General features: G+C 36.8%; 1 protein-coding gene and 4 long non-coding RNA genes across 5 annotated transcripts in view; all 5 read left to right on the top strand.

Annotated features, from left to right (window-relative positions):
- The first annotated feature begins 27,643 nt into the window (after positions 1-27,643).
- Positions 27,644-47,255, top strand: LOC141414901 (uncharacterized). Its single transcript, XR_012439866.1, has 3 exons — positions 27,644-28,761; positions 43,644-43,711; positions 44,854-47,255. It is a non-coding gene; the product is annotated as an uncharacterized lncRNA (long non-coding RNA).
- A 3,401-nt stretch (positions 47,256-50,656) lies between these two features.
- LOC141415079 (uncharacterized) lies at positions 50,657-57,211 on the top strand. The gene is made up of 6 exons (XR_012440106.1): positions 50,657-50,969; positions 52,540-52,639; positions 53,084-53,298; positions 55,325-55,376; positions 56,102-56,271; positions 57,159-57,211. It is a non-coding gene; the product is annotated as an uncharacterized lncRNA (long non-coding RNA).
- Positions 57,212-65,739: 8,528 nt separating this feature from the next.
- Positions 65,740-68,400, top strand: LOC141415078 (uncharacterized). The gene is made up of 4 exons (XR_012440105.1): positions 65,740-66,008; positions 67,012-67,063; positions 67,728-67,897; positions 68,234-68,400. It is a non-coding gene; the product is annotated as an uncharacterized lncRNA (long non-coding RNA).
- Positions 68,401-69,589: 1,189 nt separating this feature from the next.
- Positions 69,590-71,367, top strand: LOC141415077 (uncharacterized). The gene is made up of 3 exons (XR_012440104.1): positions 69,590-69,746; positions 70,734-70,785; positions 71,009-71,367. It is a non-coding gene; the product is annotated as an uncharacterized lncRNA (long non-coding RNA).
- A 76-nt stretch (positions 71,368-71,443) lies between these two features.
- The window catches only part of LOC141414739 (NBPF family member NBPF1-like), a 5,529-nt gene continuing 4,883 nt past the window's right edge, over positions 71,444-72,089 (top strand). The window contains exon 1 of the mRNA XM_074049040.1: positions 71,444-71,613. Within this exon, the coding sequence (XP_073905141.1) occupies positions 71,502-71,613 (112 nt within the window). The 5' untranslated portion in view covers positions 71,444-71,501. The remainder of the gene's footprint in view (positions 71,614-72,089) is intronic.

Genomic DNA, 72,089 nt, shown 5'->3' with positions numbered 1-72,089 from the left:
GATATAATAGAGCACTGTTCACAGTAGCCAAGCTTTGGAAACAGTACAGATGCCCAACAACTGGTGAATGGATTAAGAAAATGTGCTATATATGCACAGTGGAGTACTCTTCAGCTGTAAAGAAAGATGACATTATGTTTTGCAGGTAAATGGATGGAACTGGAGAACATCATGTTAAGTGAAGTAAACCAGGCTCAAAAGGTCAAAGGTTGCATGTTTCTTCTCATGTGTAGAAGCCAGACCTATAAGATAAATGTGTATATTCTATACATATAAATACATACACACGCACACCACACATGTATAGAGAGAAACACAGACAGAGAAAGACAGATGAAAGAGAACAAATGAACATAATTATATTAGTGGGTCTGACTGAGGGAACTATAGGAGGTGAATGAATGTTAAGAGAGTGATAAATTTGGAAGCATTGCATCTATGTGTGACGTTAATATAACACAATTATAGGCTATTGGAAAATATGGGAGCAGGACAATAGAGTAAGTATTGGGAGAGTTATTCTGATCAGAGCTTGATATATACATGTCTGAAATGCCAAGGTGAAACCCCCTTGGACTACCTATATACACTTCAAAAATGAAGGATTGGAAGGTCAAACATGTCCTTTCCAGGGATGGATACCAATGGCAGGAGGAAGGGCATAAGAAAAGGGTGGAGGGTGAATATGGCAGATGTATTTTGTACCCATGTATGAAAAGGGAATAATAAAATCTGTTGAAATTGTTCTAAGAACTCCCAGAAGGAGGATGAGAGAGAACAGTGCAAGGGGTGCATCTAACTAACATATATTCTGAGTACATATGTAAAAGTTACAATGTAGCTGGGCACCTGTGGCTCACTGCTGTAATCGTAGGTAGTCAGGCAGCAGAGATCAGGAGTTTCATGGTTCAAAGTCAGCCCAGGCACATAGTATATGAAACCCTGTCTCCAAAAAACCCATCACAAAAAAGGGCTGGTGGACTGGTTCAAAGTGTAGGCCCCAAGTTCAAACCCTAGTACTGCCCCAAAAAAGTTTGTGTATCATTTCTCTGTAACTATTATATGCTAATAAAAATGTTATGAGAAATTATCAAGAGGGTGGTCCATAGAGAATCTGGTAGAGATAGACTGTTTTTGCAAGACCCTGTAAGCCAATCTGAGGCTGAGGTGGTTCCAGCACACTGTGGGAACCAGCAGGAAAGCCCAAGAGACTCAGCTGCATGCTTTACAGCACCAACAAGGGCAGCACTATTTGCTCCCAAGCCTACCAAGTGACCCTGTTCCATGTTAGCACTCAGAATGCAGCCAAAAGCTGGTCCTCACTTGGTTCAACCATTGGGCTTAAGCAGTGATTATTGCAGCTAGACTCTCCCACTGGTTCCTTTTGGTTTCATCTTCCACTAGCCTTTTTTTGTTTATTAATTGCTGCAGTGTTATACATAGAGTTGGACATTATAAATTCATGGAAAGCTGTGCACTTGCTGTGCTCCAAGAAGGAACTAAGAAAGAATAAATGCAGCCTTAATTCTTTTTTTCTTCCTGCTTCATCTCCTAATGCAAACTATGTTTCATTGAAATGATCCTTGGGCAATGGAGGTCATAGGGCTGCTGACAGAAAGATGTGATCCTTTTAACTGGCAAAATGCTAATTGTTTTTGGATACTGAATTCTAATCTTCCCATCTTAAAAAATTAATCATGTGCTGTATTACGTGACTAATTTATGGGTTAAATACTTGATAACCTTCAAATTTATCATGTTTTTCTCTTTGTTTGCCTGAACATTTTTTAGGAGAAACTAAACAAAGTTATTCTTTGTACTTTTACAAACGTTCTCCCAACCAAAGATTATTGAAGCTGTTTCCCAAAAATCTTTTTACCTTTTAACATTTTCAGGTTTGTGGCAGAATGTTATAAAGCCAGTGTATTCAAATATGCAACAATTATGGTAATTTCTGACAGCATATTCATTTGCAAGAATCTTGTTTAGTCATGCACTGCAGAATGACCAAAATGGTCAATGATAGGTCATGTATATGACAGTGGTCCCATAAGATCGTAATGGAGCTGAAAAGTAGCACAACACATTATCCACTTGTTTTTGTCAATAGTGTTGTAACAAACAAGTTTTATAAATACATAGTGATGTACTTATTTACAGTACATACTTGATAATAAATGACTGTTGGTGGTTTATGTATTTACTGTGTTTTCATTTTTATTATAGAGTATGCTCCTACTCATTATTTTAGATAGAGTATGCAATTTCTTAAAAAAATTATTATCATATAATAATTGTACAGAGTGAGGTGTTTCATTTTGATATTTCCACATATGCAGATAATGTACTTTGATCCTATTTACCCCTCTATTACTCTTTATTAGGCCCCAGCCCTTCCTTGTTTTTAAAGTTTCTTACAAATCTTTGCTGTGTTAGGCCTGGAACATCTCCATTCCATATTTACTGTGTCTCTTTATTACATCAAGAAGCAATATGGAATGTTTGACCTACACTATTGAGGTTTGTATTTGCACAATGATTATATTGCCTAAGGATGACATCACCTAATGATGTTCTCAGAATGTTTCCCCATCATTAAGTGATGTATGACTGTATTTAGTAAACTTACTAGAAATATTTTGTAGCATCCCATAAATTTTTATATTTTTCTTTCACTGACTATCAGTTTTTTAAGTGACCTTTTTATACTGAAACAATGAGATGCATCATGGTACCTTTTTCATAGTATCAGCTGTTACTCATGGCATCATGCTATTGATATATTTTTGATTGGAGGCCTGATAAAGTTATGTAATTATTATCCTGCTTGTCTCCTGTCCTACTTATAAGCATGGTTATTATCTGATCATAGAAACAAAAAACATTACAAATGCTTATCTGACAAAAAATGACAATAAGAATTAATATTTCATTTTTTCTCAATAAATCTTTTATAAGAATAATGTTTAAAATATTTCATGATCAGTAAGTTATTTAATCCTTCATATGATTTCTTTTCTCACTGACTCAGTGGCAAACATTGTATAGATTAGGTATTGATACTGCTTTGATATTTTAGTAATGTTAGATTTGATGCTTTAATAGTAAAATGATGAATATTTTAATTGGCTGAGTTTTTAAAAATAAGCTCAATATCTTAAAATATGTTTATAACTTTGAAAGTTAAAATACAATAAATAATATGTGTTGTGTTGAATGTCTTTGAAATGCTGTTTTGGTCATACCCTAAGGTTAGTTGTAAGCCATGTTCTTACCTTGGTATCAATTCTATGTCATTCATAAGCATCTCCCAAGCTACAAACATCTGTACTAATTTCCATAATAAACTTGGTGTAAACCAGTGATTCAGCATTGTCACATTTATTTGTTGCTTGATTAGGTTTTGAGTACTATGGTGGATTAAACAATACATTGTTCTTAACTAATCACAGCCTAGTTGGAGACAGATAGTGAAACAGTAAAAATTGTAAGCGATAACTGCTTTTATGAAGATATGTGTAATGTATACATGCATAGGGAAATTGAGGATGTGGTTTAAAGAATGTTTTCATGGTGGAAATAATTCCTGAGCTGAACCCTGAAAGATGAGGATCTTCGAGCTAGATCAAGGCGATTGAAAAGGACATTTTCAAGTATGTGCAGAGGCACTGGAAAACTTGGCTAGTCTTTCTCTGACTTGTGTCTCCATCTTTGTGTCCTTTTCAATAAAAAGAAGTTCCTTTGTATCATTTCTGTTTTTCTCCAGTACTCTCTTTACTCACTTACCTTGAATATAAGGGCTTTTCATTCTTTCAGTTCCTCTGTACCTCACTATCAGCATCTTGACATTCTACAGGTACTTTTCTTTCAGTCCACTTTTTAAAAACTACTGTCTTTGAACAGTGTCTTATTTTCAAATCTGTTCTGTACCTGCTTTATCATGCTTGCTCCCATATTTATTGACTTTGTCCATCAACCTATGAAATATCTCTCAAAGCCTTTTGATGCCTTACTTACAATATTCCTTTGTAGCTTATCTGTCCTCTGATGAGCTGTCTTTCATCTCACAGGTAAATGTCCCCTCCAGAGTAGGTCTGTTAGTTCTTCTTATTCCAACTAGCTGTATGTTCATGCCACTTTAGTAGCCAGTATATTCAGGTAGACATTGAACCTTGGAATCACCAGATCATTTTCATAACCTGTGATGCTATAAATGCCCATAATGCTTTTGTGATATCAGCGTATGCTTCCATGGCCAATTCCAGTCGTCTGACTTTTGCCCTCATTTAAATATTTGGTTTCTTAAATATCTTCAGCTCTGATTTTTTACAAATATAAACACTATTCTATGTTATTTCAGTTATGCACATATGTGAAATTCCTTAGCTTGTTTGACCATGACTCTCTTTTTTTCATAATTCCATATAAACACACACGTTGTATATAATTTTACCTCGAAATGATGGGGTCATAAACTTATATAATTATCTTGATTGATTCATTGTAGATTCCTGTTCTCCAGTGTGGATTCTTATTGTCTCTCAGTAATTTTTTTTGTGGTACTGGGGTTTGAATCTAGGGCTTTGTACTTGCTAGGCAGGTACCCATTATGTCTACCATCCACAGATACATATGTATCTGTCCTCTTTCTGTTGATACACATTTATTTGTTTTAAAAATACCACCACATTATCTGCAGCAACATGGGAGTCCAGAAAACAGTGCAGTAATATCTTTAAAGGGGTGGGGTAAAATAACTTTGGATCTAGTAATATCCTGTTCAGACAAATTAGCTGTTTGGACTAAAGTAGGAATAAAAACAAATCAGGTTTACAGGAACTCAGAAAGTATCCTATCCATAGGTCATTGCTGAACAAATTACTAATGGATGTACTCTACTAGAGCGAGCTTTCTCTCTCACTCTCTTGTTACTACTGAACCTAACTGGGGCTAATTGCATGGCAAGGGGAGATGGAGAAAGGACACAGGATAGACAGACAGCCAGAAAGTGAGATCAGGTGTACTGGGCTCTCATGTGGAGATGAACTGCATCATCATTGCTTCTTTTTGCTATTAATTCTCTTCATTTACTCTGCTTATGTTCTGTATCTTTATTCTTTAAGGCCTTACTCCTTTACAGTTCTTTAAAATCTTGCTTCTAAATTCTTTCTTCTTTCTATTCTTTAAAACCTCATTTCTAAAGTCTTCTGTTCATTAAAGTCTCTTTCCTTAGACTCACTCTGTCCCATGTTTTCTCTTAGCTGTTCTTTAGCATATTCTCTCTTAAAGTCTGTTCCCCCAGATTTGTACTGTCCCATGTTCTTGCTTCTTAAAGCTTTGGTGCTCAGACTTGCAAACAACACTGCCACTGAGCCTAAAAACTGCATATGCATAACTCTTAAAATCCTGGTGCTTAGACTTGTACTGTCCCATGTTCTCTTTAGCTTTGCTTTAGCTTAGCTTTTCTAAAGCCTATGTATACAGTTCTCAGTGCAAACTTGCACAGTCCCATGTTCTCTCTTTAGCTTAAAGTCTCATCCCTCAGACTTGTTAGCAATTCCCTTTTAGCAATTCTCCTTCAGCAGTTCTTTTCCCTTCAGCAATCCTCCCTTCAGCAATTTTCCTTCAGCAATTCATTTCCTCCCTTCAGCAATCCTTTTCCCTTCAGCAATCCTCCCTTCCCATAGCCTCCCACATCCAAAAAGCCAAAGCCAAATATCCTTCCATCAAAACCCTTTGACTTACACTGTGGAATCCTTGGTGCAGGAAACTGGGAGACCCACAAAGGCCATCAGTAGCATCAGCATTCCCCTCTGCATCCTCCTTCAGTGACTCTTTTATACCCAGTGGTAAACAGGGTGGAGGAGCAATTCTCAGGGAGGGGTGTAACATTATAACAAGAGGAACATGTGTTCCTGCTTTTCTGAATGTAAACAACTTAAGAAAAACAGCTGTTTTGTATTTTCCTCTTCTGTGCCTGTGGCTGTGACAATCTCAACCTGCAGAAACATCTTAGGAAAAGCAGCTGCTCCACATCTTATTCTCACCTTATTCTGTGGCTTGGGCTGTGCTAAACTCAGCCTACAGAACATTGGGTACACCTGTGCTAATGTCCTCCTAGGCTTCTCATAATTGGCTCACCACACTCTACCACGATCAGTGAACTGAGATAAAATAATTTGCTTCAGAATGTAATAATGCACAAAGAAAGCAATAAAACATATCTCCCTCTATAAATACATACATATGTTTATATATATATATATACACACACACACACACACACACACACACACACACACACATATGCATATAATGTATGTTAACATACTCACCTCCCATTACCTTCTTTTCTTCTCATTAGGATGAATCTCAGTGTTGTTCTTTTTTGTGGTACTGTGTTTTAAACTCAGGGCCTCATGTTTGTTAGCCAGTAGCCCAGTTGCTCTATCACTTGAGCTGCTCTACTAGACATTTTTTCATGTTGTATATTTTCAAGATAGGATCTTGTGCTTCAAACTATGATTTTTTTTTTGCAGTGAGCATTTTCTTCAAGGGAAAAATAGCCCCAGTTCTGGGCTTAGCTCTCTGGGATTCCTTCCTCTTTACGTCTGTCCTTGCAATTCTTCATTGTCTTCATAGCTCTCTAATGGTGTCAAATATTGTTTATATGTTTTCTCCATTTTTTCTAATTTCAGTGAACTCAGATTAGATTTGAACTCTATAAATATTTGGTGAATGAACTTATCTATTTACACATTACTTATTGAAGGGCCAAGAGATGGGAGGTGCTAGAGATAAAACATCATATAAAGCAGACAAAAATCTCTGCTGTCATTGAGGCTACATTTTAGGGACAGGTGGTATGAAATAAACATACACCTAAAATACATATGTCAAAGGTGAAAAACTCCATAGGGTGTATAATAATGCAAGAATCAATAGTGTATAGTTGGTATTAAAAGTCAGAAGATTGAATTCGATATTCTAAGAGTGAATGTAAATAAAGAAGAGATGCAAGTACTAGAAACAGGGACAATTGAAATTTCCTACGTCCAGCAGTGAGAGAGATTGAATAAAAAAAGTAGAGAAATGGATTAGTAGCTGATTGGGAGTACAGTTAGTAATTCTTTTTGATTGGACCGGAAAACAAAAATAATGTTCATAGCTGGGAATCAGCATATTCTAAGAATTCCTAAAATTACTTACAGCATCTGAGCTGTCTGTGTGTGTATATTATACATACATATGTAAAGGTATGTTTTGAGGTAGGCTTATTGTCTGATCATTGCTCCCTTTTTTTCTCTCTCCCTTAGAGTCTTTATAGACTACTTGTAGTGGCATGTGTTATTCACTTGGTATAGTTATTTCTATACTATAGAAAGAGTGTAAAGAAAAGAGAAGTAATTTTCTGTTTTACTTGCCTTTGTTTCTGATGATCATTAGGTTTTATTATGTTTATGCTAAAATTATAAAGTATTTTCTTTCTATTAAATAATGATCAAGAAGTCATTGATGATGCGTGCAGATGGTTAATGGCAGATCTTGAAGATTAGATGACAAATTCATGTATTTGTCTTGGGGTGTGGTTTCTCTGCTACTAATTCTTTTTGATGTTGAGACTACATCGATTTAAATTGTGATGCTGACTCTAGCTTTGGGATCTTTGGCAGATTATAGAAGTTATATAAACCTCAATTTCCTGATATGCAATACTTATCACTCAGAGTTATAAGAATTAAAGGTTATATGCATAAATTAGCCTATGATATCTTCACCAAATGGTAATTCTTAATTATCCTATGTTTCCACTTACATTTTTAATTTGTTAAATTGCATAAGTATAGTTTATTTTGAAGATCCTGTCATCAGAAATAAATAATGAAAGAGCTTTTTAATTTATATTGTACTTCTAAAAGTAATTTGAATTTTCTTATAGTAATGATATCTGTAGACTAGGAGAAAGAAAGCAAAACACAATTGTAGGAAAATATAATAGAAACTGGAGATTAAAAAATAGTTACTAAATTTTGATCATTAAATTAGTTTTAATTTCCTAGCAGCCAAATGCAAAATTGATAATGTAATGGTTTATACCATTCTGAGTGACTAGTAAAAGAAAGCATACTAGTGTGTTGGCATATATTTCTTTCCAAATTTCATAATAAGAGAGATTATTTCTTTACAAATGGACACTGTCAATGTAAAAGATGATGTAAGTCATTCCTAATTTAGATGTCTAAAGAGATAAATTGTACTGCTGTCTGGTACCATGTTCTTGAATTTCTTCTATTTTAAAGAGTTTTTTCTATGTTTTATTTCTTCTTTTGTCTGGCATAAAAAGTTACATTAATGTAATATGTTGTAGAGTAATTATAGTTTACAGAAAAGTGTTGGATAGCAGAGAAATAGATATTCTTAATTTTGTAAAGAAATATTGCAGAAGGCCTTACTTAGGAGGTAAAATTTAAGTTGACCATTAGAGAATTACTCTGGTTTTGAGAGAGAGTCAAAAGTATGTGGGCCTGTGTTTTTGAGTGTATCTCTAAATACATTTGCCAATGCAGAAAGAAAAGCAGCCCAATGTGAGACAGATAGTGGTCACAGCAAGGAACATGGCAGAGGGTGAGTTTAGGTAGAACCGTGAATGCTATTATGGAATTTGCTCTTTCTTTAGAAAAGTCGGAATTTTTGTTGGTGAATCTAGGACATCTGTGTTTTGGTAAGAGAAATTGATGAATTGGATAAAATATTTGGTCTGGCAGAATGGCTCAAGTGGTAGAGCACCTGCCTAGCAAGAGTGAGATCCTGAGTTCAAACCGCAGTATTGCCAAAACCAAGTATTTATGTAATTCTCATGTGAAATTTTCTATGGTTAATTAAATATTTTAATATTGCTTTTGTTTTCTTCCCATCCCTGTTTTTAATAGGCTTATGTTTCATTATGATGAGTTAGGTTACTGTAATAACTTACTAGTTAGTACTTCTTTTCTGTTCTAATATGTTTCACTGTGGATTTAAAATTTTTTTAAATTGACTTTCTAATTTTTTTTTTGGTGGTACTGAGGTTTGAACTCAGGCCCTCATACTTACTAAGCAGGAATTCTATCACTTAAGTCACTTTGCTAGCCACAATCCTGCTTCTTAAGTGAACACATTGTTTTGCATTTTCACTTTTTTGGCAGCCTGTTTGTAGTCTCACCTTGTCCCTCTGCTTTCTGTTTTCCACCTGTTCTCTGCTTTGTTTGTTCAGCCTTTATACTGTCCTTCATGCTGTATATCTCTTTTACTCTACTAAAGGGCACTTCGTATTTACAAGTGAATGATAACATCTTCTCCAGCCTTCCAATTTCAGTGAAGATCTCACCTTCTTTATGAAGATGTATTAAATTAGACTGACTGTCCCTTTTTCTTTTCTATTTCTGAACTGTTGGATAATGCCATCTGTTTACCAAGGGCTTCTAACTATAATAGTTTTGTATATTGTTTCCTTTGTCCAGCTAGATAATTAGCTTCTAAAACAGCATAATAATAGAAATACAAGGTGAGCCAGAAATGATTTTAAGTATTCTAGTAGCCACATTAAAAAGGTAAAAAGGGGAGATGAAAATAATTTTAGAATATTTTATTAACTTTGATATGTCAGTTATTTTGGGGCAGCTGATTCTTTGACAGTTATCTTATTTAAGATAGGTAACTAGAGAAGTATTCTGTAATTACAACCATAATTACACTCATCCTCTTATCCTTACCATCACTCTTTTTAAAAATTTAAACATTTTTGTTAGCGCATATTCATTGTACCAGTAGGGTTTCATTGTGACATTTCCATTTAACCTTACTATGTACCTTGGTTAGACTCGCCCCTGTATCATTCTCCCTCATTCCCTTCCCCCCTTCTTAAAAAATTACAACCTACATTGTTGTATTTTGTACACAAGTATATAAAGTACATTGACTATACTCACTCTTAACCTTCTATGTTCACCTGCCTGTTAGTATCCACCACAAACAGGACCTGTTTTGCATTTCTGTCCTTCATTTTAAAAAATGTATGTTAATGTTCAAAAGGGGCTTCGTTGTGTTATTTTACACATACATATATTGTATTTCGATCAGATTAACCCCCTTTCTCTTTCTGTCTCCCTGCCCCCTATTATTCAAGAGTCTTCAGTGAGTTCATTTGTATCATCTTACATGCAGTGTGTTCAGATATTATTTACTCTATCATTCTCTGTTCTTCTCTCCCCTCCCCCATCCACCAGAACAGTCCATTATATATATATATATATAAATATATATATACATATATGAATACATACATATATATATATACATATACATATTTATGCAATCATGTATGTATTTATGTGTATGTTTATCTTTTTGTGTTTAGCTTTCACATATGAGTGAAACATGCGACCTTTGTCCTTCTGAACCTGGCTTACTTGACTTTAAACATTGGTCTCCAGTTCCATCTGTTTACCTGTACACAGCATAATTTCCTTCTTTAAGTGTAAATAATACTCCCCTGTCTATATATTCAAGAAATTCTCGATCCGTCTATGATAGCCTTTAATCTGTTTGATCTTCTCTGCTGATAATGCTATCAACAGTGATTTTGATTTAATTTGTTGAGGCTTTCATTTCTAAGAATCCTATGTGTTTTTTCCACCATAATTTATATTTCCTTGCTGAATTTCTCATCAGTGTTGCTGACTCTCTTGTCTAGTTCTTGAATTGATTTCCTGACTACATTTACCTATTTGAATCCTGTTTCAGGTCACTGATTATTTTTAACAGTAGGCTTTTGCATTCTCTGACATTTGAGTCAATTCATTATCCTTTGAATTTAGTTGTTGAGCTGTGAAGTATTTAAATTTCTTTTTTTCATATTTAAATTTCTATGCTGTGATTTCTTTTTTGTTTAATTCTTTTTTTATTTTACCATTTTACATTTGCTCACATGTGTAGACATTGTTTCAGCCACCTCCCCTCACCCCCCCCATTGTAGATCCTGTTGAGCCCTCCTGTATCCGATTTTGTTTAAGAGAAAACTTGAGAGATAATAAGAAAGTCATAGCCTTTTTGCTTGTTTGAGATTAAGATAGCTATACAGAGAGATTCCTAGCATTGCTTCCATGTACATGTATATTGCAACCAACATTGGTTCATCTGTACCAGACCTCTTCACTACTACTTAATCCCCTTCCAACATTGGCCTCATGCTGTGATTTTTGCATCTGTTGGGATCTGTTCCTTTGTTACTTCCTGGCATATGTAGGAGAACCTACTGAGTATTTATGTCAACAGTTCAACAATAAACCAAATATTTGAATAAATGAGAAACAATTGGATCCCTTATGTGCCTCCCCAATAAGACTGTATAGGAACAAACTCTGGTTCCTAAAGGATGACCTGTGAGCTTAGCACTGCTTGATCAAATAAGAATCAAATTGCGTAATATAAAAAATGAGGGTGGGGAAAAGATGGAAGTAGGAAATAAGGAGACAGAGAGAATATCATTGAAATTTTGATGGTAGTATGGGTATTTTCACTGTTACTTCTGCTAATGTATGAACAAGAGTGGTCTCTCCAGCTCCTAGAGTGTTTGATAATTTCTTTCTTCAGTGTTATATAGTTTTTGTTGTAGAAGTCTTTAACATCTTTGGTTAAGTTTATGTGTAGGAGGCTTTTATTTTTGGCTACTGTTATGAATAAAATTGTTTCTTGACTCACTTTTCAGTGTATTTGTTATTGGTGCATAGAAAAGCTACTGATGTTTATCTGTTGATTTTTGTGTCATGGAACTTTGCTTATACTACTTTTCAGTTCTGAGTCCTATGGATGGGGTTTGTAGCATCCTTTTGGTATAAAAATAGGGATATTTTGACTTATTCCTATCCTGTTTGCATCCATTTTATTTGTTTCTCTTGTCTTATTTTGTTATATTGCTCTGGCTAGTATTTCAAGCACTGCACTTTGTAAGAGTGCTGAGAGTGGACACTCGTCTCATTCCCGATTTTACAGGAAATGCTTTTAGTTTTTCTCCATTCAGTGTGATGTTAGTTTATTGTATGTAGCTTTTGTTATGTTGAGTAATCCTTCCATTCCCACTTTCTTGCAAGTGTTTATCATAAAGGGATATTGAACTTGTTAAAGGCTTTTTTTCCTGCATCTGTTGAAATGATTATCTGGCTTTTGTCATTGATTTTATTTATGTGCTCTATTATGTTTATTGATTTAAATATGTTGAACCATCTTTGCATTCATGAAATGAGACCAGATTGATCACTGTGTATATTGTTTTTAACATGTAGAATTTCTTTGCATGTATTTTATTAGGTATGTCTGCATCTGTTCATTAAGCAAATTTTTTCTCTCTTCTCCTCTCCTCTGCCCTTCTCTCCTCTCTCCTCTCCTCTCCTCTCTTCTCCTCTCCTCTCCTCTCCTCCTCTCTCTTCTCCCCTCCTCTCTATTCTACCCTCCTCTTTCTTCTCCCCTCTTCTTTCCTCTCCCCTCCTCTCTCCTCTTCCCTCCTCTGCCCTCCCCTCCCTTTCCCTCCCCTCCTTTTCCTTCTCCCCTCCTCTCCTTGTCCTTGTCCTTGATACCAGTTTTGGTGTTGGGGTAATACTTACTTCAGAGAAAAACTGTTATTAGTTTCTTTAAAGGACTGATAGAATTTAGCAGTGAATTTTTTCAGTCCTGGACTTTTCTATTTTAGGAGATTCTTTATTACCATTTCACTCTCATTGCTTACTGCAGATTTATATATAAATATGTAATTTTATATACCTTGGCTCAATTTTGGTAGGTCTTATTTGTCTAGAAATTTATGCATTTTCTAGGTTTTCCAATTCATTGGAGAATAGTTTTTTTTAAATATTCCTAATGATCTTCTGAATTTCAGTGGTATCTGTTGTGATTTCGACCTTTTTATCACTACTCTTTTTTATTTCAATGTTCTCATTTTTTCTTTTGGTTATTTGGCTAAGTATTTGTTAATCTTGTTTTTGTCTTCAAAGAACCAAGTGTTGGTTTGATTGGTCCTTTGTATTACTCCCTCAGTTTCAATTTTATTAATCTCGGGTCTAATATTTAATATTTCTTTTCTTCTACGAAGTTTGGGTTTGGCTTGTTTATGTTTTTCTAATGCCTTGAGTTACATCATTAGGTTATTTATTTGAAAACTCCCTAATTTTTAAAATATAAGCACTCAAATGTATAAATTTCCCTCTTAGAATTGCATTTGACTTTTCTGTAGCCCATAGATTCTGGTAAGTATATTTTCATTTGATATTAGGAAGTTTTTTATTTCCCTCCTGATTTGTTCAATTCTTGATTTACTGTAAATTTTTCTCTCTGGTTTCTAGTTTTAATCTATTATTATCTGATAAAATGCAGGAATTATGTTTGTTTTTTATATTTGTGTAGCTTTATAACTTAATATGTGATCTAGTTTGGAGAATGTAGGGCTCTTGAGAGGAATGTGTAGTCTTATAGTTGGTGGATTGATTATTCTTTAGATGTCTGTCACATTAATTTGATCTATGGTACAGTTCAACTCTGGAGTTTCTTTGTTAATTTTCTGTCTGGATGATTTATCTGTTCATGAGAGTGGGGTATTAAAATTTTCTACTATTACTGCAGGTGAACCTATCTATCTCTTCATATCCATTAGTGTTTATTTTATGAAATTGGGTGCACCAACATCCATTCATATATATTTACAATCACTGTATCTTCTTGATGGACTATTCCCTTGATTAGTATGTACTTTCTTTCTTTCTCTCTTCTAACTAATTTTGGACTAGCATCTATTTTATCACATAAGAGTATAGCTACTCCTGTTGGCCTCTGGATTCCATTTGCTTAGCATATTATTTGACTTTCAGTCTGGGTGTTTCTTGTCAGTGAGTTGCCTTTCTTGCAGCCATAAAGAGTTGGATCTTGTTTTTTAATCACATCACCTAGTCTACATCTGTTAATTGGTGATTTAAAAGTGTTTACATTTAGGGTTATCATTGAAAGATATGTGCTAATTCCTCTAATTATGCTGGGTTTTCTCATAGTTTAGTCAAGTTCTCTTTCTTCTTTTTTTTCTACCTTACTCATTTAGGAGTGTGGTAGTTTACTAAATTTAACATGTTTGATTGCTCTTATTCATCTATTGTAGTGAAATTCATTCTTTCTCAAGCTCTTTTTTGTTACTGTCTTTCTTCTTCATCTTGCATTATATTGCTTTAAGTGTGTTTACATTTCTGGCTTAGTGGTCACATATTGCTTTAGTTTGTGCTTATCTTGGAAGGTATTTATTTCTCCATCACTTTTAAAGGAAACTTTTGCTAGATATAGTTATCTAGTTTGGCAGTTGTTTACTCTCAGTGCTTGACACTTCTCTCTTGCAGCTTTCAATATTCTTTCTTTGTTCTGTAGTCTTGCATTGCTGTCAACTGGAGAGGTACTTTTTTGGTCATATCTATTTGGGATTATAAATGTGTCCTGTAATGGTATGTCTATATCTTTCCCTAGATTTGGGAATTTTTCTGCATAATTTCATTGACTAGATTTCTTTAATTGCTGTCTCATCCCCTTCTTCTACCTCATGGGCTAATCTTTGATCATGTTCCAGAGTTTTTGACAGTTGTAGTTATGATTGATTATTATTGTTTTATTTATTGCTATCTGAATTAATTCCTCATCCTTGCATTTAATCCCTAATATGCTTTCCCCTTCATGACCTAGAATATTGGTGATGCTTTTTACTGTTTTAAATTTTTGTTTATTGAGCTTTTTATTTTCAAGGTTTCTCTCCAGTTTTTTTAAAGCTCTTCATCTTTGCTAACTCGTCATCCATCTTAGTGAATTCTCATCCAAGTCTTGAATTCTCATCCAAGTCTTGAATTGACATCTTTATTCCATTTATGTGTTTATTTCAATCCTCTTTGAGGTTATTGACCATTTTTAAAACTAGACTTTTGGGGATGGCTGAGTGGCTCAAATGGTAGAGCATCTGCCTAGCAAGTATAAAGCCCTGACTTCAAAACCTAGTACCACCAAACAATAACAATAATAATAATAATCATAATAATAATAATAAAACTATACTTTTGAGTTGTTTTATAGTGTATCAGTTATTTTCAGTAATTTAGAATAGTTTTTTTGCTGTGTTATGGAATGTAGAGGAATCAGACTTCCTTTCTTTGTCATGTGTTTGGTGCTATTATGTCCTGGCTTGTACAGGTGTTGGGATGTGTTCCTCTTTCACTTCTATTTGTGAGTCTTCTTAGTGCTTAGTATTCTTTAGAGACCTCTATTTGAGAAGAGAAAGCAGACTACAGTAATAACAACTAAAAGACAAACTAGATTTTTAAGTGTAGTAAAAGTCAATTGGAAACACCACAAACATGCCCAATAAAGACAGAAAATAAAGGAGCTCAGATACTTATATGATTAAGTAGGAATATATAAAAAAGTATTAGTGATTATATAATACAAAGGAGGGGATTATGGAAGAAAAAAAGAAGCAAGATGGGAGAGGATAAATAAAGAAAATAAATAAAAGCAAAAAAGTAAAAACACCAAAGAGTGTACAAAACACATTTTTGGTACTATTAGGTTAATTTAGCAAGATCATGGTACAAGATGAACATATAAAAATAATTATATTTCTCTATTTTAAGAATGAAAACCAATATTTAAAAATATATTCAATAAAAAATGAATTCTTTGTATAAATTTCACAAATGTTGTACAAGACCTGCATGTAACACCCTAAAATGTTGATTAAAGAAATCACAGATGTAAATGAATATAGAAAGGCGTGTAATAGTCATGGATTGGAAGATTCAAAACAGATAACATATTGAATCTCTCACAAATTGATAAATTAGTTCAATACAACTCTTAAAAATCTCAACATTTTTATAGATATAAATAATCCTAAAACTTATATAAAAGGCAAAGAAACAATAACTTAAAAATGTTTGAACAACAAAAAAAGACCTGGTAGGAATCACCCTACTATTTCATTATATATGTGAGTATAAATACATATATATATGTATACATACACACACACACACACATATATGTATCTATATACACATACAGTATTTCTATAGTTACTCCTAGGGAAAGAAAAATAACTTTTGATACATTTGCTATAGTGCCACATCAAATGTTGCTGTTATATCATTTTTCTTTACTTAATTCACATTTTAAATATAGTACTGTAAGACTTTACATATTTTTCCCTTTAACTTATTTTTTAACATTCATCGCATCCTTTCAATACTTACAATGGTTTGTGCTAGTATCAGTTTCATATTTCTATATCTTCAATATGTGGAGATTAGACATAGCTATTTTTTTGTGGTAATCTCTTTTTCTGGATGTCTAGTAATACCAAAGAAGAAAATTAACCTCATCTTAAAATTGATATTTAGTGAACTCTGTATTTTCTACTGATTATCACTTTTAGAGGACAACCCTGTTTTTAAGGTATTTTCTCTGAATTACACCCAGTAATCATGTACCATAGTTTGCTCTGTTCTTCTGGATTTGAAATCACTCTTTTCCATGTTTGTGGAAAATGTATTCCTGTTTTTTAGTTTTAGTTATTTCATTTATTGCTCTTAAATTTTGGGTCAAAATGAGTTTTTCACCACATGACTTGAAATTTTTATACTAGCTATGTATTTTTGCTAGTTGAATTTTTTATTCTTTTGTTTTATTGCTGTAAATAACCATCTGCATTGTCACTAGTTACTGTTTTTTTTTTTCTGTTTGCTTTCAACTGGTTGGTGGAGCATTTGATTTGGAGACAAACTTTATTATCCAGGATGCTGAGAGTATAACATGCATAACAGAGTTTTTTGTGGCACTGTAGTGTAACATGTCAAGTAGAAATATGAAGCAAGTTTGCAGCCATTGTATGACTAAGTGCTTGGAAGTTACAGACTAGCACAGAAGTTGCGCTGATTGAACAAGTATTGCTGAAAATGCATGCTGAAGATGACATGATAGCAGGTATGGGACTATCTGGTAGGAAAGTATCATATTTATAAAGTTTCTTGTACTTTGTTTTATATTTTTACATAATATAGATTTATTGAGACTGCCTTGAGTTAAAACAGATAAGTAGAAATACATGGAAAACTGGTCCTTTATATTAGTGGAAAAACTGCAAAATGAAAGAGGAACAGAATTACTGTATTAACCAAACATAATACTATTCTGATTTTCTAAGTTTTAGAAAATTCAGTACTGTGGAGTGGGTACTATGAAATCCATCAGAGAAATAAACAGTAACTTTTATGTAGTACATAGTTAAATGTTTACATGCTTAAAATGGCTTATTTCAAACAATAACTTTGAACTCTATTATTTGTCACCAACTTCCCTTTACCTCCCAATAAGTTTTGCATTCCAGTAGAAGTTTTTTGACTGTTGGTCCCAGAGCAGTAGCTATTTCCAGAAAATAAGTTTATTATCTTTAGGATATTGTATGTTATTCTTTAAAAAAAGTCAGATTAGCATTTTTGGAAGTATGAGATATTTAATTCCAGAAGATTCTTAGACTAAAGATCCATGGTTAACAAAAATCAATCTTTCATATTCTAAACTTTTTTCTGATAAACCACAGATTTTTTTTCCTTTCTTAATCGTATATAGCCTTACAGAGAATCTTTCTCATTCTCTATGTTGGATAGTAATGGTAACTTTTTCAAGGAAAAGATGCAGACTTATATTTCTAAAGTGTCTTTTAAATGAATATGGTACTAGTACTGCTTCTGTAAATTCTAGAGTTACTTAACAGGAATTTGCGTGCCTAAAAGTGTATGTAAACATGTGTATAGAACACCATATGAGGTTTCAGTCCTTATAGCTGGTCCTAATGTCTTTAAGTTTTATTTTTTCGCAATTAAATAAAATAGTTGCCACTTGATTAGAGAAGGATTCAGAACTACATAAATTGTCATTAGCTAGAATGGAATTCATGAGCATTGGGATGCAAAGACAGTGACGAGGATAATTACACAGTAGTTCATATTTTGACATTTTCTGTTAAATAAAGTCCCTTAATTCTCTTATGCTTTCTTTTTAGTAATGGTATTGATAACAATCATTTCACTTTTTATTATGTTAAACATTTCATTCACAAAGAACCTGATAGTGAGAGGACAGGATAAAAGGGAATTAGAATCAGAAAAAAAAATCTGTACCTTACTTTAAGGAGATAATTAAAAATCTGTATACCATACTGAGGAAGTTTTAATAGATATCAAAATAATACTAGGTTTTCATCTCTGAATGTATTGTAGTTTGTTAAGTTCAAAGAGGTTCTTATCGGTTAATAATGTAAACTTATCACTAAAAGGTGATTATACACTTATAGTTAATTGATAATAGAATTTCATCTTGTGATATAAAAAATGCTGCAACTAAAATCTTGTCCAGATAAGATTTGCTGTACTAAAATTAAATTGAACTGCCTGGTTATGTCTTCATGAACAATAAATGTATAACGAATTAAAGATTACATCTACACATGAATTTTTATAGATCACTTTTTTGTGTCATACATCCTGTATATTTCAAATATAAATTTGTTTTTCTAAAGTTTTTGCATGTAAACATTTAAAGATTCTTTGATGATGGTTGCCATTTCAACCAGTTCCTTAAAAATGGAACATTTTGGCCTAGTGTTTTTAAGGTTCTGGATTTTTGTTCAGAATTCTTTCTTGGAAACTGATATTTTGATTTATACATACTAACATTTTCATACAATTTGGTCTTGAAATGATGATAGATGAGATATTTTACATATTATTGGTGAACTTGTACAATGACATTTTTTTTTCATTTATTGCTTCCTCAGCCAAGACAAGCAGAGAAATTATTGTCAGTTCTTGATCAGATGCTACGAAGACTTGTTCCTGATACTTTTTTCAATTTCTCTGGTCGTTGCACTGTAGTAAGTTTTAATTATGAGTGTTTAATTTTTATTTATTTTAAGTCACGTAGCTCCTATCCCTTGCCACCTCTGATTTATTTTGTTCCTGAAGTTTTGCCTTTTCATGAAATATACAGGGTTGTTACTTTGAGACAAGGTCTCACTATGTTGCCTAGCCTGGCCATCTTTCTGCCTCCTCAGTGCTAGGAATACAGATGTGTACTATCACATCAAGCTTTGTCTTTTATGTCTGGCATCCTTTACTTTCAATAATACTTTTGAGGTCCACATTATAGCTTTTATCTGTACTTTTTTTCTATACCTCTTTTTTTCTGAATAATATGTAATATAATATATTATATATATCTATATTGATATATCAATATAGATATATATTGATATTGATATATCAATATAGATATATCACATTTTAATCATTCATCCTCTAGTTGGAAAACATTCGGATTTCTAGTTTTAAGCTACTGTGAATAAAACTGCAATGAATATATAATGCATAGGTCTTCCTGTAGGCATATGCTTTGTTACCTTTTGATAAATACCTAGGTTTTATGGTAACTATATGTATACCCTCATGAGAAACTGTCAGATCATTCTCCACAGAGTAAAATTTTACATTTCCAACAGCAGTGTGGGTCTCTCAGTTGATTTGCATCCTAGCCATTATTAATTTGAGGCATTTTAATGGTTATGCAATGGTATCTAACTTTAGTTTTATATTTGTATTTTCTATTGACTTTTGTATTAATTTTTCATATGACGTGAGGCAAACTTGGAATTACATTTTGTTTGCATATCCATTCATTGCATCATTTGGTGAAGAGACAATCCCTTTCATTTGGGATTACTTGACAGCTTTCTTGAAATTAATTGCCCATAGTTTGGTGGATCTATCTCTGAATTCTCTAGTTTATACCCTTGGCCCTACATTTCAGTACTTGTGTTAATGTCAAATTTTCTTTATTATCATGGCTGTGTAGTGAGTACTTCTTAAAGTCAGGTGGTATAAATCCTTCACCTTTGTTTTTCATATTTAAAATAGTTTTGGATTTTCTAGAATATTTGCATTTGTGCATACATTTTTGAATAAATTACTGGGGTGCTGTGGCACACCCCAGTAATCTTAGCTACTTGAGAGGCAGTAAGTATGATCACAATTCAAGACCTGACCAGGAGAAAAGATTGCTAAACCACATTTCAACCAATAAATACTGCCATGGTGGCATGTGTCTGTCATTCTAGCTATGCATTCCTGCCCAAACCAGAAGAAATATGGTCCAGGCTCTCCCAGGTGTAAATTTGAGACCCTCTCTCAGAAATAACCAAAGGAAAATCGCTGGGGTGAGGCTTAAGCAGTAGAGTGCCTTTTTAGCAAGTGCAAGGCTCTTGAGTCCAAACCCTAGTACCATCAGTTAGAAAAATAATACTATTGTTGTTTTGATTGTATTGTATTAAGTGACCAGACCATTTTGTAGAGAACAGACCATCTTAATGTTATTGAATGCTATCTTTCCCTTTATTTAGTTTTCTATATTTGCTTAGTTTACAACATAAAACATGAAGGGTAGACTATCTCATTTGTTTTCTCTATTTCTTTGTTTAATGCACTATTTTATGTGTAATTTTGGCCTACCCTCATACAATGTAACTGATAATGCACTTTCAAGGAAAGTGGATGTTTTTAATGAATTAAATGGGAATTTAGATCCATGGGGGAAAGGGAAATCTTTTGAACAGCCCAGTGATAGTGCTGTAACCAGTCACTTTTGTGATGCAAAAGGGCCATTGGTTATGCTGTTGCTGGCAACAAGATTGAAATCCACAAATTTTTTTTTGGTGGGCTGGGGGAACAACAGTACTGAGGTTTAAACTTATGCATGCTAGGCAGGTAGCTCTGCTACCAGAGCTACATCTTCATCCATCTTTGCTCTGATTATTTTGGAGATGGGGTTTTGCTTCTTTCCAGGCCAATTTGGAATACAATCTATTTCATGCTTCTCCATGTAGCTGGGATGACAGGTGTACCACATCCAGTTTTTTTCTGTTGAGATGGGATATCATACACCTTTTTTGCCCAGGCTGACCTGGAACCACAATCCCCCCAATGTCAGACTCCAAAGTAGTTAGGATTACAGTATCTCGCATGTGAAGAAGTTAGCATATATGTTAGGTGATGTATACGATCCCATACAATCATTTTATTACTCCATGTTCCCAGTGTTTCTCCTGTTCATCTTAATGCTCAGGTGTAGCTAAAATCAAGTACATTCTGCTTTAGAGAAACTATGGAGGTGTTAACTATTGGGAAACTTGGCAACTCCCCCCCCCCATTTCACTAGTTAACAAAATAATAAAGTAAAATATTTTTCCTTTGTAAAAAGTCAAGAAAGGCTGTATTCTTGGCAATAAAGCTGCCTGAATCGCTGAAACATTAATATCTGAAAGGATACTGTATGGAAAATATTCATTTGTAGAATTTGCTTATTTGAAATACCATATAGCTATATATTTTTTTTTCAGTTTAATGGGTTTATTTTGCAGAAAGGCAATATTCCTCACCCACGAAAACATTCAGGTCTAGGCCCTATACCTTTAAACGAGTAACTCAATTCTCCTAGGAAAGCAAGGTGCTTGATCCTCCTGCTTTTCACATTCATATTATTCTTTTTTTTTTCAATTTTCTTTTATTATTCATATGTGCATACAAGGCTTGGTTCATTTCTCCCCCCTGCCCCCACCCCCTCCCTTACCACCCACTCCTCCCCTCCCTCTCCCCCCCTCAATACCCAGCAGAAACTATTTTGCCCTTATTTCTAATTTTGTTGTAGAGAGAGTATAAGCAATAATAGGAAGGAACAAGGGTTTTTGCTGGTTGAGATAAGGATAGCTATACAGGGCATTGACTCACATTGATTTCCTGTGAGTGGGTGTTACCTTCTAGGTTAATTCTTTTTGATCTAACCTTTTCTGTAGTACCTGTTCCCCTTTTCCTATTGGCCTCAGTTGCTTTAAGGTATCTGCTTTAGTTTCTCTGCGTTAAGGGCAACAAATGCTAGGTAGTTTTTTAGGTGTCTTACCTATCCTCACCCATCTCTTGTGTGCTCTCGCTTTTATCATGTGCTCATAGTCCAGTCCCCTTGTTGTGTTTGCCCTTGATCTAATGTCCACATATGAGGGAGAACATATGATTTTTGGTTTTTTGAGCCAGGCTAACCTCACTCAGAATGATGTTCTCCAATTCCATCCAATTTACCAGCGAATGAAAACATTTCGTTCTTCTTCATGGCTGCATAAAATTCCATTGTGTATAGATACCACATTTTCTTAATCCATTCGTCAGTGCTGGGGCATCTTGGCTGTTTCCATAACTTGGCTATTGTGAATAGTGCTGCAATAAACATGGATGTGCAGGTGCCTCTGGAGTAACAGTCTTTTGGGTATATCCCCAAGAGTGGTATTGCTGGATCAAATGGTAGATCAATGTCTAGCTTTTTAAGTAGCCTCCAAATTTTTTTCCAGAGTGGTTGTACTAGTCTACATTCCCACCAACAGTGTAAGAGGGTTCCTTTTTCCCTGCATCCTCGCCAACACCTGTTGTTGGTGGTGTTGCTGATGATGGCTATTCTAACAGGGGTGAGGTGGAATCTTAGCATGGTTTTAATTTGCATTTCCTTTATTGCTAGAGATGGTGAGCATTTTTTCATGTGTTTTCTGGCCATTTGAATTTCTTCTTTTGAGAAAGTTCTGTTTAGTTCACGTGCCCATTTCTTTATTGGTTCATTAGTTTGGGGAGAATTTAGTTTTTTAAGTTCCCTATATATTCTGGTTATCAGTCCTTTGTCTGATGTATAGTTGGCAAATATTTTCTCCCACTCTGTGGGTGTTCTCTTCAGTTTAGAGATCATTTCTTTTGATGAACAGAAGCTTTTTAGCTTTATGAGATCCCATTTATCTATGCTATCTCTTAGTTGCTGTGCTGCTGGGGTTTCATTGAGAAAGTTCTTACCTATACCTAGTAACTCCAGAGTATTTCCTACTCTTTCTTGTATCAACTTAAGAGTTTGGGGTCTGATATTAAGATCCTTGATCCATTTTGAGTTAATGTTGGTATAGGGTGATATAAATGGATCTAGTTTCAGATTTTGCAGACTGCTAACCAGTTTTCCCAGCAGTTTTTGTTGAAGAGGCTGCTATTTCTCCATCGTATATTTTTAGCTCCTTTGTCAAAGATAAGTTGCTTATAGTTGTGTGGCTTCATATCTGGGTCCTCTATTCTGTTCCACTGGTCTTCATGTCTGTTTTTGTGCCAGTACCATGCTGTTTTTATTGTTATTGCTTTGTAATATAGTTTGAAGTCAGGTGTTGTGATACCTCCTGCATTGTTCTTTTGACTGAGTATTGCCTTGGCTATTCATGGCCTCTTGTGTTTCCATATTAATTTAACAGTAGATTTTTCAATCTCTTTAATGAATGTCATTGGAATTTTGTTGGGAATTGCATTAAACATGTAGATTACTTTTGGGAGTATCGACATTTTTACTATGTTGATTCTACCAATCCATGAGCATGGGAGATCTCTCCACTTTCTATAGTCTTCCTCAATCTCTTTCTTCAGAAGTGTATAGTTTTCCTTGTAGAGGTCTTTCACATCTTTTGTTAGGTTTACACCTAGGTATTTGATTTTGTTTGAGGCTATTGTAAATGGAATTGTTTTCATACATTCTTTTTCCGTTTGCTCATTGTTAGTGTATAGAAATGCTAATGATTTTTCTATGTTGATTTTATATCCTGCTACCTTGCTATAGCTATTGATGATGTCTAGAAGCTTCTGAGTAGAGTTTTTTGGGTCTTTAAGGTATAGGATCATGTCGTCTGCAAATAGGGATATTTTGACAGTTTCTTTACCTATTTGTATTCCTTTTATTCCTTCTTCTTGCCTAATTGCTCTGGCTAGGAATTCCAGTACTATGTTGAATAGGAGTGGAGATAGTGGGCATCCTTGTCTGGTTCCTGATTTTAGAGGGAATGGTTTTAGTTTTTCTCCGTTAAGTATAATGCTGGCTGTAGGTTTGTCATATATAGCTTTTATAATGTTGAGGAACTTTCCTTCTATTCCTAGTTTTCTTAGAGCTTTTATCATGAAATGATGTTGGATCTTATCAAAGGCTTTTTCTGCATCTATTGAGATCAAGTGGTTTTTGTCTGTGCTTCTGTTAATGTGGTTTATTACGTTTATTGATTTTTGTATGTTGAACCACCCCTGCATCCCTGGGATGAAGCCTACTTGGTCGTGGTGAATAATCTTTTTGATGTGTTGCTGAATTCGGTTTGCCATTATTTTGTTGAGGATTTTTGCATCAATGTTCATTAAGGAGATTGGCCTATAGTTCTCCTTTTTGGAGGTGTCTTTGCCTGGTTTTGGGATAAGTGTAATACTGGCTTCATAAAATGTGTTTGGCAGTTTTCCTTCCCTTTCTATTTCGTGGAACACTTTAAGGAGGGTAGGTATTCAGCAGAGAATCCATCAGGTCCTGGACTTTTCTTTTTGGGTAGACTCTTGATTGCTGCTTCAATTTCATTTTGTGTTATAGGTCTATTCAGGTGATTAATTTCCTCTTAGTTCAGTTTTGAATGATCATATGTATCTAGAAATCTGTCCATTTCTTTTAGATTTTCAAATTTATTTGAATATAGGTTCTCAAAGTAGTCTCTGATGATTTCCTGGACTTCCATGGGGTTTGTTGTTATCTCCCCTTTTGCATTCCTAATTCTACTAATTTGGGTTTTTTCTCTCATCATTTTAGTCAGGTTTGCCATGGGTCTATCGATCTTGTTTATTTTTTCAAAGAGCCAACTTTTTGTTTCATTAATTCTTTGTATGGTTTTTTTGGTTTCTATTTCGTTGATTTCAGCTCTTATTTTTATTATTTCTCTCCTTGTATTTGTTTTGAGATTTGCTTGTTCTTGTTTTTCTAGGAGTTTGAAATGTATCATTAGGTCATTGATTTGGGATCTTTCAATCTTTTTAATATATGCACTCATGGCTATAAACTTTCCTCTCAAGACTGCCTTTGCTGTGTCCCATAGGTTCCGGTAGGTTGTGTTTTCATTTTCATTGACTTCCAGGAACTTTTTAATTTCCTCTTTTATTGCATCGATGATCCATTGTTCATTAAGTAATGAGTTATTTAGTTTCCAGCTGTTTGCATGTTTTTTGTCTTTACTTTTGTTGTTGAGTTCTACTTTTACTGCATTGTGGTCAGATAGTATGCACGGTATTATTTCTATTTTCTTATATTTGCTGAGGCTTGCTTTGTGCCCTAGGATATGATCTATTTTGGAGAAGGTTCCATGGGCTGCTGAGAAGAATGTATATTGTGTAGAGGTTGGATGAAATGTTCTGTAGACATCTACTAGGTCCACTTGATCTATTGCATATTTTAGATCTTGGATTTCTTTATTGAGTTTTTGTTTGGATGACCTATCTATTGATGACAATGGAGTGTTAAAGTCTCCCACAACCACTGTGTTGGCATTTATATATGCTTTTAGGTCTTTCAGGGTATGTTTGATGAAATTGGGTGCATTGACATTGGGTGTGTACAGATTGATGATTATTATTTCCTTTTGGTCTATTTCCCCTTTTATTAGTATGGAATGTCCTTCTTTATCTCGTTTGATCAATGTAGGTTTGAAGTCTACTTTGTCAGAGATAAGTATTGCTACTCCTGCTTGTTTCCAGGGGCCATTGGCTTGGTAAATCTTCTTCCAGCCTTTCATCCTAAGCATATGCTTATTTTTCTGTCGGTGAGATGAGTCTCCTGTAAGCAACAAATTGTTGGATCTTCTTTTTTAATCCATTTTGTCAAATGGTGTCTTTTGATGGGTGAATTAAGTCCATTAACATTAAGCGTTGGTACTGATAGGTATGTGGTGATTCCTGCCATTTAGTTGTCTTAGTTGTTTGAAGGTTTGATTTGTGTACCTAACTTGATGTTACTCTCTACTGTCTTGCTTTTTCTTATCCTGTGGTTTGGTGCTGCCTGCCTTTTCATGGTTAAGTTGGGTGTCACTTTCTGTGTGCAGGATCCCTTGCAGAATCTTTTGTAATGGTGGCTTTGTGGTCACATATTGTTTTAGTTTCTGCTTATCATGGAAGACTTTTATTGCTCCATCTATTTTGAGTGATAGCTTTGCTGGGTAGAGTATCCTGGGGTTGAAGTTATTTTCATTCAGTGCCCGGAAGATCTCACCCCAAGGTCTTCTTGCTTTTAATGTTTCTGTTGAGAAGTCTGCTGTGATTTTGATGGGTTTACCTTTGTATGTTACTTGTTTTTTCTCTCTTACAGCCTTCAATATTCTTTCCTTAGTTTCTGAACTTGTTGTTTTAATGATGATATGTCATGGACTAGTTCTATTTTGATCTGGTCTGTTTGGTGTCCTGGAGGCCTCTTGCATTTGTATGGGAATATCTTTCTCTAGATTTGGGAAATTTTCCATTATTATTTTGTTGAATATATTACGCATTCCCTTCGCTTGCACCTCTTCTCCTTCTTCGATGCCCATGATTCTCAAGTTTGGTCTTTTGATGGAGTCAGTGAGTTATTGCATTTTCTTTTCACAGGTCTTGAGTTGTTTAATTAATAGTTCTTCAGTTTTTCCTTTAATTACCATTTCATCTTCAAGTTCTGAGATTCTGTCTTCTGTTTGTTCTATTCTTCTGGATTGGCCTTCCGTTTTGTTTTGCAGTTCTGTTTCGTTCTTTTTTCTGAGGTTTTCCATATCCTGGCAGTTTTCTTCTTTATTGTTGTCTATTTTTGTCCTGAGTTCATTTATCCATTTATTCATTGTGTTCTCTCTTTCACTTTGGTGTTTATACAGTGCTTCTATGGTTTCCTTTATTTCTTCTTTTGCTTTTTCAGATTCTCTATTTTTATTGTCTTGGAATTTCTTGAGTGTCTCCTGTACATTTTGGTTGACCCTATCCAGTATCATCTCTATAAAATTCTCATTGAGTACTTGTAGTATGTCTTCTTTTAAATTATTCTTGTGGGCTTCATTGGGTCCTTTGGCATAGTTTATCTTCATTTTGTTGGAGTCTGGATCTGAGTTTCTGTTCTCTTCATTCCCCTCTGGTTCCTGTACTAATTTTTTGCTGTGGGGAAACTGGTTTCCCTGTTTTTTCTGTCTTCCCGTCATTGTCCTTGGTGTTGTTACTGTCCCTGTACTGTGTGTAATTAAGTATTTTCTAGCTTGTAATAATAACAATGGTAATATTTAGAATGGAAGAGTGAGCTGAGATGGAAAGCAAGAAGTTAAAGAAAAGGGGAAAACAAATATACAGACAAGAGGGAGAAAGCAGAACAAGGTATCAGACAAGAGAGTTTCAAAGGTATAAACAGGGAGTGTTAGTGTACTACTCGACAGTAAGCTGAACAGACATTAGAGAGACAGAGAGAGGATTGAAAATCAAAGATAAAAATAAAAAATAAGTAAATGAAAGTAATAATCTATATATAAAAATGAATTAAAATAAAATGGAAAATAGAAAATTGAAAAAAAAAAAACCAAAAATCTTCCAAGTTTATATGCAATGCAGTTTCAGTCTTAATAATTTGGGTGTCCGTCTCAATCTCCAGTCCTGGAGTTCGTGCCTCAGATGTTGTTCTGTAGTTGTCTCATCAAAGAGGATGCATAAATAAATTTTTAAAAAAGACTTATATATTGCTCACATGGCCAAATATACTTCACTTAGCAATTTAGGATTTTAGGTTTCACTCACATGTTTCAGAGTAGCCAGTGTTTATTGTAAGAGGGGAAAAGAAAAACTAGAGAATTATGCATGATCTTTTCACTGTTGTATCCCATAAGAGACTTCTGAGTTTTGTTTATTTATTTACACGACTAAATGTAAAGAAACTAGGAATTGTAGTCTTCTGTATATACAAGAAGAAAATGTGACACAGAAATTTTTATTTATTAACATTGTCTGTGGCATACTTGGTTCCCTAGCTAGTAGATTTAGTGAGTTGCAATGGTTCTTTTTAGTGATGAGAATTAAAGGTCTTTGTTGTAAAAGTATATGAGGAACAACAGGGATGTAGTAGAGCAGTAGTCTTAAACCTGGCTGTTAATAACTGGTGATGTACCATTTCCTATCTGCCCGTAACTGACCATATTGCATAAGTGTACCCCATTAGGAAGCTACAAACAAAATATGGGAACTCAGAGTTGGTTGTTGTTGGGGCAGTTGGGTCATCTTAGTTTTGAACTTTTTTAAGTCATTAAGAATGACTTAATGTGGTTCCAGTTATTAGTGAGATTGAGTGGACATACTCTGTTTCCCTTACTCAGTAAAAGAACAAAACAATATAAAATGCTCACATGCACAGAATCCATGAAGCAGGTATTTATGAACTCTGAAAAGTACATAGTAGCAGGTTGATGCTGTAAGAAAAGCAGAATTAATAGTATCTTTGAGCTGGTGGTGAACTCACTATACATTTTTCCCCTTCACTCTCCCCAGAGTGAACTAAATTCTCTGGAATCATGGAATTGAGCACTGGGATGCAGTGCATGTAAGAGAGCCCCAAGAGAAGCCCTGTAGGTGTAATGTAGAATTGCCTTGTTAATTATTTTTTTGTTGTCCTATCCTCCATGCAGTCTCGTCATCATTGAGGCAGAGACACAAATGGAGCTAAAACTGTAGGAGCCAAAACTGAAGGAGGGATAATCCTCCCTTGGATCAGTGAAGATAGTGCTGCAAGTGGTTCAAACAAACACTTGTGAGTTTTTTGATCTCTCTGTCTTCCTGCTGGTAGCTGTAATGTAGGCAGAATTATAGAAGTACCTGTACAGTGGGGAAACAAATGCCATAGCTTTTTGATAGAAAAAGTTATAAGAGCCCTAGGACCAGAAAGTGTAAGGGAGAATCTGTGAAGGCAAGAATTGAGATAGTAATCCTATACAATTTTTTGTACCTTGTTTTCTGTGCTGTACATACATGGATTGTAGCTACATCAGGAGTACTAGCTAGTAATAGAAGGTAAGAAAATACACAATACAAGTTCTAGAGATTGCAAAGAAAAAATATAACTGTCAAGTTTTTTAACACATGTTTTTTTATGTACAGATTCTTAAAGAATTGACACGTATGTATAATTCTAGTTTTTGTAAGTATGGTTTGCAAGGTTATAAGAGTTACAAGGTTCTCAGACAAAAATATGTTTGTCTATATGATGCCAAATTTAAAAATACCATTGAAAGTGGTTTGAAAATGCTATCTGTTTATTAATTTAATAGAATATGGATATGATCTATATTCTGATAACTACAAAATGCTGATGAAAGACATAAAAAAATCTGTGCTTTATCAAGTTCTTGGATAGGAAGACTTGGTATATTAAAGATGATATATTGATAGAAAAATTTAATATCGTTTCAGTCAAAGTCCTTGAAAATGTTCAGTGGTATGAAAAAGATGATTCTGAAATTAATATAGAAAGACAAAGTATCCAGGATAGCTGCAACTATTTTGAGAAAAAATAAAGTCGTAGTAATTATTCTTTCTGGCTTTAAGACTTACTGGAAGGCCATAGTAATGAAGACATTGTGGTACTAGCATGTGTATTAATGGGTCAAATCGAGTCCAGATATAGTCCCACACATTTATGGATAAAAGGTAATTCAATGGAAAAAGAATTGTCATATGCCAGTGAATGAGGCTGTTCCTGAAACCACATACCTCACATAAAAATTAACTTGAAAATTAAACCTAAATATTAAAAAATGAAACTGTAAAACTTTTAGAGGAAACATAGGAGGAGACTTTTGTAACGTTTGCTAGGCAAAACTTTCTTGGACATGACACCAAAAGTGTGATTCATAAAAAAAATTGCTAAGTTAGTAAAACAGTATTACAGCTTCCAAAACATGTAACAAAAAGATATGATACAGATGAGAAAAAGATAATAGCAAACATTTTATTGACAAAGGGTTTAAATTAAGAGTATGTAAAGGTGTCTCAACCTTCAACAGTAACAGAACAAACTATGCTTTGTTAAAACAAAAATTTTAAACTGATAACTTCAACAAAGAAAATGTCAGAATGGCTCAAGGAAAGATGTTAAACATATATAAATATATATTTATATTTTAAATACATATTTTAAAATATATATTAAAAACATTGTCAGATAACACAGTAAACCTAGTTGAAGGACTAAAATAAAAATTATTTATGGTGGCACTTCCTAGCTTGCTTACTGGTGCCATGCAGGGAAATATGTTAGTAAAGGTCTTATAGTCAAATCTCTTGGTGAAAGAACAGAAAACCCTTCATTTTATGTCTCCAATCCCCAAACGTTTCCCCTCCACTAGCTAACTCCAAAAGTTAATTTGAAACTGGTTGTAACTGGTACTGAGATTCATGAACACAAATACACTTGAGTGGGAAATTCAAGCTGGTGGAAGAAGGAAGATGTGGGCGAACACATCTGTGGATCTGCAGCCAAATTCTGGGAAGAGGAGAGAGAATAGCAGGAGTGCCAGGACACAAAGGATTAATCAGAACCCTGTCCTTTGCCCAGCCAGGGAAAACTACTTTGGCCTGTTTGCTTTGTATCTCTCTGAGGACCAGAGAGATTGGTAGAAAGAAGCTACTGCTTAGGAATTTTCTACACCAAACCTGTACAGGCAGAGCAACTTTAGTGCTCCCACTCATTCAACTGGGTGTTTCTCTGATCAAGGAGGGGCAGCTCCTGGGCTCACTGCATTAGTAAGTCTGCAAATGGTAAAATGCTTATAGAAATTCAAGCCAGCAAGTAAGACATAATTACGCAGCTTGCAGACAACCCTTTCTGGTCTAATTTGTTTGGACTTTAGAGACAAAAATTGCAAAAGAAAAGCCTGAGGTAAGCCTAGGAGAAATCCATCATCTTCTCCTCTGTAAGGAAGAAGTATAGACTGGTGCAGGTTTTGTTTTCTTGGTTTTTTTTTCTTTCTCTATACATATTTTATTGTGTTCTTTATCACTGTTAGTTCCTTTTTTTACTGTGATTTTTATTAGCATATATTAACAGTGTAATGAGGTTTCATTGTGCTAATTCCATGAACGTGTATAGTGTTCTTTGAAAAAGTTCACCCTTCCATTATATTTGGTTAGTTCCCCTCCCTCCTATATCAAACAGTGTTTGTTAGTTTTCATTATTCTATCTATCTATCTCTCTATATATATTCTTTGCACCCCCATATCCTTTCCATCCACACCAGACAGTCCCTGCTTTACACTCATGTGTCATCATTATCTTCATGCTCATCTTGGTTGTAGATTCCATATATGAGCAAGAACATGCACTATTGGCCATTTGAGCTGGGCTTAACTCATTCAACAGGATAATCTCTATCCATTTTCCTGCAAATGACAATTTCATTCTTCTTTTACTGGAGGCCAGGCAGTCCCAGAGTGTCCTAGGGCTTTTTGCTTGTTGGACAGGCACTCTACTGCCATGCATCTGGTTCTCATGTCCTGCATGAGATTCTCCTATAAACCTTAACTGGGGGAAATGGAAGATGCTGAAAAGACAACAGACAGGAGACCAAATATGGATAAAGCTGGGGCCAGGTAGGCTGGGCACTCAGATGGAGACACACCAGCCCCCTCCACCTCTGGTGAGTTTATTATATACAGTCACAACATGAGGTGGAGAAGCATTTCTCCAGGGGGAGGATGTGACATTGTAATCCTTGGGAACAGAAGGAACCTGTGACAACTTCTCTCTGAATATAAACATCTTAGGAAAAAGCAGTTGTACTGCATCTTGTCCACTTCTACAGCTGAAGCTGTGGCAACTCAAGCATGAAATTTGTTGGGCATAGCTATGCTTGTTCCCTTCTGCAGTTTGGGGCTGTGCCAAACTCAAACATGCACTTATTTGATACACCTGTCAGCTCTCCACATATGGTTATTTTGGAGATAGGATCTCACTTTTTTCCCAGGTTGACCTGGACTTCAATCCTATTTTGCACTTCCCACCATATCTGGTATGATCAACACATGCCACCATACTCATCTTTTTTTCTATTAAGTTGCGGTCTTGTAAACTCTTTTGCCCAGCTGACCTCAAACCATGATTCTCCTAATCTCATCCTCCCAATTACCTAGGATTACAGGTGTGAACCACCAGTACCTGGCTGACTTCTTTATGGTTGAATAATACTCCATTGTGTATATATACCACACTTTTTTGTCTGTTGGTTTCTTGGTATGCACCTGAGCTTATTCCACAGTTTGCTTGCTGTGACTAGTGCTGCTATAAACATAGTTGTGCATGTATCTCTCTTGTATGTTGATGTACTTTCCTGTGGATATATGCCCAAGAGTGACATATAGCGTCAAAGGTAGGTCTGTTTTTAGTTTTTCTGATGAACCTCCATACTGATTTCCATTGTGGTTCACTAGTTTACATTACCATTAATAGTATATAAAGGTTACTTTTTTCCTGCTTCCTCACTATTATTTGTTGTTTTTTGTTTTCTTGGTGATTGCTATTCTGACTGAGGTAAGATGGGATTTCAGTATATTTTTGATTTTCATTTCCTTTCTGGTTAAGAATTTTTAACATTCCTTCATGTATTTATTATCTATTTTAACCTCTGAGAACTATTAAATAGATTTGATTTGAGCTCTTTGTTCTTGAAATTAATCCTTTATATGTTCATAGCTGGTAAAGATTTTCTTCCATTATGTGGCTTTTCTGTTGATTCTGGTATTAGAAACCAAGTCAGAAAATAATTACCTATGCCTATATCTTCCATTGTTTTTTCTGTCATGGTTTCAATGTTTATCTATGCGAGAATAATACAGAAATCTTAAATTGACTGAAACTACCATAAGAAAGGGACAAAGGTAGAATGAAGAAAATTAGAGGAGATAAACCAGTTGGGGTTATAATACATATATACATGGAAATATCACAAGGAAACTCCCTATGTAATTACCTTTATCTCAAACAAACTAAAATGTCATGTTTTTTTGTTTTACCTTTTCTCTTTTTTCTTCTATAAAATCAGAGAACAGGGAATATGGTGCAAAAAACTGTGCATACATGTATGAAAATACAAAAATGATACCCATTGAAACTACACCAGGAATCAAGGAAAAGAGGGAAGGAGGAGTATGGTAGAGGAGGTGAATTCATGTGTGATATATTTGATACATTGTAAGAACCTGTATAAATGCCACAGTGTAGCCCCACCCATCCCAATAATAAAGGAAGAAAAGCAGATCTTTGATTCATTTTTAAAATATTTTTTCAGGGTGAGAGATTGTCATGTAGTTTCAGGCTTCTATGTAGATAACTAGTTTTCTCACCAACATTTGTTGAAGAGGTGATATTTTTGCCAATGTATGTTTTTGGCTCCTTTGTCAAACATCAGATGGCTGTAGCTATGTGAGCTTATTTTGGATCTGTTCTGTTGGTTTTTATGTCTGTTTTTTTCCAGGATCATGCTGTTTTTGTTACTTTGGGTCTGTTGTATAATAAAATCCAATATTGTGAAACTTCCAACATTACTCTTTTTATTCCAGATTACATTTGCTATTCAGGGTCTTTCATGTTTCCATTTGAAGTTTAGGATTGATTTTTCTATTTCTGTGAAGAATGACATTGGGATTTGGATAAGAATTGCATTGAATCTGTAAATTGCTTTAAATGATATAGCCATTTTCTAGTATTAATTCTTCCAATCCATGAGCATGGCCATCTTTCCATCTTCTGTTTTGTATAATGTCTTTCTTCAAGGTTTTATAGTTTTCAATATAACAGTTCACCATCTCTAATTTGACTTCTTCCTTTCCTATTTAAATCCCTTTCATTTCATGCTGTTGCCTGATTACTCTAGCTAGTAATTCCATCACTATATTAAAGAAAAGTGTGGAGAATGAACACACCCCTCATCTTGTTCCTGACTTTAGAGGAAATTGTTTCAGTTTTTCCCCAGTTAATATGATGTTGGATATGTTTGTCCCATGTTGCCTTAAATTCATGTGAGGTACATCATTTGATTTCTAGTTGCTTTAGGATGTTTATCATGAAAGGATGTTGAATTTCCTTAAGGCCTTTTTCTGCATCTATTGAGATGATTGTGTGATTTTTTTGGGGGGAGCTTGATTCTATCTATGTTCTATATTACATTTATTGATTTGCTGTCTTGAACCATTCTTGCATTCCTGGAATGAAACCAACTTGATGATCTTTCTAATGTATTGTTGAATTGGGTTTGGAATATTTTGTAGGGAAATTCTGCATCTATGTTCACCAAGGAAATTGGTATATTTCTTTTCTTGTTTCCTTACTGGGTTTTAGTACCATGGCAATACTTGCTTCATAGAATAAGTTTGATAGTGTTGCTATCTTTTCTGTTTTATGGAATAGATCGATAGGTGTTCTTTTTTAAAGGTTTGAATCATCAGGTTATTTATTTGAGATCTGTCTTTTTATTTCTTTATTTTTTTTTATGTAGACACCCATAGCTATATTCTTTCCTCTTAGCACCGTCTTTGCTGTATCCCAGAGGTTCTGGTAAATTGTATTTTCATTTTCATTTTCTTCTAGGCTTTTTTTTCAACCCTTATATCTTCAATGACACACTGGTCATTCAACCATGTACTATTCAGTCTCCATGTGTTTGAATATTTTCTGTAGAATATTTTGCTGTTGATACCTAGTATTACTCTTTTGTGCCCTAGTAGAATATGGGGAGTTATTTCAGTTTTCTTATTTTGTTAACATTTGGTTTATATCCTAAAATATCTGTTTTAGAGAAAATTCTATGGGCTACTGAGATGAATGTGTACTGTGCAGCTGCTGGAAAAATATTCTGTACTTGTCTGTTAAGTACATTTGGTCTATATATGAGTTTATTGATTATTTTGTCTTGATGACCTCTATATTGGTGAGAGTGCCTATATATTGGTATTGACGTATATATTGCAATACCTATATTTTGGTATTGACTTCTCCATTATTATTGTGTTGGAGTCTATCTGTGCTTGTATGTCTGGTAGTGTTTATTTAATGAACTTGGATGTGACAACATGATGTATTATGTTAATGATTATCTCCTCTATATAGATAATTATCTCCTCTAGACTCAGTTTGAATTAAAGTCTGTTTTATCAGATATGAATATTGATACTTCTGTCTTTTTTTGAACATTTGCTTTGAAAATCTTTTTCTATCCTATCTCCCTAAGTCTATGTTTGACTTTGTCAGTGAGATGCATTTCTTGAAGGCAACATATGGGTGGTCTTGCATTTTCAGTGCAACCCATGATTGTATGTATTTTGATTGGAGAATTGAGACCATTAACATTCAATGTTAATATTGAAAATTATATATTATTTCCTCTTATTTTATTGTTTTTATGATATTTGCTTCTTTCCTAGTCCTCATTTTCTAGTCTGTGTGTCTAGTGGTGTTCTTTTCTGGTTGTGTGTATTTTCCTCTTTTGTGTATATGACTTCTGTAATTGTCTTCTGTAATGCTGGTTTAGTGGCCATGAGTACTTATTAATTTAGTTTTGGCTTACTGGGGTTTGAGAAATAAAGACTTTACATACACTAAAAAAATTCATGACCACTAAGGCAGTATTGCAGAAGATACTTAAAAGGAACCCTACACACAAATGAAGAAGAAACATAGTCACAATCTTGAGAGCTCTGGAGTGAGTAAATTTCATGAGAGGCATGTATGAACAAATGAGAATTAGGACAGTATAAAACATGTTTAACTCAGAAAACCAACAAACTGGTAACACGAGTAAGAGAGAAAGAAATAACAAATATTAATTAAGTTAACCAGAAAAAAAAAACACCAGAAAAAAAAGCACTTTGTAAATGGTACAGTATACCCACACCCAGCACAACATTTAAAAAATTGAGAGAAAAACCAAAAAACAATAAAAATCATAGGAATCAGCAAATACCACTCAATAATAACCCTAAGTGTAAATGATTGTAACCCTAATTAAAGACAAAGACTAGGTGAGTGGATTAAAAATCATCTTTTTTTTTCTTTTCTTTTCTGAAAAACACATAACTTGCTAGCAAGGATACACACAGAGTGAAATTTAAAGAAACCAAATTAATCAAAGAGATAAAGAAGGAAACTACATATTAATAAAGGGAACAATCTGTCACGAGAGTATAAGAAATATAAATGTATATGCACTGAAATTTGGTTGATCAATTTCATAAAACAAACACTACTAGATATAAAGGGACAGACAGTTCCTGGTTTGGTAACAGTGGGTGACTTTAATTGCCCCACTCTCATTAGCAGATTTTCCAGACAAAAATCAAGAAACTTTGCTGGTAAACTACCTTATATTTTAAATGAACTTAATAGATGGAATATTCTGCTGCACAGTACACATTCTTCTCAGCATGTCATGATTCTCATATTTTTCTCCAAAATAGATTACATTTTCAGTCATGAAGTAAGTCTTCAAAGATGAAACACAACAGTGAAATAATTTTATGTATTCATAATGGAATAAAATTAGAAATGAGTAGAATATAAACTGTATAAATACAATGAGATTTGAACAATACACTTTTGAATGTTTAGCAGGTTATTGAAAAAATCTGGGAGGAAGTTTAAAAAAATTCCTCAAATCTAGTGAAACTGAAAACACAAGTTACAAGGTCCTTTGGGACATATGACAGACAGTTCCAAAAGGGATGTTTTAGCTAATGAAATCAAAGGATCTCAAATAAATGATCTAATGATGCTCATTAAAGTCTTATGAAAGTAAGAACAAACCAAACCCCAAATTACTAGACAGAAAGAAATAGCAAAGGACTGGGTAGAAATTAATGAAATGAGACCAAAAGAATAATACAAAGAATCAACAGAACAAAGAGTTAGTTCTTTGAGAAGATATACAAGATTGACAAGCTATACCTAAACCTAAGGAAAGAAAGAGAAGGCAAGATTAATGAGATTACAGATGGAAAAGTGGATATTGCAACAGTAATACTGAAATCCAAAGCATTATTTGGGAACATTTTGAAATTTTACATTCCAATAAACTGAAAATCAAGAAGAAATGGATAATTTTTAGACATGTCTGACCTACCAGTATTGAACCAAAAAGATATAAATAAATACATTGCAATAAGATCAAACCATTAATAGTTTCCCCAAAAGAAAAGCCAGGCAATGAATGGATTCACTGCTGAATTCTATCATCTCCTAAAAGAACTAACACCAATACTTTTCAAACTATTCTATAAAACAGAAAGGGATGAAACACTTGCAAACTCATCCTGTGGACACAGTTATTAATTACCCTGTTACTAAAACTGTATAAGAACACAATAAACATCTATAAACCATTTTCCTCAATGATCATAAATGCAGAAATCCTCCATGAAATACTTGCAAGCCAAATTCAACAACACTAAAAGAACACATTAATAAGAACATATACCACAAAACAAGTTGGTGTTACTTCAGAGATGCAAGTGTAGCTCAACATGTGCAAACCAATAAACAAAATACAGCATATAAATAGCAACAAGGGTAAAAATCACAAAATTATCTCAACAGATGTAGAAAAAGCCTTTGACAAAATTCAATATCCCTTCATGATAAAAGCCCCACCAAAATTAGGAATGGAAGGATCAAATGTCAATATAATAACAACTATATGCCACACTCTATGGCTTACATTACATGGAATGGTGAAAAACTTAAAAATTTTTCCATGGGCATTCATTTACAACACTGTCATTCTATACAGTGTTTGAAATCTTACATCAATAAAGCAGGAGAATGAAATAAAAGGGATACAAAATGACAGGAAGAAGTCAATTTATCCCTACTTTCAGACTGTATAATCCTATACTTAAAATGCAGTAAGGACTCCACCATTTCTTAGATATGATAAATGCTTTCAACAGTGTAGCAGCATACAAAGCCAGTGGCTTTTCTATATACCAGTAACAAACAAGCTGAGAAGAGAATCAGAGCAATGGTATTCACCATAATTTTCAGTAAAAACAAGAAACCTTAGGAATAAACCTAACCAAGAAAGTGAAAGAACTGTATACTAAAGACTGTAAAACATTGAAAAAACATTTTGAGTAAGACACTGAAAATTATTATTGTGAAAATGGCTATATTACTGATAGAGACTTACAGATTCAATACAATCCCTATGAAAATCCCAATGGCATTCTTCATAGAAATAGAAAAAGCAATCCTAAAATTCATATGGAAGGACAAAACACATTTAACAACAAAAGAAATCCTGAGAACAAGAGCAGTGCTAGAGATATCACAGTACCTGGTTTCACATTATACTACAGAGCCATAGTAACAAAATCAGCACAGTATTGGCACACAATCAGACATGTAGACCAAAGGGATAAAATAGAAGATCCAGAAATAAACCCATGTAGCTATAGGTATCTGATTATTAATAGAAACCTGCCTTTCAACATGCTCATCAACAAATGGTGCTGGGAAAAAATGAATTTTCACATACAGAAGACTGTAAGTAGATCCCACTATATATGTATTTTTGATAAATATGGCTATCTATCTATCTATCTATATATAGCTATATAGATAGGTAGATAGATATAGATATAGATAATCACAAGGTTAACACCAAAAGAACAAAGAATCCAATCTATATTTGAGCTAATGAATAATTTACAGAAGTACAAATGACCAATAAAGTCATGAAAAATGTTAAGTATCATTAGCCATCAGGGAAATGCAAATCAAAATCACACTGAGATTCCATCTCATCCCAATCAGAATTGCCATTATTAAGAAAATAAGCAGCCAAAAATGCTGGTGAAATGGCAGGGGAGGGAGAGAGGGACCCCATATATAGTTTTATATAGTGGGAATGTAAGTGAATGTAACCACAATAAAAATCAGTATGGAGGTTCCTCAAAAAACTAAAACTAGAACTCCCTTCTGATCCTGCTAATACCACACTGATGGATATGTATCTGAAGGGATCAAGATAATCATACAATAGAAATACCTGTATGTCCCTGGTTATTGCAGCAGTATTCACAATATCAATGATAAGGAGTCAGATGAGGGACACAACAAATCATGACAGAATAAAGAAAATGTGATATACATACACAATGGAGGGTTGTTTAGCAATAAAGAATGAAATTATGTCAGTTGTGGGAACACGGATGAAACTGGAGAGCATCATCTTCAGCAAAATAAGCTTCAAAACGTCACAGGTTTTCTCATGTGGAATCTAGATATAACATAAAAGATATGAAAGTATAAGATGGATTCTATGGGTCACTGGTCATACAGCAGAAGGGATAGAGGACAAAAGATTTATGAGTATAAATATCAAAACATACACAAATATGGAAGTGTTGTAATGAGACCCATGATTTTGTACAATTAATTACATATTAATAAATTACTTATAGGATCAAATCATGGCAAAGACACATAGTGCAACTGGACTATAATTGTGAAATTACCAAATATTACTGCCTCTCTGGAATATTGTTTGACAATTTATTATAAAATTAAACATACATGTGCATACTTATGTCTTTCTACTTTGTGTATATATTTATGAGACAAGAATGAAAACTATTCACACACAAACCTTTGCATGAATCTTTAAAATATCCCTATTCATACTTGCCATACTATAACCCAAATATTCCTTACAGTTGAATGGGTACCCTAAACGGTACCTCCACACAATGGAACACTATTAATCAATTTGAAAGGAATGGAGTCTGAATATATGTATCTACTTGTATGAATCTCAAAGGCAATATTCTGAGGTCAAGAAGTGGATTTCCCTTTGAAAATAGTGCAGGGAATACACTGGAACTAATAGACATGAGCAGTGACTTCCTAAATAGAACTCAAATGGCTCAGCAATTAAGAGAAATGATTGATAAATGTGACTACATGAAATTAAAAAGCTTCTGCACAACAAAAGAAGTGGTCACTGTATTGAAGAGGCAGCCCACAGAATGGGAGAAAATCTTTGTGGCTACACATCTGACTAGAGGATAATAGCCAGAATATACAGGGAGCTCAAAAACTAAACTCCCCCCAAAATCAATGATCCAATAAAGAAATGGGCAAATAAACTGAACAGAGCTTTTTCATAGGAAGAAGTCCAAATGGCCAAAATACACATGAAGAAATTTTCAGCATCCCTGGCCATAAAGGAAATGCAAATATAGCTTAGGACTGTAGGGACACTTAATATAATTGAAATTTAATATCCTGTAATCAAGTCCTTTTTTTCTGTGTAATGTAATTTTTTATGTCATGGAGTTTGTTAAAGCATGAGTTTTAGAAATAATGAAAGTGATAATTTTGCTATTGGTTCTACTTATGAGAACATTTATTATTTTAATAAAAAGAGCCACATTAATAGCAACATAAAAAACATACAATCATTGAAACAAAACGTTGGTTCTTTGAAAAAATAAACAAGATGAGTAGACCCCTGGCAAACCTGACTAAAATGAGGAGAGAAAAAACCCAAATCAGTAAAATCAGGAGTACAAAAGGGGAGATAGCAACAAATACCATGAAAGACCAGGAAATCATCAGAGATTACTTTGAGAACCTATATTCAAATAAATTTGAAAATCTTGAAGAAATGGACAGATTTCTAGATGCTTAATGACCATGAAAAATTGAACCAAGAGGCCATTAATCACCTGAATAGATCTATAACACAAAATGAAATTGAAGCAGCAATAAAGAGTCTCCCAAAAAGAAAAGTCCAGGACCTGACAGATTCTCTGCTGAATTCTATCAGACCTTAAAGAAGAACTAATACTAACCCTCCTTAAAATGTTCTATGCAACAGAAAGGGAAGGAAAACTGTGCAACTTACTCTGTGAAGCCAGTATAACATTCATCCCAAAACCAAAGACACCTCCAAAAAGGAAAACTATAGGCCAATCTCCTTAATGAACATCGATGCAAAATTCCACAATAAAATAATGGCAAATCACATGCAACAACACATCAGAAAGATCATTCACCACAACCAAGTTGGCTTGGTTGTAGGGGTGGTTCAACATACATAAATCAATAAATGTAATACAGCACATTAGTAGAAGAAAAGACAAAGACCACTTGATCATCTCAATAGATGTAGAAAAAGCCTTCGACAAGATCCAACACCACTTCATGATAAAAGTTCTAAGAAAATTAGAAAGAGAAGGAAAGTACCTCAACATTATAAAAACTATATATGACAAATATACAGCCAACATTATACTATGTAGCTTTGTGAAGACATACATTATTAACGATTAATTCAATGCAGTCATTTGTTTTCCTTTTGCTTCCTTGTTCACTCAAAAGACATACAAAGTGCTTAATATTTTTCTGGTTTGCTTGTTTTTATGTGTTTGTGCATACACTATGGGATAATTTACAAGTTTTCATTTCAATTGTACATGAGTCATTTCTCTCATGAGCTTTCTGAGGGCATCTGTGGACATAAGTGACATGTCACATATTTCTCTGGGTATTTGTTAAGAAAATGTTTACCCAAAAACAGGTCTAACTAATAAGCTTATTTAAGAATAGGTATGTTCTCAAACAGTATTGCATATGTATTTATTATTCTCTTTAAAAGCTTGTTATTCAAAGGAATATTGTGATAAAGTCTTTACTATAGAAAAGTAATGGGTGTTTCTTATGTTAGATTTACTTTAAGTAGGAAATATCTATTTTATAAAGTTCGGTGTTTAGCTGTAGTATATTAAAAGTACACAGTTGTTTCTAGTTTATTGTATTAATTCAAAAAGAACAAAATTTTGCTCATGCTTGTGAGAGGATATATTCTTATAGAGTACAGGTATAAGAACATCTGTCAGCAAAGTAGATACTAAAGTTAAGTATATTTATTGTTATCTTTTGGCATAACAGATTGCTAAAATGGAATATTATGTTCATAACAAACATCTAATTATTACAAAACAAAATATTTCTACTTTACATGCAGTGTTAAACTTGGCATTCCTGCTTGAACTACTTGAAAGTTCTGTAGCTATGTACCAACAAATGCTGGGTGGAAAAGTCTTTTTATCACTGCATACTTACTTGAAAAGGTAATTAATTTGTATTGATGGTGTTACTGTGTAGCTTTCATAGGAGAACAACTGGCAATCAATAGTTGTATTTTTTGTAACTTACCTTTCCATTGATTGTGTGGTGGTCATATTTTTCAGTAATTGAAGAACATTTTTGTCTTATGACTTAAACACAAGTGTAGACATGGAATTATAATAGGTGTTACAGATGTAAATAATGAAGAAATTGATAATGAAAGTAGACACTAAAGGAAAATGCTCATGTACTTTCATCAAGTTACCATATCACTTCTCTTATTTTTTTGCTAGTTATTCCTTTGCTGTATTTACATTCAGCTTGTTTCCTAGCTATCTTCTCATTTTGTTTTGCTTAAATGGATTTAGTTTTTTGCATGATTTTTCACTGACAAAATCAAAATCTTTGTTGTAACAGAAATATTCTTTTGTGCTCTTACATTTTAATATAGAAGACTTTTCTTATCAATATGTGGTATCAACAGCATAAATTAAATGGGCTTAGTTCCTTTTGGTTTTGTGTCATTAAAATCCCTGTTTTTTTGTTTGGTTTTTGTTGGTACTGGGATTTGAACTCAGTTTCTTGTGGTTGCTAGGCAGGCACTCTACCACTTGAGCCATGCTCCCAGCCTGTTTATACCCTTTTTAAAATGATTTCCTTTATATTAGTTACAATTGAACATTGTTACAATGAATGCTAATTTCTTATGGTTTCAACAAGAGATTGGTGGTTTCATATGAATTCTTTTACCTATTCAATTGAGATTTTTCGAGTAAATGATTAATTTTAGAAATATTTCTTTTCCTCATTAACACATTCTTATCAGGTCACTCTTCAATAATCTGAATATGAAATTATTTGAGAAATGATAGAGGTAAGATATCAATTAAGAAGAATAAAAAAATTTTAACCGCAGGAAAGAAAATTGAGAAGACTTTTGGAGATACTATTCATTTCACATCCAGTTGTGTTACATTTGAAATAATTATAACTGTTCTTTCTTTTGAAACAAGTGCTAGTCTTTCACTAAGGATTGGTGTTTGAAGAATGGTAGATGGATCATGGGTAGCATTTCTTTATTAAGGCTTTTTGTTTCTGTAGCATCACTTAGAATTTCATTACTGTTCTTTTGTTTTATTTTTTACATGATGACATACAATTTTCCTTGTATCTAGAGTATTAGAAATTTTTTTTCTATTTTATTTTATTTTTATTATTGTTTTGCTGGGGGTACATTATGATAAGTATCATAAATTCTCACAATATGAATTCACCTCCCCATCATTCTCCTTTCTCCCCCTCCCCCATTCTTTGGATAGTATCTAAAAGTCTCATTTATCCATTTACAAACATTTAGAAGATACATGATAAGCTATATTTTATATGAATTAGGCATCATGAAAGGCCTTTGTAGATTGCTGTGTATGGCAGGATCACTGGGCCAACAAAATTACAATATTTTCAATTTAACAATGGGCTTATTGGATGTAATCCTATTTTGTATTTGTATTCAGATGACCTAGGACCTTGTTGAGAAGATGACTTACCACTGCACTGAAGTCTAATCTTTGCTGTGAATCAGGTGACCCTATGAGAGTGGGATGGTTTTTCTATCTTTAAGACACTACAATAGTATCTTAATTTATATCACTTTTTGGTATATCTTGATATCTGGCCATAGTCATCTACCTTTATTGTTACTCTTTAAGATTGCTTTCACTATTCCTCACCTTTTGCATTTCTGTATATATCAGTTTGTCACTTTTTACAACAAAATGTTAGCATTTTCATTTGATTGTATTGACATCTTTATTATATTAAATTTTTAAATTCATATACTTGGTATATCTATTTAGGATTACTTTTGTAATTTTCTGCATAGAAAATTAGCTGTTTATTCTCAAACTGTCATTATTTGATCTTATATTTTCTATTTTCATGTAGATAGAAATATAATCAATGTTTATATTGAACTTTTAAATATTAATCTTGCTATTTGTCTATTCTAGTAGTTTATAGATTTTTAAACAAATTTTCTTTTAGTTAGTAATATCTTCTGAGACTGACAGTTGTAGTTAATATTTCCTTGCTTTATTGTTTTGTTTTGGTGGTTCTGGAGTTTGAACTTCGGGGCTATACTTTGAGCCACTCTGCCAACCCTTTTCTGGGTGCTTTTTTGAAATAAGGAGTCACAAACTATTTGCCCTGGCTACTTTGTAAATTTTTTTAAATCAAATTAAAGAACTACTTTGGGTTTGCTAAGAGTTTTCTTTGTCATAAACTTATGCTGAATTTTTCATCCTTTTTGACAGTATGATGTTTTTATTTGTTTCCTAATTTACAGGATTACATTAATTAATATCTGAATGTTAAACTCCCATTCACTCTTCAATCTACTCCTATTCCCTTCTTGCTTTCATTTTTTTTTACTTCCCTCACTATGGCTCATGTCGTTGTCACCAGTGCATTTTTTAATTTTAACCTTGATTATTTCTTCATCTCCTATTTGGCCATTTAACAACATTTCACTTGAACATTCTCTCCTTGAAATGATGCACTGAGTTTATGTTGGTGTTCTTTCTTTGTTCTCTTTCTACTTCCTTATTCTCTCTGTTAGTAGTTCTTCCTCCCCTTCTAACTTTTAAAGACTCTCTTTCTGATGCTCAAAGACAAAGATGAATGCAAAATGAAGGCCAAGAGGCCAAACTTTTCTCTTCCTTTTAGGTAATCATGTACCCAATTAAGGAGTTGATGCTTTTCATCAAAAGCAGTTTAAGCACCTGTCACAGGATGACCCTGAAGACCCTCGGGTTCTGCAAGGCTTCCCAGTCCCTGCCAAGGACAGAGATATGGAACACCTTCCCAATTGAGAAAAATGTAATGGTTCCCTGCCTAACCCTCTTGTGACTATGTGGGCATAGTGTCCAATACCCCCCCATGGGCTGCCAAGAGCATCAAAACAAAAGTTTTAAGAAAATGTCACAGCCAAGAGGAGCTCAAGTAGGGCCATGATGACCAAATGTAATGTGCTAGGGAAAGCCATTCAGAACAACTAAGTAAATCTGAATGAAGTATAAACTTATCTTTAAGTTCACTCATTAAGAAAAATGCAGCACATCAATTTAAGATATTAATAAAAAGAAAGTAGACATAGGATCTGTGGGAGGTCTGCACTATCTTCCTGATAATTTCTATGAATCCAACTGTTCTAAAACTGAAAGTTTATTTAAACACAAGTTTTGTACATGAGGATTTTTAAATTAAATTGATAATGGCAGAGTTGTTCTGGAATTAGTATGTTTGGGTGGCACATTCCTAACTTCTAAATTTTATTTCATTCATTGAACAGAAATTTCCAAAGTCCTTCTGTAATAAAACAGTATATTAGGTGCTGGAAAATACAAGTCTGCCACTTTATTCTGAAGGTGCAATGCTTAGTATGAGGAATGGAGACATGCGTCTGGCAGCAGCTCTGGGGTCACCGACTGAACTGAACTACACATCTCTCCTCTATGACAATAAGCACACGTTTCAGTTCTTTTTCAAGTCATTGAAGTGTCAACCAAAACCTTCCATTCCTTCCAACCACTTGATTGGGTTTATCACTGTATCAATGCATTGCTTTACCAAAGAGTGTGAGGGTTTGGGGGGCATGACTCGAGTGTAGAGCACCTTTCTAGAAAACAGATGCAGTCAGAATTGCTTCATAATCCATGGAAAAGATGGAAGAAATTAGGATGTGGGAGGGGAAAGGTAAGGCTCATCAAATGACATACCTAGAAAGTCAAGAAATTCCATGGGTGAGCCAGAGTTCACCATTAAATTCCATGTTTTTTCTATAAACTGAGGTGTCATCCATATGCCTACTGGCATGTCTTGTTAGAAACCTAATGTCACTTGAAAATGTTCATTAAAAGCATGATCAGAGCAGGAATTAAATCTGGATTTTCTCTGTACTAGCTGTCAAAGCAGACCTTCTCATAGATTAATGTAACCTTTTTAAAATGCAGATTTTAATTCTGTACAGAAAGGATGGGTTGGGGTGCTCAGATTCTGTATTCCTGACAAGCTCCCAGGTGACATGAATGATGCCCTCCGTAACACATGCTAGGTGACAAAGATTTCTAGCGGGGACCTAGGCATACATATAATACAAAGTGTAAACTTGTACATATCTTAGTAGTTCCATGAATTATCACAAAATCCTGGATCCTTCCTAACCCTAGAATTGCCTTGTCCATTTTATAAATCTTTACTGTTCTTTAAAATGCATTTGTTGTTGCCTTGTTTCTTGAATTTAATGTTGAGTTGCTCATTGCAAGTGCTATTTCTTAGCCTAGAAGAGCATTATCCTCCTTCTGTGAGACTAACATTTAGTCAATTTGTGGAGGTCCATCTAATTAAGCCATCTCCATTGTTCCCTAGGACCTACTCTGCCTGCTCCTTCCCTTGTCCCCAAGGCAAAGTTTTAACCTATAGCAAGGACAGTATTCCTCCCTTTGTCCTGCAGCAGGCAGTCCATTTATTCCCTTCATTTATTAACCTACCTTTCTGGGTCTCCTGTCACAGTCTTGGCCGAGAAAACATTTTGGTATTCCTGAGGTGGCCCAGGAAACCAGGAGACAGGGTCAGGTGTTCTGGGGACCTCACATGGGGCCATGTAGCCAAGATACACAAGTGGCACCTAAAATGCAAAGTGGCAGTGCCTAGAGAGGAAGGCCACAGTGGCATGCATCCATTAGGGGGTGGCCAAAAATGGGACATCTGGGGCTCAATGGGGCGGGATCAGTGTTGTGGACCTTGTGACCTTGTTTGTTGAACAGCCATAGTGCCAGTGTCCCAGGGAGCTTGGAGTACAAGGACTGAGGTGAGAAGGGTACAGGGATCCCTGGAGCTGGCTCCCTGAGCAGGACAGTGGGGTGGTCCAGTGCTCTGAGCACCTCTGCAGGCCAAGAGGAAGGGAAGGATGGAGGGAGGAGACCCAGGCAGCTGTCTGCAGTGGGGATTCCCTTCCTGATGTAGCATAGTCTCCTACCAGCGTCGTTCCTGTGAAGGTGACCACAGAGCCACTGGTGGGGGAAACCACCAGTGGGTGCTTCCATGGAGCACCATGGTGACAAGGCTGCTAGCTCAGGGGGCGATGGTGGCCATGCCAAGGGCAAGGAGCACAAGACCATGGTGGGGACCAGGGATGACCCCAGCATCTTCATCCTGCCAAATGTCAGGGTAATGTCTCTGCTCCCACGTCTAGGTCCCCCCACTCACAACTTGGTCCCCGCCCCAGCTACTATGTCCTCATGCCATGATGTGGTCCTGGCACCCACAATGCTCTTCACTCTGAATGTTCCTAAAGTGGTTTCTGGGATGGAGGTATCAGGTGGCATGTGCCCTCCTCTTGCCACCTCAAAATAGGACCTAGAGAGGCAGAGTTCTTGCTTTTATGGACTCTGACTCCTCCAGGGCCACAGTTGAGAACATGTGCACTGGACACATCCTGGCCACCAGCCCATCCTGGGTTCTGATCTTGTGCAGAGTGCCCTCTGTTGCCCTGGATAATTTCTTCACCTCTGCCTCTGGTGGCTTGGTGCATGTCTTTGCTGACAATGCCTTACCTGTACATCATCTTTAATCTTCCAAAAGGGCCACACATGGATCCTCATTTTGCATGAAAGCAAAATGAAGGGCAAGATGCCAAATTTCTCTCCTGTTTTAGGTAATTCATGTGCCCAAGTAAGTCAATGCTTTTCAGCAAAAGCAGTTCAAGCACCTGTTACAGTATGACTCTGAAGACCCTTGGTTTCCACAAGGTTTTCTACTATCTGACAAGGAGGGAGATATTGAACCACTGCCTGATTGAGAAAACTATTACTACATGGGCATGGTGTCCAATACACCCTGGGCTCCTGGTGCCAGAGGTACCAAGCAGAGCATGGAAAGAACACAAGGCAATACTCACCACCATGAAATTAAGTCTGCAGGAAGAAACAGGTATGCTCCTCTCTGCTGCCTACAAGTGGTTGAGGAAGCAGCTTGGGATTCAGAATGTGGATACTGTAGTCTCAAATATGGGTGCAGAAATAATTGAAAGGTGGAAGAAAGCCTGAGTCATAGACCCTCGACCTTCAGCAGCTACTCCTTTGTTCTGGAAATTTCCGAGCACCACAGAGCCTCCCAAACCCACCTACACACATCTCAGTATCAGAGTATTCAGACACTTGTAACTCCTGAGTGGAGAGTTGACATGGTTTCCTCTTAGACATTAGATTGTTACGCTATGCAAGTTCACTGGATGTTGTGGTTGGATATGAGGTACAACTCTATCAAAGATTATGTGCTGAACGCTTGGTCCCCAGCTGGTGGCACTATTCAGAGATGATAGGATCGTAAGGACAACTGAGAAAATGAGGTGGCTCAGGGCATCACTCCCTCTCTGCCTACCCCTCTCACCCCAATCTCAGCTTCTCTATCACCAGACCCTGTTGTACCCTACACTCATACCCTTGATCATCTATTACTGGAATTCAACCACAAGTCAACAGCATTAAGTTAATTCACTCCCATGATCTATTGAGCAATGATGGGCCCTGTTTGGTTCAATATGTGGGACCAATGAAATAGCATATTTATAAGTCTTCCCAAAATAGATTCTCATAGCATGTACTCAAGGTTATATAGATAACCATTTTAATCATGCTATAAGCTTGGGAAGTGCTCTTGAGGGGCTAGGATGTAATTCATAAGTAACAAACATATTAACAGATGTTCAGTGACATTAAAAAACAAAAATATGTGGTGTGTGGTTGCATATGGAATGTGGAGACAGTAGGATCATGAGTTTGAGGTCAGCCTGGACTACAGAGGGAGATCCTGTGTCAAAAATCTAAAAAACAGCTGGGTGCTGGTGGTTCACACCTTGCTATCCTAGCTACTTGATAGTCTGAGATCAGGAAGCTCATGATTTGAGGCTATCCTAAACAAATACTTACAGAAACTCCAACTCCAAATAAGCAGACAAAATGAGCTGCAAGTGTGGCCCAAGCATTTGAGCTCTCCTACTTTGCAACAATCAATCAATAAATAAAACAAAAATGAAGCAAAAAAGAAAAAAAAACCAAGGAAACAAAATATAAATGAAGCCAAAACAGCCCAACATAGAGGAGTAGATTAAGAAGTAGAAATGGCACACTTGGCTTGTGTTTGAGGAAAAACCAAGATCTGCCCCAATGACAGAAAAGAAACCAACATAGAAATGTAATGTATAGAGATGTGACTCAAGCAGTAGAGCTAAACCCAAGCCCAGTGTTCAAATCTCTATTCATATATATATATAATATAAATATGAAATATATATATATATGTACATGTATATTTTCCAAAAGCAGACTATGGAGAAAAAATAGGGTGGTTGATATGCTCACAGTACATGAATGAATATAGATATCTTAAACTGGCCAGGGCCACCATGGGAAGGGGATAATGGAGGAGTAAAGAGGACAGGTATAGATGAACCAATTGGGGATGTAATACATATATGCATGGAAATAATAAAAGGAAACTCCCCATGTAGCTATCCTTATCTCAAACTAGCAAAAATGTCATGTTTCTCTTTTCATCTATTATGGATTTTCTTCTACAAAAACTGAGAATAGGAGGGTGGAACAAGTTTTCCCTGGAGGTGGGGGTTGGCACCAGTGAGAAGGGGTGAGGTGGCATGGAATGTATACAATGTAAATACTGTATACACATATGTGTAAATGCAAAAACAATACCTGTTGAAATTGTTCCAGGAATCAAACACATCAGTGAGGGGGTGAATTCAAGTATGAATGATAGGAACCTTTATAAATACTACAATGTACCCCCACCCCTCACAATATAAAAATAATCAATAACTAAGTGAAACCTGGAGTGATAAAGCACAGAAAAAATTTTAATCACTAGTAATTTATTCTCTTAGCATCATACATATCTCTCTGTATGATATGTTTTAGCCCAGTTAGGTATAAGGGGAGAATATTCACACAACACATAACACTTATACATCAGCAAAGTTTTACAGTTTTCATTTGACAAAAACCCTTTTAATACATGCTCTAATATTAAAGAAATGGACTTGTGGGTAGCTGTGAAGAAAGTGTATCTCCTTGTAAGCCATTTCTTCTTTGATTTGATTTTGGTCATACACAAGAATAAGCAATGGGGCTTAGTTTCTTAGGAAAGAGAGGTGGCACAAGAGCACACAGCTATTGAAACTAGCAGATGACCAGAAAGCACTCAACAGTAACTTCCACTGAGATCAGATACCTGCTATGTTTCAAACTAGGCTGACAGTTGGGAGGCAGGAGACATTCCATGACACCCTCCACATTCTAATTCTGTTACTGCTGCTCCAGAACATTACCTGGCAGTCTGGGCCCTACCTCCCTCTCTCCTTGTGGAGTTTGAGATACAGGTAGTGCCTTTGGATCTGAATTCTGGCATCCTGACCCTTCTTTACAGGGTTAAGGACTCTCAAGTGGGGTGTTGATCAACTTTCTCTCAACAGTAAGTTAATAGTTACAGTTACTGTCATCCTTTAGACCTGATGACACCAGTTTGAATTCATGTGTTTGGGTTTCTTCTCCAGTCCCTGGCTTGGATTCTTCTGCCACAAACACCATCATGGCAGGATCTTCCAGCCCTTTTTTTTGCTTCAAGAGCAGAAATGAACAACCTAGAAATCAACAAGAAATTGTGCTTTCAGCTTGAGGAGACAAAACAGCAGCTCTGAGACTTCAAAGAGAAGTTTCTTATATCTGAAGCCACTGTATATTCCCTGGCCAACCAGCTGTGGAAATACAGTAAGTTTTGTAGGTTGATAGTCACTCAAGTGGTGAATGAGCACCTGTTTTCTCTATGAGAAATGAAATGTCTCCCCAACTTGATTTTTCACTTCCCTTTTTCAAATAAATGTCATCCTTCCCATATTCCTAGAAACATAAAGATGAAATTTCTCCCTGAATTTTCTGGGGGTAGAAAAATGGTGACACAAAGGATAACAAAGTGTACAGAGTGGGACTAGGGTTAAAATCCTAGTTACTGATATCTGATTAAGGGAGAGAATTGCCTGCTTTTCTCAAGAACTGGTCAAAACATATTTCTTGGGCTCCTCTCTGTGCCATGTCAGATCCTGCAAACTTAACATCAGTGTTGAGACTAACACAGAGGCCTGGCCCTCACCAGCTGAGTTTAAGCTTTGATTGGATTCTAATTGGCCAAGCTCTGTACTGATCATGCTAGAGACATGGCAGTGGAGCACAGTACTTGCTTCAAATGAGGTACAGAGAAGTCTGCTGGGAACTGAAACTGTGGCATCATAAGTGATCCCACTGAGACCAAAGAAACCCTGATGAGAGGAAGCACTTGGACATCCTGGAGGACAGGTTCTTCTTATATTCCAGGAGGGTCATTTGATACTCTGTGGAGCAGAGGAAGGTACTTCTGAGATACCAGACAATCTGTAATTTGCCCTCTCTCTGAGCTGGTAAATCTTTACAGTTACCCAACAGCCAGCAGTTCCAGGTGGACTTCAAGTATCTCAGCTATGCAACATGAGGCCAAAGTGAGCATGGGGATGTGCAAAGGATACTATAAGGCAGAGAAATATGCAAGCCAGGGTGTGAGCAGGATCTCCCATCCCACAGTCAGCTGGGGATAGGAGATCACCAGCCTGTTTATAAGAGGATCTGTAGTGACTCAAGGAATCATGTGAACCAAGGCCATGTAAAATAGCTAGCAAGATTAGAGGGAATCATTCCAACTCTCAGCTGCATTTATCCTCATTTATATACAACTTCTTTTTCAAAACTTCTTGCAGACTTTTTAAAAATTGAAAATAACTCTAAAAAGTAGAAAATTAGAAGTCTTTTAAGGAAGTTCAGAGGTGAGTTTTGGAAGAACATATTATCATCTTTTCTTAGAATTAGAATATAATTGTAGGAAACAATTTTGAACTTAAAGAAGGAAGATATCCCCAAGACACTGTTGAGGTAATAATGGGCCTTGGGACAGACTCAGGAAATGGCTAGCCCTATAGTGTTTGAGCAGAAAGGAAATCATTGCTTCAGGCCCAGCTCAGTGTTTTGACTTAGAAGTGCAAGGCTTGGTAATTACAGTGGTCCTAGATCAGAGTCAGACCTCAGTGATGTGAATTCTGACTCTGCCACTTACCAAGTGAGTCATTGGTGAATTTGGTTACATTTGAGCCTGATTTCTCATATGGGACAGTTAAATGTAATCTAGTAAAGACCCTGGGAAATTAAAATGTGAAATCTTTAGACAAAACCTGGCCCTGGGGCAATGTTTGTCTTAGGGAGGACACTGCAGTGTGTTCAGCTATCCACTGGGATGGGTGCGTCTGTCTTTTCTTAGAGTGTGGAGACTTCAAAGTCATTGAGTCAGTGCTGGGGGAGAAGCTGCAGCCCAAGGAGGGGGAGCTGACAGAGACGCTGGTGCTCACTGAGAAGCTGAGGTAAGGGGGCTCTGTGCAGGGCAGGTGGTTGGCTGGTGTGTGCCTCTTTGAGGTAAATGTCAGCTGGGGAAACTAAGAACTATCCTGGGACAGGAGACAGTAGAAAGTCACACCCCCCAAAAAGTCTATATCCAAAAAAATGTCCATTGCCAAATGAGGAGATGAAAGGATGTGTTTATTATGCAGATTTAGGAATGTACCTGGTTTTGGCCACAGAGTGGACCTGGACACTATGGAGGAATCTTACACCAGGAGAATTTTCTGGCATAAGGGAAGACTTGGTTCTACATGTCTTTTCCTTTTGCTTCAGACAGGTCACCAAACACATGCTGGAATTCTCCCAAGGGCTCATGAGGGATATTCTCACAGACATCTCTGTCAAAGCCCATACAATCTATGGTGTAACTCTTTGCAAGGCTTCATTTTCTCTCTGTTCTACCTCAGGGAATCTAACATCCTCATCAAAGACCAGGCCTGGAAGCTGTCCGAGTTAGAGCAGAAGTTACAATAGGGGAGAGATGTGTCATTTCTCCTCAGTCAACATCTCAAGGACCTCCTCACCCAGGATGACAGCAGTGATGAGCAGGCACCAGGCTTCCAAGAGCAACTGGCTGAGGGGTGCTGGCTAGCTGAGTGCCTTGTCCTCAAGCTCAGTCCAGGTGAGATGATCACAGGTCTTTATTTCACCCAGCTATGCGAGATCCCCAGCTCACAGACACTCCACTTACAATTTGACTGTTACCAGCTGTTTTGGTTTCCAAGTTAATTTTTGGGTGAGGGGAAGAGCAGGACTGTCTGCATGGGAACACAAAAGATAAATGCACAGTGTGGAGGTCATAGTGTCTACCTCCTCTATCATCCTCTCTCTGATGGATCATGGCCTTTGATGAGGAGGGCAGTAGCTCTCCAGTGTTAAAGCAGAAGAGGGACATGACAGGAGATAGCTTGTTAGAGTTAAAGTTGTTCCAGACTAAAAACAAAAGCTTCCCAGTCTCAGCCTATTTGTTTTCTTTCTAATTCTGGACAATTGATCATTTTATCTTTCCTGAAATTCAATCTTCTGATCTACAGAAAATGGATCACTTAGTAGCTGTAGTAATCATAGGTAGGAATGGAATTTTCCTGAATGCATTTATAAAAGTAAAAACCCTCATTCTTTGGGGCTTCTTAGGTACTTTTGGAAGACACAGAATTATATATACACTCCATAGCAGTGACATGGAAGAGTTCTATGCTCCTAAAAGTCCACCTTACTCCACCTATTCATTCCTACCTCCCTTACCTAGAACTCCAAAGAATCATATCTTTTTTCTTTTTTTTTTTGTTGGAATGAGGGTTTGAACTTAGGGCCTGCACCTTGAGCCACTCCACCAGCCCTTTTTTCTGATGTTTTTTTTAAAGATAGGGTCTCGTGAACTGTTTGCCCAGGCTGGCCTAGAACTGTGATCCTCCTGATGTCTGCTTCCTGACTAGCTAAGACTACAGTTGTGAGCCAGCAATGCCAGGCAAAAATCATCTCTTTATATATTACCAACCATGTTTATAAAGATTTTTTCTCCCCGTGTATCCTTTCTCTTTTAGTTACCTTAACCATGTTTTTCATAGAACAGAAGTCAATTTTAACAAAATCTGATTTACCCATTCTTTCTTTTGTGAATTGTGCTTTTGGCTAAACACAAACCCACAATCACCTAGATTTTGTTCATCATCTTTGGGCATTGTATAAAAAGATTGTAGGCTGGAGGTGTAGTTCAGTGATAGAGGGTTTGCCAAGAATGTACAAGGCCCTAGGTTTCATTCCCAGTACTGGGGCAAAAGACAGTTTATGGTTTACACTTGAGGTCTGTGATCCATTCTGATTTAATATTTGTGAAATTTATCAGGACTATATTCTGTGGCTTCTGAATGTCCATTTGTTCCAGCTTCACTTGTTCAAAATATTCCTTTTCCATTTCATAGTCTTTTCTTTGATAAGTGTCTTTCTGAGGATCTCTTTCTGAGTGTATGATTAATGGATTCTCTCAGGAATACCACCATTTCTAGGTTACTGAAGCTATGTGAGAACTCTCGAATTTGGGCAGTCCATTTGTTGACTTTGCTCTCTTTCAACATTGTCTTTTCTGGGTCTTTTCTGATCTACAGAAAAGTGCCCTGGGCACTTGAGATTTTGTGTTTGATATCTTCAGACTAATCTCTGGGTGTTTTCCTTGGATGTGTACTGCATCAATAGGTTGAGTTAGGAAGAAGTGACATCTTGACAGCATTGAGACTTCTCCATATACATAGAATATCAGTTTATATAGATAATCACTGAGGTATTTGATCTATTTTTCCTTATCCTTACACTTTCCTGTTTGCATTCTCTACTCCTTTTTTCCATGAATGTTGCAGGTATAGAATCCGCAGGCAGCTAGATAATGTGAAGAACTGGGTAACACAAGATACTTTTAATAATCTTTCCATTTTCAGCACTGTTTGCAATGTGGGTGGTACATCAATCTGAGAAGTGTTAGCTGACATTCATGGGAATACAATATATGAGATATATACTACCATTTTCTCTTTGGATCTTGACATCCTCCATGGATAGTTATGTCTCTCAGCCCAGAGAGGCCACTGTGTTTTTATAATGAGTAATGTGACAGTACTCAATGCTTAACTAGTCATTTCTGACTTTGATTGCAGGAAATCATGAAGAGGAGGGAAATGATAATAATTGCAAATGGCTATCCCCCAGGTAACAATAAATATTCAGAGTTTGGGGTAGGATGGGTAAAATACAAAAAGAGTCTGCAAATGAACAGTCCCAAGTCAAGAGCAGCCACATATTTCACAAAATGTCCATTGTCTTGGTGGTATTCATCTGTATAATAGGTGGAACTATTAAGCCCGTGAAGTCTTTGAACTCACAGAATCTACCTGTTTTCTTTTGTTTGGATAAATTGCGGATGAGGTGCTTATCTGGTTTCTGTATAGTTGGTCTCACCTTCTTGGCAGAGATTTCATAGCAAAAAACCTAACCAGACCGAAAAGAAAAACTGTATCATGTCTCTCTATACATAAAGAGTCCTAAAATGCCCAAGACCCTTGAACTCTGCAGTGTCTCCACAGCATTGACTGTTCTGCTTGATTTAAAATCAGCATGACTTGTAGGAAAGGTTAAGCCACTCTTACAGCTCTCTGGGTGTGCTGTACATCATACAGCATACAGGGGTGGGGGGCACGGAGTAGGTGAGTTGAAAATCCTTCATCAGCTCACTTTCCAGTCAGTACACTGAGCTCCCCTTCCTGTCTGGTGCCATCAAAGCAGTTATGCCTCATCCTCATCCTGGGGTTTTGTTTTATTTTTCTCTTTGAAGGGAGTGTCACTACCATATGTTACCATGCCCTCATGACCCTATCAGGAGAATGTGGGAAACTTGTATCTCATCCTCTTGATTTAATCACATTATATCCCACCAGGCTGAGCAGAGATGGACAGGAGGAGAGAGTTAAAGAAACTCTTGAGAACTCATTGGATGAAGGTCTTAGGTCTTCCTCAAGTTACATTGACTTTCCCAAAGCCCACCATCCTCCCAGCATCACTGATGTTCTGTTGGATGACTGTGAAGAATCTTCTCTGGATGCAGCTGGTAAATACTCCTTTTTAAAGAGAACTGCACTCATAGCAACCATTTTTCTGGAAGTCCAAAGGAAACTTCCTAGTGGTGAACACCAATGAAGAGAGGTAAGGTTGAAAAGACTTTAAATAGACACAACCACCACTGATGCCTGAGCTTATTTTGTAAGCTGGACAGTTAATCTCTCCTTTTACTGTTCTTGCTAATTCTTGATACTGAACAAAATTAGTGACCATCCAAACATGTTGGTACCCTTGACCACATTATTGGAGATACTGTTGTCATGGCTCCTCAACTCCCAGCCTCAGTCTCTCTCTCCTGTAAGTTGTCTTCTCAATGATAAGGTGCCATATACCTACTGACATACACACATTTCTTGGATGTGTTTGGAATAATTCTGGGAGGCATGGCATGTGTTGTGGCTCTCTCCATCCTCCTGAATGTAAAGTATCTTGTTCTTTGTCACATAAGAAGTCTTTTCTCCTAAGGCTCTATAGATTTTATCCATCAGTTTAGTCTCATATATAATCTCAACTTGACCAAGAACAACCAGAGTGTCTGATAGAGTAATGGCTGAATATTGCAGAAACATTTCTAGAAAGTCAGTATTAAAGATTTCCTGTTGACTAGGACAAAGCATTGTTTTAAGTGATCACCAGATTCAGGACAGAGGCCATTGTCATTAATTGAGCAAGTCAGGAACAACTTGCTCTGTGGTTGAGGAAAAGAAACCTTTCTGTTTCTCAAAGAACTAAATCTACAGGCTTTTGAGTATTTCTCTCAATGTATCCTGTTCTCACACCAAGAATATTTACATCCATGTGCCTAAATTAGCACTATGTTATGAGTCATAACAAAAGTCTTCATTGTGATTGTTTCTGTCTGAATGTGTTTTGCAGGCACCCAAGATAATAAGAAGCAAGAAGAAGAGGAAGAGCCTATGATCTTCAGGTGATGTGAAATCATGGGTTAATTAAGCAATGGTGTTACCTGGAGACCTCAGTTTCAAGGAAAACCAGAACAGGCTGAATTATCTTGTTTCATCTTTTCTGCCAGACTGGAATGGGGTCTCATTCTTTTTTTATCCCCCCCTACCCCACCCCCTCCCTTACCACCCTCTTTGCCCCTCCCTCTCACCCCCACCCCCTCAATACCCAGCAGAAACGATTTGGCCCTTATTTCTAATTTTGTTGTACAGAGAGTATAAGCAATAATAGGAAGGAACAAGGGTTTTTGCTGGTTGAGATAAGGATAGCTATACAGGGAGTTGACTCACATTGATTTCCTGTGCGTGTGTGTTACCTTCTAGGTTAATTCTTTTTGATCTAACCTTTTCTCTAGTTGCTGGTCCCCTTTTCCTATTGGCCTCAGTTGATTTTAAGGTATCTGCTTTAGTTTCTCTGCGTTGAGGGCAACAAATGCTAGCTAATTTTTTAGGTGTCTTACCTATCCTCACCCCTCCTTTGTGTGCTCTCACTTTTATCATGTGCTCAAAGTCCAATCCCCTTGTTGTGTTTGCCCTTGATCTAATGTCCACATATGAAGGATAACATACGATTTTTGGTCTTTTGGGCCAGGCTAACTTCACTCAGAATGATGTTCTCCAATTCCATCCATTTACCAGCAAATGATAATATTTCGTTCTTCTTCATGGCTGCATAAAATTCCATTGTGTATAGATACCACATTTTCTTAATCCATTTGTCAGTGGTGGGATATCTTGGCTGTTTCCATAACATGGCTATTGTGAATAGTGCTGCAATAAACATGGGTGTGTAGGTGCCTCTGGAGTAACCTGTGTCACAGTCTTTTGGTTATATCCCCAAGAGTGGTATTGCTGGATCAAATGGTAGATTAATGTTTAGCTTTTTAAGTAGCCTCCAAATTTTTTTCCAGAGTGGTTGTACTAGTTTACATTTCCACCAACAGTGGAAGAGCGTTCTTTTTTCCCGCATCCTCACCAACACCTGTTGTTGGTGGTGTTGCTAATGATGGCTATTGTAACAGGGGTGAGGTGGGATCTTAGTGTGGTTTTAATTTGCATTTCCTTTATTGCTAGAGATGGTGAGCATTATTTCATGTGTTTTTTGGCCACTTGAATTTCTTCTTTTGAGAAAGTTCTGTTTAGTTCACTTTCCCACTTTTTTATTGGTTCATTAGTTTGGGGAGAATTTAGTTTTTTAAGTTCCCTATATATTCTGGTTATCAGTCCTTTGTCTGATGTGTAGCTGGCAAATATTTTCTCCCACTCTGTGGGTGTTCTCTTCAGTTTAGAGACCATTTCTTTTGATGAACAGAAGCTTTTTAGTTTTATGAGGTCCCATTTATCTATGCTATCTCTTAGTTGCTGTGCTGCTGGGGTTTCGTTGAGAAAATTCTTACCTATACCTACTAACTTCAGAGTATTTCCTACTCTTTCCTATATCAACTTTAGAGCTTGTGGTCTGATATTAAGATCCTTGATCCATTTTGAGTTAATGTTGGTATAGGGTGATATACATGGATCTAGTTTCAGTTTTTTGCTGACTGCTAACCAGTTTTCCCAGCAGTTTTTGTTGAAGAGGCTGCTATTTCTCCATCGTATATTTTTAGCACCTTTGTCAAAGACAAGTTGGTTATAGTTGTATGGCTTCATAAGTGGGTCCTCTATTCTGTTCCAGTGGTCCTCATGTCTGTTTTTGTGCCAGTACCATGCTCTTTTTCTTGTTATTGCTTTGTAATATAGTTTGAAGTCAAACTTCAAACTATATAGCCTTAGCTATTTGTGGCCTCTTGTATTTCCATATAAATTTCACGGTAGATTTTTCAATCTCTTTAATGAATGTCATTGGAATTTTGATGGGAATTGCATTAAACATGTAGATTACTTTTGGGAGTATAGCCATTTTTACTATGTTGATTCTACCAATCCATTAGCATGGGAGATCTCTCCACTTTCTATAGTCTTCCTCAATCTCTTTCTTCAGAAGTTTATAGTTTTCATTGTAGTGGTCATTCACATCTTTTGTTAGGTTTACACCTAGGTATTTGATTTTTTTGAAGCTATTGTAAATGGAATTGTTTTCATACATTCTTTTTCAGTTTGCTCATTGTTGGTGTATAAAAATGCTAATGATTTTTCTATGTTGATTTTATATCCTGCTACGTTGCTATAGCTATTGATGATGTTTAGAAGCTTCTGAGTAGAGTTTTTTAGGTCTTTAAGGTATAGGATCTTGTCATCTGCAAATAGGGATATTTTGACAGTTTCTTTACCTATTTGTATTCCTTTTATTATTCTTCTTGCCTAATTGCTCTGGCTAGGAATTCCAGTACTATGTTGAATAGGAGTGGAGATAGTGGGCATCCTTGTCTGGTTCCTGATTTTAGAGGGAATGGTTTCAGTTTATCTCCATTAAGTATAATTCTGGCTGTAGGTTTGTCACATATAGCTTTTATAATGTTGAGGTACTTTCCTTCTATTCCTAGTTTTCGTAGAGCTTTTATCATGAAATGGTGTTGGATCTTATCAAAGGCTTTTTCTGCATCTGTTGAGATGATCAAGTGGTTTTTGGCTTTGCTTCTGTTAATGTGGTTTATTACTTTTATTGATTTTTGTATGTTGAACCACCCCTGCATCCCTCGGATGAAGCCTACTTGGTCGTGGTGAATAATCTTTTTGATGTGTTGTTGAATTCGGTTTGCCGTTATTTTGTTGAGGATTTTTGCATCAGTGTTCATTTAGGAGATTGGCCTATAGTTCTCCTTTTTGCAGGGGTCTTTGCCTGGTTTTGGGATAAGTGTAATACTGCCTTCATAAAATGTGTTTGGCAGTTTTCCTTCCCTTTCTATTTAGTGGAACAGTTTAAGGAGTGTTAGTATCAGCTCTTCTTTAAAGGTCTGATAGAATTCAGCAGAGAATCCATTAGGTCCTGGACTTTTCTTTTTGGGGAGACTCTTGATTGCTGCTTCAATTTCATTTTGTGTTATAGGTCTATTCAGGTGATTAATTTCCTCTTAGTTCAGTTTTGGATGATCATATGTATCTAGAAATCTGTCCATTTCTTTAAGATTTTCAAATTTATTTGAATATAGGTTCTCAAAGTAGTCTCTGATGATTTCCTGGACTTCCATGCTATCACCCTGTTAGCATTCCTGATTCTACTGATTTGGGTTTTTTCTCTCCTCATTTTAGTCAGGTTTGCCAGGGGTCTATTGATCTTGTTTATTTTTTCAAAGAACCAACTTTTTCTTTCATTAATTCTTTGTATGGTTTTTTTGCTTTCTATTTTGTTGATTTCAACTCTTGTTTTTATTATTTCTCTCCTATTTGTTTTGGGATTTGCTTGTTCTTGTTTTTCTAGGAGTTTGAGATGTATCATTAGGTCATTGATTTGGGATCTTTCAGTCTTTTTAATATATGCACTCATGGCTATAAACTTTCCTCTCAGGACTGCCTTAGCTATGTCCCATAGGTTCTGGTAGGTTGTGTTTTCATTTTCATTGACTTCCAGGAACTCTTTAATTTCGTCTTTTATTTCATTGACGATCCATTGTTCATTAAGAAATGAGTTATTTAGTTTCCAGCTGTTTGCATGTTTTTTGTCTGTACTTTTGTTGTTGAGTTCTACTTTTACTGCATTGTGATCAGATAGTATGCACAGTATAATTTCTATGTTCTTATATTTGCTGAGGCTTGCTTTGTGCCCTAGGATATGATCTATTTTGGAGAAGGTTCCATGGGCTGCTGAGAAGAATGTATATTGTGTAGAAGTTGAATGAAATGTTCTGTAGACATCAACTAGGTCCATTTGATCTATTGCATATTTTAGATCTTGGATTTCTTTATTGATTTTTTGTTTGGATGACCTATGTATTGATGATACTGGGTGTTAAAGTTTCCCACAACCAATGTGTTGGCGCTCATATATGCTTTTAGGTCTTTCAGGGTATGTTTGATGAAATTGGGTGCGTTGACATTGGGTGCATACAAATTGATGATTATTATTTTCTTTTGGTATATTTCCCCTTTTATTAGTATGGAATTTCCTTCTTTATCTTGTTTGATCAATGTAGGTTTGAAGTCTACTTTGTCAGAGATAAGTATTGCTACTCCTGTCTGTTTTTGGGGGCCTTTGGCTTGGTAAATCTTTTTCCAGCCTTTCATCCTAAGCCTATGCTTATTTCTGTTGGTGAGATGGGTCTCCTGTAAGCAACAAATTGTTGGATCTTCCTTTTTAATCCATTTCGTCAAGTGGTGCCTTTTGATGGGTGAATTAAGTCCGTTAACATTAAGTGTTAGTACTGATAGGTATGTGCTGATTCCTCTCATTTGTTGTCTTAGTTGTTTGAAGGTTTGATTGTGTGTACCTAAGTTGAGATTACTCTCTATTGTCTTGCTTTTTCTTTTCCTGTGGTTTGGTGCTGCCTGTCTTTTCATGGTTAAGTTGGGTGTCACTTTCTGTGTACAGAATCCCTTGCAGAATCTTTTGTAGTGGTGGCTTTGTAGTCACCTATTGTATTAGTTTCTGCTTATCATGGAAGACTTTTATTGCTCCATCTATTTTGAATGATAGTTTTGCTGGGTAGAGTATCCTGGGGTTGAAGTTCTTTTCATTCACTGCCCAGAGGATCTCACCCAACGCTCTTCTTGCTTTTAATGTTTCTGTTGAGAAGTCTGCTGTGATTTTGATAGGTTTACCTTTGTATGTTACTTGTTTTTTCTCTCTCACAGCCTTCAATATTCTTTCCCTAGTTTCTGAACTTGTTGTTTTAATGATGATATGTCGTGGGGTAGTTCTATTTTGATCTGGTCTGTTTGGTGTCCTGGAGGCCTCTTGCATCTGTATGGGAATGTCTTTCTCTAGATTTGGGAAATTTTCCATTATTATTTTGTTGAATATATTACGCATTACCTTTGCTTGCACCTCTTCTCCTTCTTTGATGCCCATGATTCTCAAGTTTGGTCTTTTGATGGATTTGGTGAGTTCTTGCATTTTCTTTTCACAGGTCTTGAGTTGTTTAATTAATAGTTCTTCGGTTGAATTTAATTACCATTTCATCTTCAAGTTTGAAGATTCTGTCTTCTGTTTGTTCTATTCTGCTGGATTGGCCTTCCGTTTTGTTTTGCAGTTCTGTTTTGTACTTTTTTCTGAGGTTTTCCGTATCCTGGGTGGTTTCCTCTTTAATGTTGTCTATTTTTGTCCTGTGTTCATTTATCTGTTTATTCATCATGTTCTCTGTTTCACTTTGGTGTTTATACAGTGCTTCTATGGTTTCCTTTATTTCTTCTTTTGCCTTTTCAGATTCTCAATTTTTGTTGTCTTGGAATTTCTTGAGTGTCTCGTGTACATTTTGGTTGACCCTATCCAGTATCATCTCTGTAAAATTCTCATTGAGTACCTGTAGTATGTCTTCTTTTAAATTATTCTTGTGGGCTTCATTGGGTGCTTTGGCATAGTTTATCTTCATTTTGTTGGAGTCTGGATCTGTGTATCTGTTTTCTTCATTCCCCTCTGGTTCCTGTACTAATTTTTTGCTGTGGGGAAACTGGTTTCCCTGTTTTTTCTGTCTTCCCGTCATTGTCTTTGGTGTTGTTACTGTCCCTGTACTGTGTGCAATTAAGTATTTTCTAGCTTGTAATAATAACAATGGTAATATTTAGAATGGAAGGGTGAGAGGAGATGGAAAGCAAGAAGTTAAAAAGAGGGAAAAACAAATAAACAGACAAGAAGAAGAAAACAGAACAAGGAATCAGACAAGAAAGTTTTAAAGGTATAAACAGGGAGCATTAGTGTACTAATCGACAGTAAGCTGAACAGGCATTAGAGAGACAGAGAGAGGATTGAAAATAAAAAATAGAAAAAATAAAGATAAGAATAAAAATAAAAAATAAGTAAATGAAAGATATATATATATATATATATATATATATAAAACAAAATAAAATGAAAAATAGAAACTATAAAAAAAAAACCTTCCAGTTCAAATGAAATGAAATTTCAGTCTTAATAATTTGGGTGTCCGTCTCAGTCTCCAATCCTGGAGATGGTGCCTCAGATGTTCTGTAGTTGTCTTATCAAAGGGGACACATAAAATAGAACAAAACTACAGACACACACACACAAAAAAACCCCACCAAGTGTCCCAAGTTCAAATGCAATACAGTTTCAGTAAGTTTTTCAGCATGCAGGTGTAATTCGGTTGTTCTCTCATCAAAGATAGGGAGAAAAAGAAAAAAAAATCTGGAGACAGTTTTGTGAATAGTATCTGCAACTGTGGCTTGCCTGCCCACTGCTGTCAGCCTGCTGTTGCTGGAGGTGTTATTTATGCAGATCTCTGGGGTGAGCTTAGAACTCACCTGGCCCTGCAGGCTTTGTTTAGTCAGAGTTTTCCTGTGTGCCTCTGGTACAAGCTTTCCGCTTTCCAAGCACACTGGGGAAGGTGACACTGCACCCACTTTCTCAGGCCTTCATGTTTATTTACAGTTCATGTGGGAAGTGGATCTTCCCCCCTCTCCTGTGCAGATTTCCTCCCACCACCACTTTTACAAGCTTTCCTGCTCATGATTACTGGGCGGGGCTGCTGCTCCTGCCAGCTGCCATGTTTGTTTACAGCTCATGTGGAAAGTGGGTCTTCCCTCCTCTCCTGTGGAATTTTCCTCCCTCCGCCACTCTCACAAGCTTTCCCGCACCTAGTTGCTGGGCACGTGCCCCAGCTCCCACCGGAGCCTCTCCAGTCTGCCCAGCTTGTTAATTTACAGTTCCAGGAAGGATTCCCTTCCCCCAATCTTCAGCGCTCAGTGTGCCCCACCCCCTTTTTCCACATGTCTTTATTGTTCTTATTGCTTATTAGACAGTTTCTCTTTTTTCCCCGGGTGGAGGTCAGTCTGTCCAGGGGGCTATGCTGCTCTGGCCCAGGGTTGTCTGTGGGAGTACCATGGTACCAAGAAGCTCACCTTGTCCACGTTTTCCCAAGTCGTCTGGGCACAGGAGACTGGCAGCCCTGGAGCCCTCCTTGCTTCTCTGTTTAACGTGAAGTGGAGATACACTGCATCGGCTGGAGGTGTAGAGGGGTCAAAGTTTGCCTCTTCTCGGTGGTTTTGCCTGCAAAGTGTGTCTAAAGCATCTCTCCAAGATTTCACTATAGGAGGCTCGCTTTCTACTTCCTCCTTCTAGCCGCCATCTTGGAATAACCCTGGGGTCTCATTCTTGATGGCTCTTCTGTTAGTTTCCTTCTATTATTTTGTCACATTTATTAACCTAGACTCAGGGAAACACTATTTCAATGATACTCAGGTTTTCTGGAAATCAGTGTGAACTTCTGCACTGACTTTTGTGAGGAAATTGGAAGGAGAGGCACATGCTCTTTCATAGCATTTCGTTGTCTGGGATTCCAACCAAGAAAAGGCAACTGGAATGAAAATATGGACTATATGCAATAATGAAAGAACAAAGTCTGGAATGCCCATATCAGCAAGGCTTCTTCTGGAAATCAGTGTGAACTTCTGCACTGACTTTTGTGAGGAAATTGGAAGGAGAGGCACATGCTCTTTCATAGCATTTCGTTGTCTGGGATTCCAACCAAGAAAAGGCAACTGGAATGAAAATATGGACTATATGCAATAATGAAAGAACAAAGTCTGGAATGCCCATATCAGCAAGGCTTCTTCACTGAAACCCTGCAAGTAAAGGGGAGCAAACTGCAACTTCTGTGGTCTCATGGCGTGTATGCCATGCCTGAACCACATGGGGAGGTTGAATCTCCTTGCTCATCAGCATGTTATCTGATCAGTGCATTGGGGAATGGCTGCTCTTCAACCCAACTCCCACTGAAAACTCAAATGTACTGTTCTCTGGCTCGAACAACAATCAGTTTCTAACCTAGTCAGAGAGGGATTGCTTGGTACCTCTTCTCCAAAGGGAAAGGACAAGAAGGACAAGAGGCAAACTATCCAGTGTAAGTGATTACCACGGACTGTTAATGAGATCAGTGGTGATATAGACATGTCCCCTATGGAACCCAGGAGAAAACAGCTCTGCAACTAGACAACCCAAAGGAGATCCTTGAAGTAATTTGCTTGCCTGCATTTATTTCAGGGGTTGGAAAACAAGTTGATTTATTTCTTACTTTAAAATAGTGTTCAGGTGAGCAGATAATGTTCTACACTCTCTTATGGCAGGAGAAAAGCTTCATATTGGACACAGTAGTGAAAGAACAGGGCCTGGAGTCCCCACATCAGGAAGCTTTCTTCACTGGGACTCTGCAAGTAAATTGCAGCAAAATGCAAGTTCCATGTTTCTCATGGTGTGCATGACATATCTGCACCATGCAGGCAGGTTGAGTCTCCTTGCTCAGCAGCATGTTATCTGACTAGTGCATTGAGGACCCCCCACCCAACACCCACACTGTTCTTCAATTCCACCAACAGTCAGTCTCTGCGCTAGTCTGAGAAGGATTGTATGGTTCCTCTTCTCCAAAGGGAAAACCACTCTGCTGTCTCTGGCCCCTCATTTAGTCTCCCTTCAGGACCAACTGAGAAGTTGCCAAATCTAAACTTTCAGTTTTTAACATTCTATCTCCTCACACACTTGGGTTCAACAGGGAACTACAAGAGGTGGAGGACATTACTGCATTGTTGCAGGACTCTTTGGATGAGAAGTATTTGATTCATTCCAGTTGCTATGACTTGTGTGACTTCCACCAGACTCCCAACACTTCGGACTCCCAACCTGAGGAACAGTTTGTGTGCTGTATTCTGGACATGGATGGTGAGGACACCCCTGAAAAATAGATTGAGGCCCCAGAGGTCTTCCATGGAGCATTCCCAGTCTTTAGCTCAGTTCTCTGTGTGATTGAAAGCTGTGTCTGCTGCAAGCCCAGCAGATACTCCTTGGTTTGAGTCAAACTCTAGGACTGCATTCATGCACACACATAAGGACAGTCAGTTTTCACCCCTCCTAGTCTCAGGGCACACCAGTCTGACTTGATGCACATTAGCAAATGCACGATGTGCTATCAATGGACACCAGGGTGAGGAGTGTGACTCAATAATACAGTCTGTTTCTTATTGGATCATCTCCACTCCTTGATAAACGTTATTTCTGAACAGTGCTCCTTCAGAGTCAGCCATTCTCCAAGGAGGGTGGTAGTCTTGCCCATAATTTTGGAATTGCTGGTATGATTGCTCAGCTCTGATCTCCAGCTCCTCATTTCCTGGCCTGTCCTCGGTAAACATTCCTCTGAGTACCTAAACCTCCAACCACTATCATGGCCTTTGTGCAAAACTTTCCTGAAGGGAACATCACACCCTGGCACCCCCTAACTTACATCCATTGCAAGACTCCTGTACCAAAGATGGCTGATAGTAATTCTAACCTGTGGGAGTTTCTATTTCACACAAATCTAATCTCAGTATGTGTTGTCATCTGAAGCGAGACAAACAAACTGTACCACCTCAAAGGTGAGCAAATGTCCCGAAGGCTGCTAAGCAAGTACCCCATGATGTCTGCAGTAGGAGAGGGAAATGCATGCTCGACTGCATTCCAGTGTTCAGACTCTGAAGGAGTGTTGAGGATTTAAAGAACAGGACTGTCTACACGACTGTTCTGGAGAAGAGAGCCAGCTAGTCCTAGAACACATCCCAAGGCCACCTGCAGTGGTCTCCTGAGAATACCTGAGTTCAAGAGAGAATATTCATTCATGTCCTGTGTTTGCAGGTGTTAAAAAAAGTAGCAATGTAAGGTGACTTGATCCATCTGATTATATTTTCAGAAAATGAAATTGCTTACAAAGCTGGAGAAAGACAGGAGGCAAAGGCTGCCAGGTAAGTGATTGGCAAGGAGTGTTACTGAGACCTAAGGTGATGTAGACTTGTCCCTTGGGAATCCCAGAAGAATATAGCTCAGGAATTTTACAGTTGCACACTTGATCCTTAAGCTGTTTTGCATTCCTTCCTTTATTTTCGTGGCTTGTCAACTTTTTACAATTAATTTCTAGCATGAAAATAGAGTTCAGGTGACAAAAGTGCTCTACTGTCTCTTATGTTACACGAAAAGATTCATCTTACACACAATAGTGAGAGAACAAGGCCTGGAGTGGCCATATTAGGAAGCTTTCTTCTCTGGAATCCTGGAAGTGAAGTGGAGAAAAATACAACTTCTGTGGTTCTCATGGTGTGCCTGCCATTCCTTCACCATCCAGGGAAGTTGAGTCTCCTTGCTCAGCAGCATGTTATCTGACTAGTACATTGAGGACCTCGTGCTTTCCACACCTCCACCCCCCCCCATTTACTCACACTGTTCTTCAACTCCGTCAACACTCACTCTCGGAGCTACTCAGAGTATTGCATGCTTCCTATTTTCCAAAGGGAAAGCCCATTCTTCCTTCTCTAGCCCCTCAGTTAGCCTTCTTGCAGGACCAAGTGAGAAGTTGTCAAGTCTAAACTTTCACTGTTTAACCTTTTCTTTTCCTCCCACACTTTCGTTCAGTGGGGATCTACAAGAGGCGGAGGACATTACTGCAGTGCTGCAGCACTCAGTGGATGAGATATATGTGTCTCCTTCCAGTTGCCAGGACTTGTGTGATGTCCAGCAGACTCCCGATACTCCAGCATCCACACCTGAGGAGTAGGTTGGGAGCTGGATTCTGGATGCAGATGGTGAGTACACCAATAGAAAAAAGGGTAAACTCCCCATGGACTCCCTCAGAGCCTGCCTGTTCTATATCTCAGCTGTCTGTGTGGTAGAAATCTGTCTCTGTTGCAAGCCCTGCAGATACACCTCAGTTGAGTCAACTCTTGGATTGCTTTCATGTGCAGACATAAGGACAATCAGTATTCAACCTGGTGTGGGGGCACACCTGTCTGACTTGATGCACATTAGACCATGAAGGCTGTGGGAACAATGCATGCCAGGGTGAGGAAAGTGAGCGAATCCTACAGTCTGTTTTTTTACTGGGTCATTTCATCTCCCTGTTAAATGTCATTTCTGAACAGTGTTCCTTCAGCATGACCCATTGTCGAAGGGTGAATTTCAGCTTGCCCATACTTTTGGAGTTGGTACTGTGAATGCTCAGCTCTGGTCTCCAGTCCCTCTCCTCCTAGCTTCTCCTGAAAATGCATTCCTCTGAGAATCACTGTCATTGCCTATGTGAGGAATTTTCCTAAAGGTAAGGTCACACCCTGGCACCCCCAAGTCAAATGAGTGGCAAAGATCCTGTACCCTAGATTCCTGAAAGTATTTCATCCATTGTGGGAGTTTATATTTCACATAAGTCTAATCTCAGTGTCTACTGTGATCTGAACCATGACAAGTAAGCTGTACAAGGCAAGCGGACCAAAGGCCCTGAAGGGAGCTAAGCAATTCCCCCAGGATATCTGGGAGAACGTGTTTGCTTCGCTGTGTTATGGTGTTCAGGCTGTGAATGTGTTGATGATTTAATCGAATGGGACTGTGTACACACTTGTTCCGAAATGTAGAGCCAGCTACTCCTAGAGCACATACCAAGGCCATCTGCAGTGGTCCTCTCAGAATATGTGATTTCAAGAGAGAACATTTATGTCCCTGTTTGCAGCTGCTTATGTAGTAGCCATGTAAGGTGACTTGTCCCATCCAATTATATTTACAGCAAACAAAATTGGTTGCAAAGCCCAAGAAGGACAAGAGGCAAAGTATCCAGTGTAAGTGATTACCATGGACTGTTAATGAGATCGATGGTGATATGGACATGTCCCCTACGGATCCCAGGAGAAAACAGCTCTGCAATTAGACAACCCCAAAGTAGATCCTTGAAATAATTTGCATACCTGCATTAATTTCAGGGGTTGAAAAACAATTTGATTTCTTTCTTACTTTAAAATAGAGTTCAGGTGAGCAGATAATGTTCTACACTCTCTTATGGTAGGAGAAAAGCTTCATATGAAACACAGTAGTGAAAGAACAAAGGCCGGGAATCCCCACATCAGGAAGCTTTCTTCACTCGGACTGTGCAAGTAAATTGCAGCAAAATGCAGGTTCCATGTTTCTCATGGTGTGCATGCCATAACTGCACCATGCAGGGAGGTTGAGTGTCCTTGCTCAGCAGCATGTTATCTGACCAGTGCATTGAGGACCTGCTTCTCTGCATCCCCCCACCCAACACCCACACTGTTCTTCAATTCCACCAACAGTCAGTCTCTGTGCTAGTCTGAGAATGATTGTATGGTTCCTCTTCTCCAAAGGGAAAAACCACTGTGCTGTCTCTGGCCCCTCATTTAGTCTCCCTTCAGGACCAACTGAGAAGTTGTCAAATCTAAACTCTCACTTTTTAACATTCTATCTCCTCACACGCTTGGTTCAACAGGGAAGTACGAGAGGTGGAGGACATTACTGCAGTGTTGCAGCACTGTTTGGATGAGATGTATTTGGTTCATTCCAGTTGCTATGACTTGTATGATTTACACCAGACTCCCAAAACTCCAGAGTCCCAACCTGAGGAAGAGATTGTGTGCCGTATTCTGGACATGGATGGTGAGGCCACCCCTTATAAATGGATTGAGGCCACAAAGGTCTTCCATGTAGCATTCCCAGTCTTTAGCTCAGCTTTCTGTGTGATTGAAAGCTGTCTCTGCTGCAACCCCTGCAAATACTCCTTGGTTTGAGTCAAACTCTAGGACTGCATTCATGCACACACATAAGGACAGTCAGTTTTCACCCCTCCTAGTCTCAGGGCACACCAGTCTGACTTGATGCACATTAACAAATGCACGATGTGCTATCAATGGACACCAAGGTGAGGAGAGTGAGGCAATAATATGGTCTGTTTCTGATTGGATCATCTCCACTCCTTGATAAACGTTATTTATGAATAGTGCTCCTCCAGAGTCAGCCAATCTCCAAGCAGGATGGTAGTCTTGCCCATAATTTTGGAATTGCTAGTATGATTACTCAGCTCTGATCTCCAGCTCCTCATTTCCTGGCCTGTCTGAGTACCTAAACCTCCAACCACTATCATTGCCTATGTGAAGAACTTTCCTGTAGGAAATGTCACACGCTGGCACCCCCTAACTTACATCCATTGCAAGACTCCTGTACCAAAGATGGCTGATAGTAACTCATCCCCTGTGGGATTTTCTATTTCATGCCAACTTAATCTCAGTATGTGTCATCCTCTGAACCGAGACAAAGAAGCTGTACAACCTCAAAGGTGAGCAAAGGTCCAGAAGGCTGCTAAGCAAGTACCCCATGATGTCTGCAGTAGGAGAGGGAAATGCATGCTCAACTGCTTTCCAGTGTTCAGACTCTGAATGTGTGTTGAGGATTTAAAGAACAGGACTGTCTACACAATTGTTCTGGAGAAGTGAGCGAGCTAGTCCTAGAACACATCCCAAGGCCACCTGCAGTGGTCTCCTGAGAATACCTGAGTTCAAGAGAAAATATTGATTCATGTCCTGTGTTTGCAGGTGTTAAAAAAAGTAGCAATGTAAGGTGACTTGATCCATCTGATTATATTTTCAGAAAATGAAATTGCTTACAAAGCTGGAGAAAGACAGGAGGCAAAGGCTGCCAGGTAAGTGATTGGCAAGGAGTGTTACTGAGACCTAACTTGATGTAGACTTGTCCCCTGAGAATCCCAGAAGAATACAGCTCTGGAATTTTACAGTTGCAGACTAGATCCTTAAGCTGTTTTGCATTCCTTTTATTTTCGTGTGTTGTAAACTTTTTATAATTAATTTCTAACAAAAAATAGAGTTCAGGTGAGCAAAAGTGCTCTACTGTCTCTTATGTTACAGGAAAAGATTCATCTTTCACACAATAGTGAAAGAACAAGGACTGGCGTGCCCATATTAGGAGGCTTTCTTCTCTGGAACCCTGGAAGTAAAGTAGAGAAATATACAGCTTGTGTGGTTCTCATGGTGTGCCTGCCATTCCTTCACCATCCAGGGAAGTTGAGTCTCCTCGCTCAGCAGCATGTTATCTGACTAGTACATTGAGGGCCTCCTGCTTTCCACACCTCCGCACCCCCGTACACTCACACTGTTCTCCAACTCCATCAACACTCACTCTCTGACCTACTCAGAGTATTGCATGGTTCCTGTTTTCCAAAGGGAAAAGCATTCTTCCTTCTCTAGCCCCTCAGTTAGCCTTCTTGCAGGACCAAGTGAGAAGTTGTCAAGTCTAAACTTTCACTGTTTAACCTTTTCTTTTCCTTGCACACTTTTATGCAGCAGGGATGTGCAAGAAGTGGAGGACATTTCTGCAGCACTGCAGCTTGCGGTGAACGAGATGTATGTGGCTCCTTCCAGTTGCCATGACTTGTGTGATTTCCACCAGACTCCCGATACTCCAGCATCCACACCTGAGGAGCAGCTTGTGAGCCGTATTCTGGATGCAGATGGTGAGTACACTTATAGAAAAAAGGGTAAAACTCCCGTTGGACCCCCACAGACCCTGCCTTTTCTATTTCTCTGCTGTCTGTATTGTGGAAATCTGTCTCTGCTGCAAGCCCTGCAGAATGATCTCAGTTTGTTTCAAGCTCTAGGGCTGCCTTCATGTACAGATTTTAGGACAGTTAGTTTTCACCCTTTCTAGTCTCAGGGCACACCTGTCTGACTTCATGCACATTAAGAAATGCAAATGTGCAATCAGTCACGCCTTGGTAAATGCAGTGCATGAATCCTACATTGTTTTTTAATTTGTCATGGTATCTCATTGTTAAATGTCATTTCTGAACAATGTTCCTTTGGCATCAGCTGTTTCCAAAGAGGGTGTTAGTCTTGCTGATAGTTTTGGATTTGTTTTCATCATTGCTCAGCTCTGACCTCCCGTCCTTCTCCTCCTGGCTTGTCCTGAGTAAGCATTCCTCTGAGTATC

The sequence above is a fragment of the Castor canadensis genome, chromosome 12 (assembly GCF_047511655.1).
Source record: "Castor canadensis chromosome 12, mCasCan1.hap1v2, whole genome shotgun sequence".
NCBI lineage: Eukaryota > Metazoa > Chordata > Mammalia > Rodentia > Castoridae > Castor > Castor canadensis.
Note: the sequence above shows the minus strand (reverse complement) of the source record. Positions and strands in the feature narration are given on the sequence as shown.